At 42.3% G+C, this 60,948-nt stretch overlaps 1 protein-coding gene across 1 annotated transcript; it reads left to right on the forward strand.

Annotated features, from left to right (window-relative positions):
* Positions 1-5,685: 5,685 nt before the first annotated feature.
* TAF4B (TATA-box binding protein associated factor 4b) lies at positions 5,686-52,081 on the forward strand. The gene is made up of 15 exons (XM_033154786.1): positions 5,686-6,220; positions 16,763-16,911; positions 18,031-18,135; positions 18,782-18,949; positions 19,038-19,160; positions 20,264-20,353; positions 20,959-21,639; positions 24,015-24,147; positions 25,361-25,466; positions 30,052-30,221; positions 33,095-33,225; positions 34,376-34,501; positions 36,658-36,714; positions 42,951-43,058; positions 51,845-52,081. The coding sequence occupies exons 1-15, from the start codon at positions 5,824-5,826 to the stop codon at positions 51,986-51,988; spliced, it is 2,688 nt and encodes an 895-aa protein (XP_033010677.1). The 5' UTR covers positions 5,686-5,823; the 3' UTR covers positions 51,989-52,081.
* Positions 52,082-60,948: the final 8,867 nt, after the last annotated feature.

Below are 60,948 nucleotides of genomic sequence, written 5' to 3' on the forward strand. Positions count from 1 at the left end.
AGTTCCAGCACTTTTTTTTCTAGAAAAATAGCACTAGTTGTATTCAATGCTGCCGTTCTACTTGTTCAAGACTTCTTCTTGTGCAGTGGGACTTCTTCCTCACCTCTCCTCAAGGACCCACAAAACTGTTCTATGGTGTTTCCCAACCATGTGGAACACATTTTGAGAGAGAACGGATGGGGACTGCAGAAGAGAGGACGGGGAAGTTCCATCATGCAAGCAAAAGCCTATTATGCAAGGGGATAGACAGTGTTGAATACAACCACAAATCTGGATCCAACTCAGTGTGTTTTGGAATGGTCTGGCACAAAGCATCATGGGATATCATGGATGGGTTGGATGAAGAGGAATGGTGGGAGGAACCAGCTGGGGAACCCCCAAAAGGAAGAAGGCTCAGAATCCGGGGATTGGTGCTGGGATGACAATGAGTGGTCAGAGAGAGAAGAGGGAGAACCCTGGGAGGAGGAGGTGTCAGAAGCTGAAGGGGTAACAGGGCTTAGTGAGCTGGGGGAGCCTGTGGCAGAGAGGAGGCCAGAAGCAGAGGCAGAAACTGAAGCAGGAGGGTGGGATGAGGGAGGCCAAGAGGCGGAGATGAGTCCAACTGTTGAAGAGGCATGCGTGTCTTCCTCTACTGCTGCAACAAGTTCCTCCCACCCCCATGTCTCCCAGAACCAGGAGAGTCATGAAAAGGGTGGAGAAGTTAGCTACACACAGTTGCTGTGTCAGATTGCTTGGGGGGAAACCCTGGAGAGGAGGGGACTTAGGCAGCTGTGGGAAGGCAGGAACTTGCAGTCTCAGCAACTGCTTCATAGGGGCAAGTCCTGCCAGAAATGAGTTGCTGTGCTCATTAGGCCTGACACTCCTGTTAGATCCTGTTTTTGCTAATAAAGAATTAACTCCCAACTTTCTCGGTGTGATTTACAGCTAGCTCGCTCCTGTCTTGGGACCAATTAGGAATCAGCCAATAACCCCTACAAAATTTACTTGCTTTCTCCACCTCAAATCATAAAATCATGTATCAGTTGTATATTCGGTTGCACAGTGTGGCAAAACAACAACAACAACAGGAAACCCTAGCATTTGCTTTGGTGCAACGAAACCAGCTATTATGGTTATGAGTGATTGGCTAAATAGGAGCTAAACAAACTACACCTGTATAGAATTGATATAAATTATTCTAACTGGCAACTGTGCCTTTCAATTGAAAATTCATGAAGTGCACAAGGTGTCCCCTAGCATCTGGTGGTACAACGTTATGTGACTTCTGTTGTCTCTGTCTCTAGACTGACAATGCTGTGAGCTATAGTAATTGATGCTAATTTATAATATACTGTAAGAAGCCCCATATTGAGAACATTATGGGTATGAAAGGGTTCTGGGAAAGCATATGAAAACATAATTTTGTGTATTATTTAGGGGGAAATTACCATCCTAATTTCCACAGTGTGACAATCAGTTTTGTTAACATACAATTCTGAAGAATAGTTTTTACAATTAATATTTCAGGGAAAACATACTGCAGCTCTCATGATTGCTTCTGTGCATCTGCCACAGTGGGAAAGATATACTCAAGGCATAAGAAAATTAAATGGAAAAATATGGCACATACACAGAATTTTTAGGGGAGGGGAGCAGTTTCCTTACTTGAAGCATGTAAACTATTTTGTTAATACAAGCTGTGAGTAGCATCAGCTTCTGTGTGAATTCGCTTGTTTTTTTTCATGCAGTTAGTAATTTTGGTTCTTCTGAGACAAGTCTGGCCACAGATCTACGTAATGTGCAGTCTGATCCTAATCACATTTACTTGGAAGTAACTCCCACTGAGCTCAAGGTAAAGTGCACTACAATCCCACATGGATCTACTCAGAAGCCTCGCTGAGTTCAACAGGCCTTAATCCAAGGTAAATGTGTATAGGATTGCACCCTGAGAGCTCTTAGGATCACAATCCTAATCAAAATATACAATTGGCCACTTTATTATAGATATGTCATCAGAATGTATTACTATCCTCTGAACGAGCATACTAACTTAACAGCGGCAAGGTGAAGAAAGATGATGAGAAGTTTCATTTAATAATTTTTGCTTGGTGCACAACGTCCTTCATCAATCTGCTGCCCTCATGACGTTTAGGGTTACAGCTGCCATCAGCCTCAGCCAACATGGCTATAAAGGATGAGACTGATAAAAAAATTCAAAAACTACTGGAGGGCATGAGGTTGGCAAAGGCTGTTGCACACCAGCGTCCTTAGTCTTATAAACTTTGGACAATTGAGATGTGATCACATTCATTTTGTCTGGGCCTGGTGATTTAGAGGAAACAAACAGAAATTTACCACAGCAATCCATGCTGTGTCCAGTGGGGGGGACGGGACACTCTGTTGCAAGGCAGTTGTCTTGGAGAACCTTAATACAGAGCAATAATACAATGGGGTACCTTAACTTGTTGCCAGTAATCTGCTCCCGTGAGCAGTCTGGCTGCTTCATTCCGCACTAGTTAAAGCTTCTGGTTGAAATACATGGGTAGCCCCACATAAAGTACATTATGGTATTCAAGCCTTGAGGTTATCAGTGCAGGCACCATTTAGCCCAAGAATGCAGAACCTGTGGCACTTCGGATGTTGTTGGACTCCCAACTCTCATTGGCCCCAGACATCATTGCCAATGGACCTGGATGACAAGAGCTACAGTCCAGAAACATCTGGAGAGCCACAGGTTCCTCACCCCCAATTTGGCTCTTGCCAATACCTGGGCTGTTGCATTCTGTACCAGCGAAAGCTTCTGAACTGTCTTTAAAGGCAGCCCCATGAAGTGTGGGGTGGAGGAGCTGTAGATTTGGGGCGGGGAATGGCTCAAAGACCAGATGAAGCCCGTGTATCTTCAAAAAAATAGTTGCATGAATATTCCCTAGGAATCACCATTAAATGGATGTCATAATTTTTCAAACACTCTAAGGAGCATGGATAGGGGCTTATTAAAAATTCATACAGCAAAAGCAACTAAATTGGATTTTTCAATTCACTTACAAGTTGGCTTATTGCTTGTGTTTTAAAAGAGTCCCTATTTATTATCACCTTTATATTTCTGTTGGACAAAGCAACATGTAAAACCCAAGCTTCTTACACAAACCTAAAAAAAAGATAATGGTGTGGTTTTACTTACACTTCTCAATATTTGGTGCTTAATTCCAATTCCATTTTCAATAATTGAATAGTAACTGTGACATGTTCATGATGTCCCAAAGCTGCATAAAGCTTGTATGTCTTGTTTTTTTCTCATTAAAAAGAATTTAGGTGCACTGCACAAGCGAAGGGGGGGGGAATACCTACAATTATATTGTAATTGCTTTTCCTGAGTAGCTCAGACCAAGGGACTCATATTGTTGAAAGGGAATTCACCAGTCTTGAGCACTTCAGACAGATGGAAAACAATATACTGAATTTCAATTCAGCAGGAGAATATAAATTAAACAGCATATCATCTGAACACAATAAAAGCAATTCTTTTGAAGAATTACTAAAGTTGTTTGACGCAACAAACTTTTATTTACATGCAATTTCTACTTGTCGATTAGGAATTGGCAGCTGCAGATAAGCAGGAAAATGCTAGATTGTGTTAACCGATTGCAGTAATAGGAAATATTTAAGGATTAAATTACTAACACGCTGGGTCTGCATAAGTCGATGATGAACAGCATGAACCACAGACACAGAATTGGCAACGTTCTAAAATGCTGAATGGTAGTTTCTACTAGTAATGTTGAAACTGCTTATTTTTCTTTGTAAAACTTGTCCTTTAAATCATGCTTCTCCGTTGTTACCCTTATCTTTTAACTTGAGGAAGGCAAAAAGGTCCACTACTTTGGGGGTCATCACAACATCCTGAAACTTTGTTTATGATTTCCAGACCGGACAGACATATCTTTATTGATGGGGGAGTGTGGAAGGAAAGTTATTGGCTGCTTTATTGTGGGCGAGAGCATATGGCCCCTCTGGGTGAAAGCCAGGTGAGAGATGGGGTGGAGATTCTGAATGTTTAAAGATCCACACTATTGGATACAAGTGCACTGTCCGCAACATGTGATCTACTTTCTTATTTCTGAATAGGGATTATCCTCTCTCCTGTTTAATTTGAAGCTGCTAAACTAGGTTTACCATATTTGTATCGTTTATTCCGCTACAAGGGATCGCCAAAGAAGCAGCAGCATTGTATGGATTTATTTTTTGTATTTATTTGCTATATTAACGTTATTTCTAAATGTTTCTAAGATTTATTTTGAAATGTGAAATGCTGTAAGCTACTTTGGGCATAATTTGTGGGGAAGTAAGCCCCACTAAGATAAATAAGACTCCCTCCTAGGTAAGTGTAAAAAGTTGCAGTTGAAAATATATAGTCCAGCAGCAGTTTGTTGAGGAGCAACAAGAATGGCTATTGACCAAAATAAATAAGTAAAAATGCAGTAAAAATCACATGTCTCTGTGATTATTAACATAGGGATCACAAGGGAGTTCAGTATTGCAGTCTCTGCAAATGCAGAGTTCTCCACCACCTGCAGTGATATAATGTGCCACTTTAGTTGTTGCAGCAGCTAGTAAAGTGGCAGCATAAAATTGCACTGCCTGACAGTCCTTTCACTCTCTCAAAACCACATCCATGCTTATGTTTTTAAAAAAAGCATTTAAGGACCGTTTGATTAATCTATAAATGTCTGCAACAAAGCAGAACAGCCTGCCTGTCCTCAAAAGGATGCACCCTGCTTATTTTGTAAGCCTCATGGCAAAGATTGAAAACCACTAATTACTTTGTTAAGAGCCTAATACAATAGACTTGCATTTAACCACTAGCCTGGAAGCCGTAAGTAACAAAGAAATGTATGCAGTTCAGTGCAGGAATTTTTATGCAGAAAAGTGAGCAGGTTGGTGGTGGAAGGTTAGCGCTCCATTTCCTTCCTCTGTACGGAAAAATTCCTCCTTTACTTGTAAAAAGCTTCTTCTTTGCATGCTAGTAACTTTTGGGGTGCTTATTTACAAGGCTACAAGGGTGACTGTGGATATGCACTACGCTGACTGCACAAGTAATATCAATTAAAAAAAAACACCACCCCAAAGCAAACCTATGTTCTTCATTTTAAAAATACAAATCCCTAAATTATAGGCATTCTGTTGGCATTACCAACTCCACTTACTTCCTCGAATGCAACACGCGCCTTCGGTGAGTGTGTGTGTGCGCGTGTGTGTGAGAGAGAGAACCACCAAGTGCATTCGATTTCCCCAATAACTTCCCGCCTCCGGTGTTCTTCAGCGGCGCGGGGGGTCCGTTCTCTCTGCGTGACGCCGCGTGACGCCGCCCAGCCGAGGTTGCCCGGTGTAGCCAATGAGCCGCCAGGAGAGCCAGGGCGCGTGCGCCGGCGAGCCCCGCGTGGCTATATAAACATGGCTAACGGAGAGCGAAGCCGCTTGGGGGCTGTTCCTCGGGGCGGTTCTTGGAGGAGGCGCGGGGCTCAGTAGGGCGTTGCCGGCTCGCGTGTCCTGGCTGGAGCCTTCTGCTCAATGCGAGAAGTGCCTGGCGCTACACGTGCGCACCTCTGAGCAGGGAGGAGGAGGAGGAGGAGGAGAAGCAGCCGGCAGCGGCTGCGTGACCATGTGTTTTCTGCAGCCGTGTCACTAACTCTTGCTTGGACTCTGCTGCTGCTGCTTTTGCCGCATCGTCAGCTGCGGAACCTTCGCCCGGCTCCTGGGCCCCCTCGGAGGCTGCTATGCTGTGGGCTCTCTCGGACTCTCCGGAAGGCTCCGCTCCTGCACTTTTCGCCGCGCGCCCTCTCCTCCATGACTACCCCGGGAGCAGCCGCCCTGGGGAGGGTCATGCCCTCCGGGTCTCCTGAGCTCGCTGCCTTGGCGGCCGGCTCCTCCTCCTCCGCTGCCGCCTTCTTGAATGGGGCCGGGGGGCTCCTCGAGGCCCCGGCTGCGCTGCGCGCCCAGAGCACGGCGGGGAGCCCGGCGGTCGCCTTGAACACCGAAGTTCCCCTCAACAGAGTCCCTCTTTCCGTCGCCCAGCAGCCCCGGGCGGCGTCTGCTCCCGCGGCGGGCAAAGGGGCGCCTCCGGCTCAGCAGCTCCCAAAGATGCCCGGTGCGGGGACCAGGCTGCCGACCCCGCAGCCCGGAGCCCCCAAAGCCCCGCAGACGGTGACAATACAGCTACCTGCTAACGTCCAGATCCCGCCGGGTGAGTTGCCTTCTGGTCCCTTTCCTCACAGCGCTCCTTTCGCTCCCCGTTGGATGAGGCCAGGCGCCGCCAAGTTGGTTTTGTTTTAAGCTAACGGGTCAAATCATCAGTGAACTAGTGGCGAGTTGTGGGCATCATGGTGGGATATGCCTTCTAAACATGAGAGCAGGGCCGATTGCTTCGTGGCAAAGAACTGATTCTCATGCAGACGGTCCCAGGTTCAATTTCTGTCTGGGCACGGGGACGGATGGACGGGGACTCCTGTGTTCAAACTCTGCAGAGTGCTAAGCAGGTTAAATGGTGTTTATTGTGGGGGTAGACTCTGGAGTAGCCTTCATCATGCCTTCTGATCTTTCGCAGCACCCACCCACTGAATGTTGTTGGCACCAAAATGCCAGCCTGTATCTCTGCCTCCCCCCCCACCCCTATTCAATGCAAATTCCTTGGGAAAATCAGATAGGACTTTTAAAAAAATGTTGCCAGCAGCCCACCTGCAGTATCTGTACTGTATGGTTCACAGCATTAAGTCTTTATATGGAAACACTCTGACTCAATATAAGTGAACTTTTTTATGTTCTCTGTAAGGTTGCCCTGGAAGTGTGACATAGACTATCATAGAAGTAAAGGGAAAAGTAATTGAAGGTCAGTGACTTAAAAGTTCCCAGTGCACTGACACACAACTGCATATTTGCATGAAATGACTCCACTGAACTGTTGCTAAATTGCTCATCTAAGTTATGCTTGTGCCACATATAATAAACTGACGTGAACTTCTTTGCCTGCCTGAGGTAGGCTTAGTTTCATTCTCTTCTTCCTGCCCGCTTGCAAAGATGTAATATACTTGCAAAAGTTCTCCAAAACGTTTTGACACCCAAGCTTTTAATGTCGAGACGTTTTGATACCTTGTGCGATTAAAATGTGTTTTGAAGCTAGCTTCAGCTTTGAGTTGGTATCATGTTTTTCTAATTAAAGTTCTACCTTTTTGAGAAAATGATATTGCTCTCATTTACCCAGACTTCTTCATTACTTGACAGGTGCATGTGGCAGGTGTTAAAATGACAGAATATTAGGAATTGGAACAAACAGAAATATTAGCTGTTAGACTTTGGTATGGCAGAATTTCTGTGCAGCAAATGTGACAATACAAAAATAGTTATCTAATTAGCACCCCTGGCAGGAGGGCCACTGCAGGGGCCTGTCCAGACATTGCTCTTCTTGTCACCAACAACATATGTCATGAAACCAGGAGCCATATTTTCCACCATATGAGAAGGGCTTAAAATTTCAGTTACCTATGACTTCGCTGAAGAGGTAACATCAAAACAGTGCACCTTATCTGGAATCACTGTCCAGTCTCCGTCCACTTCAGCCTCGTTGGAACATTACATGACCTACTGTTCCATCCATGCTACAGAGACTTTTTCGAACTTTGCAATTCTGCTCGATTGTGTTTGATGCTATTGTATATCATTGGCATAATAGAGTTTTTCTAGAACTGATATGTTGCTTTCGCTCTGGGTTTCGTGTTGCCTTGTTTGTTGGTTCTCGGTTGAGCTGCAACACAGGGGTTCATTTTGCTTCATGAAACTTGGTAAGTTTCAGTCTTATTCTTTGCTCCCTTGGTATGCATGAAAGGGAATGATCAACCTAGGAGATCTTGCAGTTGAAACTGAGTGTGGGTAACCTTGGAATCGGTAGTTATCTATATCTCATGGTGCTGCTTGTCTTTTTGAGGAAACATGGCACTGCCCTGATTTTCCTGCCCTGATTTTGAATCTAAGTGCCAGTGTATCTGTTGAAGGAAGGGCACAAGTTGGTAGACTCCAGAGCAGCTGCAGCTTGCTTCCTCATTTGTTTCCATATACATTTTAACGCTTGTGGCAGAAAAAACTCCTGCATAGTGGTGGCAGGGCTATTGTTGGTCACACACAAACTTTGCCACAACAAACATTACTTGCCATGAGTGCCATTGACTGATAGAGTGGCTGCAGGCCCAGAGCAAGTAAGTAACAAGTTGAAAAATGTACCTTGCCATTATTAATTGTTGCTATTTGTCCATGCTGCTAGCTGTGTTAAGGGTGACTTGTTACATCAAGACAACCTGTAGCGTGTCTTCACTGACAACATCTGAGCATTGCTGAAGGCATCAGTGATAGGGAGAATGTGCAGGAAAAAATATCGCTACCATATTTTTCTACACAACGTTTTCAGTTTTAGAAATTCGTTGTTTCATGAGATTGGCTGCATGAATGACTAAAATACATGCTGAGCTAGGCAGCTAGAATGAATAATAATGCTAGGAAAATGTACAACCAAAGTCATAATTTCTTATGACTGTTCCCAAGAAAACAATTGCTTATGCATACAGGTATTCTAGCATGCTAAAATTAGTATTTAACAGTTTTCAACACCTTAATTTTTTCCTCAAGTCTAAAGTGTGTGAATTGTAACATCTTAAAATATTTTGGAGCTGTATCCAAAGCTGCATATCTGCTCACTCAGACTTCTGTATGTGCAGTCGAACTTCTTCTTTCTCTGCAGTCCATGTACACCGTAAAAATCAGCTCTAGTGGGTTTGGGTGACCCCCCAGAGTAGATTTTTATTTATTTATTTATTTTTGCGGGGGTGCATTAGGGAAGGAGAAGAAACAAAATTCCATGTATACATACATACATACATACATACATACATACAACTATTTATTTACAGTTGTATCCCACTTTTTGCCAAATGGAGTTGGAGTAATACACAGTAAAGCACAATAGAAATGCACAGCACCCCAATAAGAGCTGGTCCAACAGAAAAAATTAACTGCCCTTCTAAAAAATCAAGGAATGTACCATATGGCTTTCCTGTGGAAGGGAGTTCCAGGGATTGGAGGCTGCTATAGAATAGTGTTTACAAGCATTTAAATACAATCAAAGCTCTCTTTCATTATTTTTGTTGAAACATAACATGTTCTTAATCAAATATTTCTATTAATCTATTTTGAGCTGCTAGAAATGGTTGAAGTTTTTATACAGCATTATACAAATTATACAAATACAGCATTATACAACATTATACAAATTAACACGGAGCTCCTTTCTTCTTCTTTTTTAATAATGTAGTTAAGTGTGATACGTCAAACCATCAATTTAGGGTGATGAGACATCTTCTGATTCAAAATTTTCCAGAAAGCCCCACATCACTGTTGGACATAGCCATAATATTTTTTTGTTTTTTCTTACTAAGATTGCACTGCTTTGAAAAACAGTAACTGATATTGCAAGCCACATGAGCGAGACATCCTTGAATGCTCAGCCTCAATGGGTTGCCATATGTAGGCAAAGATTGTCCTTGTTGCTACCTTTGCCTCTCTGCCACGGTGATTTCCTTTATTCTTGACAAAATGCAATTATGTAACCCAACTGTGCTGATGGTTTCCAGATTTTGTCATGCTTTCTACAACAGTTTAAATTGGCAGCATGAATTTATGCACCTGCAGTCTCCCTCTGTGTCATAAAAAAATCCAAAGAGTGGCAGACAAGTAAGAACCTGTACAGTGGATGCTCAGGTTGCGAACGCGATCCATGCAGGAGGCGCATTCGCAACCCATGCCACTGCGTCTGCGCACGTGTGTGACACAATTCGGCACTTCTGCGCATAGACAAAGCACGACTTAGTGTTTTTGTGCATGCGCGAGCGCCGAAACCCAGAAATAACCCATTCCGGTACTTCCAGGTTCGGCGCGTTCGCATCCCCTAGCAAGTGCAACCTGCAGCGAGCGCAAACCAAGGTATGACTGTACATGAATCTCTAGGGATAGCATAGGATGAAATCTACTTACTGTTCTTTGGCATTAGAAGTGACTTATGTGAGAACTAGAACAATTACCTAATTAACACACACACTCTATTTTTTGAAGCAATATTTTTAAGATGCAAGCATGAGCTGCAGTAGACATCATCATGGACGAATCATTCCTTTCTACTAGGGAATCATGCCTCTTCCATAATGCTGGATAGTATTAGTGCATTTAAGACAAATCATTCTGATTAATTGGGGGCATCTTTTTAGTCTTGCATTTTAAAACCAACTAAACTTGTCAATTAATAAAAATGGGATTCTGCAATAGTGCCAAAATAGAGGGTGAAATACAATATTGGGTAGATGCTCCACTGCACTGTAAAGTCCATGTGACCCACAGTAAAGTCTGTAATGAGCAGCATATGGTCCACCAGCAGGCTAGTGCTTAACTATAAGGCTGACTGTATGCAAGTTGCTGAGACCAACTTAGAAATTGTATCAGCAAGGTTATCTAGAAATTACTGGTTTTGTTTTTCCTTTCTGTTTGCTACTGTTTTCTGTCTGGTTGCTACTTTTTCTTGCTTTCTGTTTGCTACTGTTTCTGCAACTTGATTCTTTTGACTCCTTTTGTAAACAGTTCACTGAATATCAGCACATGTGCTTGGCTGCTCTGGGGAGTCGGATGCAGTTTGCCCCTTCTCGTTAAAAGATACTGCAGATCAGGATTTCCCTGGGTCTAGACTGGGGATGTCTAAAATGCTGGTGGCAACTGTACAGGTTAGAGCTGCAATTCTCTTAACTATCTTGCAGGGAGTGTCAAGTCAAGAGTGTTACGTGAGAGCCAGTGTGGTGTAGTGGTTAAGAGCGGTAGACTCGTAATCTGATGAAGCGGGTTTGCGTCTCTGCTCCTCCACATGCAGCTGCTGGGTGACCTTGGGTTGGTCACACTTCTTTGAAGTGTCTCTGCCCCACTCACCTCACAGAGTGTTTGTTGTGGGGGAGGAAGGGAAAGGAGAATGTGAGCCGCTTTGAGACTCCTTCGGGTAGTGATAAAGCGGGATATCAAATCCAAACTCTTCTTCTTCATCACAGAAAGAAATGAATGGGTGAAGAAGGGAGAGAGGACAGCAACATACAAGACAGAAAGTTGCTGCAAGTGTGCCCGGTGTCTCAAAAGGCTCATAGCAACCTTCAAGAAGAGCCTCTGACCAAACACATAGACGTTTAGTCACACACATGAATAATAATTTCACAAAGCCAGTAGGATGTTTATTTAAAATACTTGTAGCCCACTCTTCATTGTTTATACAGTTGCACAAACAAACACAATAAACCAGTATTTCTTTAAAATACAACTTAATACAGTCATACCTCGTGTTACATTTGCTTCAGGTTGCGTTTTTTTCCAGGTGGCAACCTGGAAGTACCGGAAAGGGTTACGTCCGGGTTTCTCTGCTCACGCATGCACAGTAGTGCCAAATTGCGCTTTGCGCATGCGTCAAATTGCGATGCGTAAGTGCGCAGATATGGCACTTCAGGTTGAGGGCTTTTCACATTGCGGATGGGCCTCTGGAACAGATCCCGTTTGCAACTAGAGGTACCACTGTACAGTTTATCATTGAATACACCAGCACCACTTTAGCCAAATGCTTGGGTGAATAGCCACTTGTTACATTCTGTCAAAAGTCTGTTATTGGTACTGATTGCACCTCAAAGGCCAGGGTATTCCAGGGGCCTGCTATTGAGAAAGTTGTATTCATTATACAGGATTAATAATGTACTGAAAGAACTTATTTGCATTCTGCACTGGGAATGGTTGCTCTTGCACACTGTTATTGCCATTACTCGCTAAGGTAACTACCGGTATGCTTGAACTTGGCTGAAGAATTGGGAAGTAACACTTTCTGCTTTGTAGTCAGCAAAGGCTACTGCTCTGAAACAGCAAAATTGTGGAAGCTTATGAGCCAGGCCCCAGAGAGCAACATTCCCCAACCTTGTGCCCTCCAGATACTTGAACTGGAACTCTCCTCACATCAGCTGCAGCCAGTGAAGCTGTGGGGGGTGATGGGCACCATAGTCTACACCTGGAGGGCACCAGGTTGGGCAAAGGTTGCCCTTGAGCAGGGGCAGGGTAGCAAAGTTTGCTGATGGCACTAAATTGTTCAGGGTGAGTAAAACAAATGGGATGTGAAGAGCTCTAAATGATCTGTCCAAATGTAGTGAATGGGTGGTAGAATGGCAAATGCAATTCTGTGTAAGCAAGTGTAAAGTGATGTAAGTTGTGGCAGAAAAACCTTAATTTCACATTTTAAGAATGTGGGGTCTGAACTTTCTGCTATGAGGAAAGGCTAAAACACTGGGGGCTTTCTCAAGGGTTTCAGAAAGTTTTCTGATTCATAGGAAACTTATCCAATTCAGAATTTCCCAATTTCTAATTAAAAAACCCCCCACCCCTCCTAATTTCCCAAATCTTACGATGGGAACCGAACCATGGAACTTTGGGCCTTTAGCATTCAAAGGGAAACTGTCATAAGTGCCTTTGTAGAGGTCTCAGCTGATTAAGCCACTCAGTAGCATTTTACTGGGTTGTGTTTTGAGGACCTGAGTGCTCCACAACTTACTTTCGTAGTTATTCTTCCCCATGCCTGTCTAAAATGCCGGAACAGGTAAGTGGAGGCAACAGAGGGAAATATTAAAATTGATCTTAAGTCCTCTGGCACAATAATAGCTTCTTGCTTTGAAAACCAAAGCAGAAGTACAGTATATACCAGGGATGTCCAGCAGGTCAATCGTGATCTACTGTTAGATCCCCGGGAGGTTTTGGTAGATCGCGGTCGATCGCTGTGTCCCTTTCCATTGTTAAATTAGAATCCTGCCCTGCCCCCTTGGCCCACCCTCCACGATGTAAGATGGAGTATACTGATCTGATGGTGAGTGGCTGTTCCCCTTCCTCCCTAAAAAAATAGCTCAACAACTTTGCCTTTAACTCACAAAAAACAGGGCTTTCCTCCTTCCTAAAACAAGCTCAACAACTTTGACCTGAACCCCCAAAAGGCAGTAGATCACTGTCAGTTTTTAATTCTGTGAGTAGATCGCAGTCTCTTGGGAGTTGGCCACCCCTGGTATATACAAACTACTGCACATATAGTTCTGTTGAATATAATTCCTGGGTTGGGAGGGGGGTGGGCAGGCTTAGCAGTTATTAGAAAGATTTTCAAAGCTGATGAGCAAGATAGCAATAGCCAGGGTACCTGCGCAGTGACACTTTTGTTGCCATTACCAAACACTGCCTCCTGTGGAGAGAAGTAGCAGATAGGTTTTCTTCTGGTAATGTGTTGCTTACCTGTTCTTGGGATTTTTCCAGATGTGCACTGTCCCCTTCCTTTCTATGCTCAGGGGCACCCAGCCTCCTATACAGCTGTTCTAAGGCAACAGACATCAGGCCACCCCACAGAGCACTTGTTTCGGTTCAACCCTAGAACTGTTTTTCCAGGCAGGTGTTCAAATGTGGGCGAGTGTTGTAGAATAGCGCTAGATAACCCATATTCTCAGGCACTTGTGATACATGCTTAGAATTTCATGAAGAGAAAACACACACTTAACTAGCTGCACCATTAGATGGCAGTGTTGTACAACTATGTTGCAGTTAGTGGACAGGATTATAACTATTGCAGGGCCATGTGCTTCATTCTTAAGGACATTTGGACACATGATGCGAAAAGTGCTTCTAGGCCTTTTATGCAGCCCATGTATACAAGTGAAAATAAATGTAGGGTAGAAAGTAGAACAAAGGCACCAAAGTTTTGTGGCACCCAGGCTACCCTATGTAGATTTTGCATTTTGTACTGAGATGCCAAAGCATCCCTAGTGGGGGGTTTTTGGTGTTGGTTTTTTCCCTTACAGCTAGGTCCTATGCATGCATACTTATGAATAAGTGTCAGCTTGCACCGTAGGCTTATTTAGACATGTGTGCTTAGGACTGCAGTTTCAGGCTTGCAAATTGCAGATGAGCATGAGACCCCTAATTTGCAATTTTGCTTTCATTGATACTCCTGTACCCAGCACTTCTTTACCCACACCTTTGGGAGTTGCTGATGGTTGGAAACACGTGGGTGTTTCTTACTACCTCTTTGTATATACAGTGGGTGGCGCTGTGGTCTAAACCACAGAGCCTAGCGTTTGTAGATAAATAGGTACTGCTCCGGCGGGAAGGTAAACGGCGTTTCCGTGCGCTGCTCTGGTTCGCCAGAAGCGGCTTTGTCATGCTGGCCACATGACCCGGAAAAAGTGTCTGCGGACAAACGCCGGCTCCCTCGGCCTATAGAGTGAGATGAGTGCTGCAACCCCAGAGTCGTACGCGACTGGACCTAACGGTCAGGGGTACCTTTACCGTTACCTTACTCTTTTTTTATTAATGAAGTTTATAATGTTTACTATTTATCATACAATTTCTGTGAACTATAAAGTCAACAATAAATTCGGTTTAAAGCATTTCCTCCTCTGAAGCCACAGTTGCTGTAGTTTTCCCGTATGCTTACCAGTCCCCCTCCTCATTTCTTATTTCTTCTGCCTTCTCTTCTGTTACTTGTGCCCTAGTTTATCCTTCCAGGCTGTCCCGGATCCTTCTTCCTCCCCCAACTTGGAACTACACATACCAATTAAACCTTTTCTCTAGCAGTGGTCTGTAGCTGAGAGAAGATATCAAAGGCAGGCCTTTGTTAGGCTCTCGACTTGCTACCTACAGAGTAGCTGAGGGAAGTGTTGGTGGGGGTGTCAAGAGCTTTGAGACAGTTGTTTCTCCCTAGAGTTAATGGGGGTTTTGAAAGAAGGATCGCTTGATGGTGTTGTAATAGACAGCCACACCACTCTCTTTAGAAACAAACAAGCTTCACAAGGTTTTATGTTGGTTTTGAAGCTGCCTTGGTTAGAGGTGACAATACAGCAGCACTTTCAGCTCTCCAAGTTCTTGGTCTCTAATGGCACCTACCATTTAGAGGATTTAACAAGTACCCAGTGATTACTCCTGAAATTATTGTAACTTTAAACACTCAACACAACTGTGTGGAAAGGAGGAACATACCTTTCTGCATGGTTTCTTGGCCCTTTTAAGGATGAGTTGGAAGCTTTATTAAAAAGTATACAGTGGTACCTCTGGTTACGAACGGGATCCGTTCCGGAGCCCCGTTCGCAACCTGAAAGGTCCGTATCCTGAAGCACCGAATCTGCACATGCGTGTGACGTCATTTGATGCGTCTGTGCATGTGCAAACTGCCAAACCCGGAAGTAACCCATTCTGTTACTTCCGGGTTCAGCTCATTCATATCCCGTGATGAATGCAACACGCAGCGTTTGCAACACAAGGTATGACTGTACAGGTATTTAGCAGGGATGGGGAACCTTTGGCCCATAGGACAATCTTGGCCTGTGAGGCCATTTCCCCCAAATGTGTGGTTTGTGATGCCAGCTAATGGGCACTAGGGCTGGGTTAAATCCTGTGTTGGTAACATGCCTCTGTTCCAGCGGTAAATAGTTTGTGGAAGTAGGATTAACTGGGAAGGGCTGTGTGCCTATGAGGCAGGCTTCCCCTTACTACTTTAATATCATAAACGTGTATAAGTGCCTTAAAATCAGTATTAAAATGTTAGATTCTAGAGTTGTATATGTAATTAAAAAATGCCTGATTTGAGCAAAAGAAGGCCTTCACCTTTTTTTATTTTTAAAGAATGGACCTTGTCTGGTGAAGAATATCAAGCATGAGATTTCTTGCCCAAAAAGAAACACGTAGGTGGTCTCAGAAGTATGCAGTCACACAGCATTGTCTATCAAGACTATGACAATTACTTTTTATGTATGGTATGACCTCCCCTTGGGTGCATCATGCTCCAACATTTTGGTCTTTTCAAAGGCAGGTGAAAACACACCTTGGTCCAGGCCTTTGGGGCTGGGTGTGAGGTGCATTTTGACTGCATTTTCATTTTGTTGTTGTTGCTGTTTGATTTCGTTCATGATTGTTTTGTGTTGATTTTATATATTTGTGATTTTTAAGCGTTTGTACCTTGCCCTCAGACCCCTGAGTGAAAGGGGGAGGGTTATAAATATGTGTAATTAAAAAATATTTAATACATAAGCCGTTGCCAAAAGCAGGACTAACATTGTGTTGTGGCGTGTCTTAACAACTCTATATTGCAAGCTGTGAGAGCAGAGATGCATGACTAAACTAAACCAATTCAGAATTTATTCTTAAATATGTTCGATGGATTTTTTAAAAGGCCAAACAATAAGCTACGTCTGTCATAACACTGATTGGAGCACAGCAGGGAATGTAGTAGTCTGCTGTTCAAACAGAGGAACCTAGAAGGGAAGTTTGGAATACTATAGAAGCACTGTAATAATATTGCATAATTCATGTACTGTTTATGCTGCCGACTACTTGCTTAAAAGTTTGGATTATACAAACTCAGATTTATGTACAGTGGTACCTCTGGTTAAGTACTTAATTCGTTCCAGAGGTCCGTTCTTAACCTGAAACTGTTCTTAACCTGAAGCACCACTTTAGCTAATGGGGCCTCCCGCTGCCGCTGCGCCGCCAGAGCACGATTTCTGTTCTTATCATGAAGCAAAGTTCATAACCTGAAGCGTTGTTTCTGCGTTAGCGGAGTATGTAACCTGAAGCGTACGTAACCTGAGGTACCAGTGTACTTGCTCTTAAGAATGTGCAGTGGAAGGATCTGATAGTATCTTCTTCCCTGCAGGAACGGTTCTTGTCAGAAGCAGCACTGGACAACTGATGCTGGTGTCCCAACAAGCACTTGCTCAAGTGCAAAGCCAGTCCCTAAAGAACCCAATTGTACGGCAGTCATTGCCTGTAAATGCACCCACAGTCAAAGTACAGACTGTACAGGTAAATAAACTCTGTAATAGCAGTTTTGTTGTGTATTTCTTCTGCTTTTCACAGGACTTGGGCCAGTGTATGTCACTCTCAGGGGTGTGGGTGCAGCAGTGAAGTGAATCTAGTCTAGATGCAGGAATCATTTCCATTTTCTGCCGGCACCACTTGCCCGCATGTAGGAGCTTAAACAACTTTAAAATGTTAGGCAGGGGTGGAGCTAGGGGGCAGGGGGGCGGGCCGCCCCGGGTACCGCCCTGGGGAGGGTGACACTCTGGGGGCAGGCCCCACCCCCGCGGCAACTTTTAAAAGGCCGCAACGCGCGAACAGCAGCACAGCGTCTGTGCTGCTGTTCCCGCGCTGCAGCCTTAAAGGTTGCCGCACCACACGGAAGGGGTGCCGGCCGATCGTGCCCGCCATCTTGGGTATACATGCGCAGTCCACCCAAGATGGCGGGCGCGATCAGCCGGCACCCCTTTCGACTGGCGATCGCGCCGCGCTGCGTTCTAAGGTTGCAGCGGGTGAACAGCAGCGCTGCTGTTCGCCCGCTGCAGCCTTAAAACGCAGCGCGGCGTGGCCCGGTGCTGGTCAGAAGCGGTGCCGGCGATCGCGCCCACCATCTTCGGTAGACTGCGCATGTCCACACATGCGCAGTCCACCCAGGAGGCTGCGCACGCGTTGTGACGTCACGATGCGCGCGCGGGGAGGGGTGCCTTTCAAGTTTGCCGCCCCGGGCGGCAGATTGGCTCACTCCGCCCCTGATGTTAGGCAAGCTTTAGTTGCCTATATAGTACAGTGGTTTTCTGTTCTTTCCTCTGCATTCAGCTTGCTCATACCAGCTATCACTGTTACTATATGGATAGAAAAATAATTATCTCAATATGCAGAAATAAAAATACTTGAACAGTCATAGCCTGAAATGCCGCTTAAGTCATAGCATTTCTGCCTATCCATAGAAAGAAGCCTTCTCTACTTAGCATGCTCCTGGATCCTCCTCTGCATCATTTGCATCTTGAAGTTGGGACAAATAACACTGATGTGTCCAGTTAGAAGGAAATGGTGCTTGGCAGCTTACCTGAGATTTCATTTTGAGGCTTTTACCTAACAATATATTTCCTATTATCTTTCTGAAAGAATTCTGGAACTCAAGTACTGAAAGTATCAGCTGATCCTCATACAACAGTGACTTGGACAACTCCTCCTGTTAATTCTAATGTTAAGAAGCCTGCTGTAATCCAGGTATGACATCCTTGTTATTTTTTGGCACTTAAACTTTTTAGCCCACTGAGTCACAAATGTAATAAAATGGCAAGGTGGCTTTATAAATCATGCTGCGTGTATCTTTTATATACATGTACCCAATAGTGCACTTGCCAATGTAACTCAAAACATACTGAGAAACAGGAAAACTACCCCCCTCCCCGGTCATCTGCCTCATTCAAGTTGCCATATGGGTTGGGTTAGTCATCCTTATTCCCCAGCCAATGGTAGTGTCTAATGCCTGAACCTGACTGCAATAAAGGAGTCTACCTCTAAACATAATGCTTTATGAGCTCTCTTCAGTGATGGTCATTCTCAGCTTCTGGTGGTTGATGGAAATGTGCACGGTTGTTAGGATTACTATCTGTCAGACAAAACCGTTATTGCTAAATCTAAATGTAGGTTCACATGAGCTAATCTGTATGCATAATGTTATGTGTACCTGCTTGCTTTCTCCTAAAAGCGAATGGGAGACTTTGTTGGAAAGTTGTGTTGGAGGGTAGTAGGCACCAACACCAGTAGAACAAAGGTGCCTTCCTGATATTAATATTAATGTAGCAGCTTTAGATCTGCTTTTTTCCTGCCAGAATTGAATCTAGCTACTTAAATGTTTCATTTCTTCCAGTCAATAGCATCAACAAACAATAGCAGCACCACAGTTGCGGCTGCAAAGTCTTTGATGACCGGATCATTGGCAAAGCCTCCTATTTCTGATTCTTCTGCGCTCTCTCTTGCTCCAAAGCCAGTCCCTGACACAGAAAGAAGGACAGTAGCACAAGCCAGCACCTCTAAAGTAAGTGCAAAGCAGTCTAAGATTGCTTACCTTTCCCAGTATTTCAGAACTGAACAGAAGTTAATTTACTCTTTTGGCTTATTATCAGGAAATGCTGGAAAATGTGAAAAAGTGCAAAAACTTCCTAGCAACACTAATAAAACTGGCATCCAGTGGGCCTCAAGCACCTGAAATGGGGCAGAATGTGAAGAACCTGGTACAAAGTCTGTTGGTAAAAGTTCATCTGCAAGTATTTGTGCCCTGATCCTAAATGTATTTACTCAGAAGTGATTTGTGTGCACACAGGCAATAAGGGTGTGAAGTACAGGATGGATTAATTCCATGGGGGCATACTAGAGGCCACAATGTCATTGGCTACAGTGCACAGTTGGGCATGGCATAAGGCAAGGATCCTGGTCATCAGGCAGCCTGGCTGCAGGCCAATGTTCCATTCCTAGCCTGGGTGCTGGGACAACATTCAGACGGATGCAGGATTCTCAGGCACACCACAATGTGAGCCGCTCTTGCAGACCTCTCAAACAATGAAAGGCTCCTTTTTTCCAACAAGTTTTTCTGTAACATGTCTAGATATGCATGTGCCATGAACAGGGAAGTTTAGGTTGCAAAATGGAGTTTGCAATATGCTAGGGTTGCGCTATTTCAAAAGATGAAAATCCGACATGGGTTGCCATACATCTGTTTAGTGGTTTTTGGAAATTCTGCACGGACACTATTTCCAATGGACGAATCCCAGATATGTCCGGGAAATGGCAGATCTAGCATTTGCAAAGTTTTTAGTCTTCTGCAGCACGCTCATTAAGGTTGGAGTGTCATAATTGCCAGAAGCTGATCCCATTCTTTTTCACAGGGTGGCTGGTATAGCGTGTATGACATAGCAATACTTCTGTAGCTCTGTTTTTGTTTACCTGAGCATGTTCAGAATAGGCAAGTTAAATACTGCCTGTTAAACAAATAGGAAGGGTTTTGTTTTATTTTAGCTGCTTCTGGATACAAACTAGTAGAAATGTGACTCTCTGCAATCTGCCTCTAGTCATGTGGCAGAAATATTGCACAGAAGGCAAGTAATTTTTTTCTAGGAACAACTTAGAAATCTAACTTATTGCCCTCAGTTGCTGGTTCTTAACCAGTGAAGAATTTGTCTTAGATTACTTTTGAGAGCCTGCTGATAACCTTTCTTCAATTTAACTGTAGAATAGAATATGCAGCCTATGAAATGGTTAGTACTAGAAAGTTAGTGAATTGGTGTGTTCAGTTTAGGCACATCTGGAGAAACGACACGTTACATTTTTGCTACCATTTTCCTTTCCTATCTAGGAAGCCAAAATGGAACCTGAAGAATTTACTAGAAAACTGTACATTGAGCTAAAGTCTTCCCCTCAGCCCTATCTTCTCCCTTTTCTTAAGGTATGTTTAAATGAATTTGCTCCATATTTTAAGTATCAAAGTGGTGATGGTCCTTGATGGTTGGGCGATAGGTTGTTCTGAAATGTCAGGAGAATTAATTTGTAAAGCAAAACACACAGGGACTCAGCATGAAATGGTTGGTGTGGGAAAGTGGGCCCCTCCAGTGAAATTCTGTCCGTGCCTCCATGATGTTTTGATGAGAAGTGGGACCCCCCATGTCTGTTATATTGGACCATGTAGTGTGAGGCTAGCTGGCATAAACCTGCATATACTATTTGGGTAAATTCTACCCATTCAGGGGAAACTTCCTGCCCATTCAGGTTCTTGTGGCTCTCACTTCAGGACCAGCTTCATAAATGTGTCTGGGATGTTGTCCAGTGTGCTTAGTGCAGATTTGTTAATGATTGCAAAGGCAAACAGCCTGAACTTTAGGAAGTTTCCTTGAAGATCAGATGTGATAATTTTTATTGTTTAGTTGGTGTGCTAGTTATCTTTAATGTTTTAGCAGTGACAATGATACTGTTCAGTGAGGCACAGTGCAGTGTGAATGGTGGAAGGAAAATGCAGGATCTTAATTCTTTTCTATTGCTTTCTTCCTTGCCTAGAAAAGTATGCTTGCCTTACGGCAATTAATGCCTAACCCACAGGCTTTTATACAGCAGTGTCTTCAACAATCGGGACCACAAACAGCTCCTCCTATTTGTAGCACAGCATCATCCACTTCTTTGGTACTTGCTGCCAACACTCCTGTGACTGCGACCTCTCTTAAAATTCCGGCGGGGATACCCTCCCAACAGACTTCAGGCCCAGTCCTCTGTACATCAGGGGTGACAAGAGGATCTGGTTCTCTTCAGCTTGTTCGGACCACTCCTGCTTTGTCAGGGACACTCTCCCTTCAAGGTGCCAGCCCCGTTCCCTCCACTAAACCAACTACAGGAATAAATACTGTGAGAGCTGTACACCCAGTCTCCTCCACTGCAATGGTGGCAACTGGTACCACTTCTCTCCAGGTTGTGAAACCAGTCCGTACCCCTGTAATGTCGTCTTCACCTGCATTTGCTGCTCTTAGTTCTGCAAAGTCAGTCTCTTCTGCTGCAGCAACATCTCTACAAGCTCTAAAGCCAACCTTGACTACTGCTGCAGCAACTGCTACAACAGCAGTAACTGCGTCTCTCCAGTCCTTAATGCCAGTTGCTGGGAAACCGATCACTATCAGAGTTGCCCATCCCAATTCTGTCCTTTGCCATTCAGCTCAGACATCACAGGCTGTAAAGGTAAAGCAGCTGGTAAGAGAAGTTTATCTTGATCTTGATCTGTAAAGCTTTGATGCGAGTTACGTTGTCTGTTGCCCCATTGAAGTTTGCTAACCTTAGCAGTTTAGCCGAGCCAGCAATTCAAAGGCATTTTATCAGCATATAATTAAAACGGCACTTGTGCATTTGCCCCTTACGTACCTTGCATAACTTGACACCTGAGATGTCCATTTTAAAAGGTTAATAATACATGAGGAAAGGGGCAGTATGGAGATATGTGAGTACTAAGCAACAATGAGGAGAATATCTGTCTGATAATAGCCCACTCAAAGAATCAGGAATGTTTAGCACCCATCTCCATGAATGAAACTCTGGCAGATACTAAACAGAACAGCTTTTTAGATATTTGACAATGTAAACTAAGCATTCCAATACCAGCAGAATTTTACTGAGCATGAATGCTTGAACTGGGTGTGTGTTTGCACAGTTCACCCATTCTGTGTACTTGACCATAGACAGACCATTATACCTTGGCCTCATTCCCATAATACAGATTGGGGGGATATGGTCTACTTTACTGGGTTATTGTACCGATTAAAGACTATGTTTTGTACTTTGAATGCTCAAGGGCTGTACAAAAATGTTAAATGGTGATGGTTGACTCAGCTCCCCACTGCTACGTCTGTCTCATTTGAAGTCACCATAGATACTGTTGTTTGACATCCCTTTTCTCCCTGATCTACCAACTGAAAGAGATGTTAAAGTTACTGTGCAGTTATTTTTTGTTTGATAAGGAGAGCAGGAAACCTTTCACAGACAGATAAAAGAAAGCACTACTTCATGCAGCACATAGTTAAGCTATGGAACTTGCTCCCGCAGGGGGCATTGATGGCTGCCATCTTGGATGTCTTTAGAAAGAGGCTCAGACAAGTTCAGTGGCTACTAACTGTGATGGCTGTGTTGTGCCTCCACAGTTGGAAGCAGTTTGCTTCTGAATACCGGTTGCTAGAAACTGCAGGAGAGGAGAGTGCTCAGGTCCTCCTCGTGCATTTCCTGCAGGCATCTGCTTGGCTACTGCGAGAACAGGATGTTAGACGAGATGGGCCATTGGCCTGATCCATCAGACTTTTCTTAGGTTATTAAATTTGCAGTGCTGCAAATTGTACATACACACTGTGTGGAGAGCTCCATTATTAGGTATCGGATACGGCCTCTTAAGGATAGGGGTGTTTTTTCTGTCTGACATATAACATTTTCTGTCTCTAGAATTGGTGCTCTTCATCCTTTGGATACTGTGGGACTGCAACTTTAATAATTCCTGAGAGTTAGGGCTAAGAGACAGCGGATGATGGAATTTGTAGTTCAACATCAGCTGGGGATCCATAGTTGAAGAAAACACCAATGTTTCGCTGGAAATACCATCGCATTTTTCTCTTGGCAGTTTTTAAATGTCCACCTAGTTTTTATTTGTACAGGTTCATGTCACTGGGAAGATTCTCAATTCCTCCCATGGAAATGGAAGAGTTTGATCCTGGTTTTTTATTTTTTTACGTTTGGGGTGTGTGTGTGGGGGGGGGGGTTAAGCATCTCCTGCTTTGGGCATAAAGAAGTTCGCACCATTCAAACTTCACCACAGAACCCCTACATCAAACTTGTTAGTATTCTGGAAAGCTGTTGAATTTATGGGAACAGGAGAGGTTAGAAGGCACTTTTAGTCTTGTAAAACATTGGGGATACATAATGTCTTTAACTGTGAGCCATGGCAAAATGGCTTCTGATATTTGCCCTTTTGAGTCGTAGCAGTAGGTAGCTTTGATCTCATTTTATGATCAAACAGATTTATTTAAGATAATTTCATCCTGCTTTTTGACATTATCCCCAAAGCAGTTTCATGTGTTTAAACCAACATCAAACAGCCAATAAAACAGTAAAAAAAAATCGAAGAGGAGCACCAGCAGTTTGACACAAGTTCATAAATTCACTAGATCCACAAATCCCTTCTGAAGCAAATTCCAGCTGTCCTAAACAGGAAAGACTAGGGGGAGAAAGTTTCATAATCTCATTGGTGCCACTGGGAAAGGCCTGTTCCATATTGCAAACTTTTGCACCTCTGATAGAAGGGAGAACACTGAGCAGTGGTTCTATCGGTGTCTTTTAAGTGTGCAAATAAGTTTATATCGGAATGCTCACAAAGCATGTGTCCTACTAATATGATTGTACCCATTATTGCTGAAAGAGTGGAGTCAGACTTCTAAAACCATTTGGCATGCTAATGTTGTTTACAATATTGATCTTGGGTGACTTGGTCAGCCCTATTGCACTTTCATATGTATGACTAACTTGGTCTAATATTGTCACTGTTTAGATTTGCAATATGTGCTGAGTACTTTTATGTGTAACTTTTCCAGATAGTCCAGCAGCCTTCAGGAAGTATCTTGAAAAAAGTGGTCACACTCGAACAGGCTTCACTCCATGCTGTGAACAAATCAGGTGAAAAAGTGCCATTAAACACTTTGATCCAGTCTAGCCAGTTTCCTGCAGGTACAGTTAAGTTATCTGGCTGATTTCAGACCTCATACCCAAACCATAGCTTGCATAGGTTTCTGTTAACTGCCTTGAGACCTCTGGGTATAGGGCGGTATATAAATTAAATAAATAAATAAAGTAAAAATTGATTTGAACCACAAAGTGCACACCATGCTGTTTCCACTTTACAAAATGTATCTCTGTGCTTGGAAGGGGTGTCCTGCATTTCAGTGGTACAGCTCAATGTTTGTCTGATGCCAATAAGCAGGGAATTCCAAAGTGTCCAAAGATTGTTTTCTTACAGCTGTGGAACTAGTATTACGTGGCACCTGTAATGGCACCAGTTCCACTTATCAAAGTGGTTGAGTGGGCACATTTGGGTTAAGGTGATCATGCAAGTGAACTGCTCCCTAGCCATTAAGGGCTTTATATACCAATAGTAACGCCCTGAACTTGGCCAGGTAAGAAAATGACAACCACTGCAGATCTCTGAGCAGGGGTGTTGCATGCTGACAGATTCTCATTCCTGTCAGCAAGTGAACTGCAGCTGTATGCACTAACAGCAGTTTCTGGGTTAAGCACAAAGGAAGCCCCACATAGAGTTGCTTGGTTGAAGTAGTTGAACTCTGAAGTCACCAGGTTCACAAAAATGTTTAAAACGGGGATAAGGTAGGCTTGGGGATCTGTTAGCGTTGCACACTGTAGTTAATTGCAACATGTTACTCAGCTGCTAAGAAACCAGCACTTGTTGCCAATTTACCAGGCTCAAAGTTGTAAACAACTTGGTCCAAAGATGCATTAAGGGTTTGTCTGATTCTGTATGTTCCATCTGGATCACTGAGATCCTCTAATGAGGAACTTCTAGTGGTTCCACTTACCTCTGATGTTAGGGAGGTTGTCTTGAAATTCACTTGGAGAGCTCTCTTAATTACAAGAGGGAGCAGCCTTTGTTAAAGTCAACAGTTACAGATACCTTTGATGTTGGAATATTCTTGGCTATAGCACAGTAGTCCAGGTGTCCATGTCCTGATAAAATAACTTGAGCAGATAATGTATATGGGAACTGCATTTGTGACCTTGAAGCAAATACGCAGCTTTCATTAAAAAAAAAACAGAAAAGAAAAATCCTGGACACAGTCTCTCCAGATATCTGTTCTTGGATGCGCTGTGCGCTGAATGTCATTGAGGATTTTGCTTTCTGCTATGGATTGTTCATCTTTTTTTTTAGGTTCCATTGTGAAACAAATTACCCTGCCAGGAAACAAAATTCTGTCGCTTCAAGCATCTCCTGTTCAGAGAAATAAAATAAGGGAGAACGGAACAAAATCCTTCAGGTAAAAAATAAACAAAGTCGGAAGTTTGTGTACTATGGGAAAGCCTGGCTTGGAGGGGGGAGGGGGTGGGAAGCAAACAGCCACAGAGAATCAAGTGATTCCTAAATAAATATTTAAGATTTCTGATGGGAGTTTTTGCTTCCTTTGTTCTGATGTTTTAGTGCTAATGAAAGGAAAAGCCTAAAATTTGCCCTGCCAGCTGTTTCAGATATTTACATTCCAGAGCTTGATTGGGTTATATGCTCCTGAAGTCCAGGCTTTTATTTATCTAGCTGCTAATCCTAGTACTTTTATTTTGAACTCCTTATCCTGTCTTCTAACTGTCGAACTGATTAAATGAATTTGCACATTGCAAAATATCAGTATTGCTACCCCATTGAAGGAAAATACAATTTAAGTCTGTGGGAACTAAATCTTCACACATTTTAAAGAGTTTTCTTTGGATTTGAGATTGCTTTATCCTAAGTAATAGGAATAAAATGCTTGAACAAATCATACATTTTAAAGTATATGTGAGCGGATTTTAATTGCACACTTAATATTCAAAAAAGAATATTAATGAAATTAGATAATTCAATCAATTCTTGTTGGAACACTTAAAGAAAAAGTCATTGTAATATAACATTATTCCATAAATTATGAACAAAGATTGTATTTCACTGATCCTGTTAAGCTGCTTTCTAAAGTAACTTGATGAAAATAAGTCAGCTTCATTAATAACTCTACATACCATATTTTTCTTAGTTATTCTATTGGGATTTGAGGTAGTCAAATATACTACATTTGCCCATTGCTGATAGATTTAAGCTATTTCTAAGTTGGCATACTCTATTCCTTTTAAATAGCCCAGCAACCTTTTTGTAGGGTTCAGAGGGGTATCATACCTGTTAGCTGAATCTTACCTAGGGTTTAATACAGACTTGAGATTTATTAACAGATTTCAATTGAAATCAGATGTGTTTAGTTGTCTGTAATTGTTGGAAAAGCTATATTTGCTTTCATTGCCCTGAAAAATCATTTGAGTATGGCCAGTAACTGGAAGGAAAATCCCTTTCAGATTTCTGTTGCATAAAAGGCTCAGAAGTTGACACATTTAGTGTAGTCCACTCTTGGGGCAAAAAGTCACTCCAGAACATCTTGGCCCCTTCCTTTATTGGGCTCTAGCCTTTCCCCTTAAACTAGTGCTGTGCTACCTTTTGGTGTAATAGCACGAGGATTTAGTAGAAGTCTGTGCCATGCATAAAAGGTTTTGGGTTTGGAGAGGGAGGCAAGGATGACAGTGGCACCTTGTGCAGAAGGGGAACCTTTGGCTGTTCAGAAGTTGTTGGGACTACAGCTCCTACCACCCCTGAAGATTAGCCATGCCGGCTGGGGCCATAGGGCATATGTGTGGCATTCAGCTAAGTTCTAGACACTTCAATGCACATGATAAGGTAGGCCCAGATAAGATATCTGGTGGAGGGCCATAGGTATAAGACAGGCTTCCTCAAACTTGGCCCTCCAGATGTTTTTGGCCTACAACTCCCTTGATCCCTAACTAGCAGGACCACTGGTCAGGGATGATGGGAATTGTAGTCTCAAAACATTTGGAGGGCCGAGTTTGAGGAAGCCTGGTATACGATGTGAGAGCAACTCTACTAATTTAGTGCTAGTATATTATGGCAAAAGACTGTAGCAAGGGAGCTTTCCCCCTCCAAATGTGGAAGGTTAGGGTAGCTGCTTTAGCTGTAGTGCAGGAAGTTTCTGTTCTCACTACTACTTCTAAGTTGTAGCATAAGGTCTGACATCCCAGCAGTTGGCAGCATCAAATGCTCTGAACTTCTATCATATAATTAAAACTGAAAGATAACTGTGCTAATTCATGGCTGTTAAGGAAGATTATTTCACTATCTCTGTCTGCAGATTCTAGCTGGAAAAGTTACACTACCTACAAGAGACTATGTACTTGGGGGTTGGGGAACTAAATGCTTTCCCCAAACTCTGGTCTGTGGACCACATAGAGCTTCATTCATGTGGTCCATGGGGTGTCTGGATCTGTGGTTGAATGTGGAAGGTGGTGCATACATCATGTTAAATATTCGTATTCATTTTAATCGTATTGCTATTGCTTGGGTTCATTTCTTACATTGCAATACAATTTGAATTCCACGGAATTCAAATTGTAACTCAATAACATACAATATATGGGAAATAAAAATATGATCAAAATCATGCAGCACCTAGTGTAGCACATTAAAATTCCTACAACATGCGGGGGGGGGGGACATTAAGTTGGTCCACCAAGACCTGTTGCAATTTTCAAGTGGTCCATGGTGAAAAGAGTTTGGGAGCCATTGTTTTTGAAGCATCACACTTCGGTAAAAAGAATGGCAATCTGAAATCCTTCATCCTAAAGCTAGAACAATCTTACTTTTGTCCAGATGTCTTAATTTTGCTTTTTACCTGTGTGAGAGCTTTCTTAAATGTAAAGAAAGACAATGAACACAGATGAGTATGTAGCTGCTACCAACCTAATCCTAGGTTAAATTTTAAATTGCTCCATGCAGATTTCGATTAGCAGCCTCTGGCTGGCATCTTACAGGCTTTAGCTCAAGCCTGTCCTTATTTTTAGAACAATTGTGTAATTAAAATAGTGAAAAGTGCAGGGCCAATATTTGAACAGCAGAGGGTGCTAAAGACTTATTAAGTTTTTTTGTGTGTTTCTTCATTGAAAAGTTTACTAAATGAGATATACTAAATGAGAAAACCAGAAGGGACTTGCTTCAGTTGGAAAGTTTGATTAGATCAGTGTACTCCACACTTAAGGACATAGTTATGAGCCAAACTAATAAAATGCTTAAGTAGAGAGAAGCAACTTCTGTAATTGACAAAATAAAAGTTCCAGTATTAATGGTTCCTGTGGATAATCCATAACCACCGCAGGAGGAAATATTGCTGTTGGCAATCAGTCTGATCCTGGGGATTCAGTCCCAAGTATACCTTGGTGAAAAGGTCAGTTCATGTCACCCCCTAATCTTGAGCATGTTGCTCAGCTGACCCTTAAGTGCATTTTTATTACCATGTTCACTAAAATATGAACAAATGGGTTCAAGACCAATCCCAACAAAATCCCACTTCTTTTCTTTCAATACATGTAATACATGTAACTCTTTTTTTGCTTGCCAAAAGTAGTATTTTTCCTTGTGGTACCATATCAAATGCTCTACTGGAATGAACTAGAATGGCCCCAGCTTGCTTATCAAGTTCTCTTTAATATTAGGTTAACCCATGTTGCAATATACCCTTGTTACTCATTTTGTTGTTGTAGTAAAGTTCCTTTAACCATTACATAGACAAGTTCAAGTCCTTGTTTCTCCTTCATTTCTATGATAACCTTATTTTTTTTTTTAACTAAAAGATCTAATACTTTTCTGACTTGACTGTGCTTATTTTTCTATGTGATCTTGCTCTTGGCAACCTTAAAGTATTGAGCCTACCTTGAAGGAGCTGGAGCTGTGTCCACTGCTTTTTTTTTTTTTAAAGAAGCTCACCCTAGATTCCCTAGTCTGTGGTAGTGACTGGCTGGTTGTGGCAGAGCAGCTGCAGGCATTATTGGATGCAACTGATAGTCTGGACCCATTTTAGTCTGGTTGCAGACCTGATGTTGGGACTAAATCAACCTTGATCTCCCTGAAGGGAGAGCAACAAGCAGAGTGCAACCTTTGTGCTTTTGCTTATTTCTCTGTGGCTTTTGATACCATCAACCATGGACCTGGACTGGCTGTGTGACATAGGTGTCAGGAACATGCTTTTATGCTGGTTCATGCTACCTGCAGCATCAGTTCCAAGGAGTGGCATGGGGGGGGATGTTCATCAGGCCCGACATTTGTTATAAGGTGTGCTGCAGGGAACTCTCTTGTTCCCCCATGCTATTTAGCATCTATATGAACCCATTGGAAGCAGTCATTGGGGGATATGGAGCCATGTGTTATCAGTATGCTTGCTGATGGCACATAGCTCTGTTACTCCACAGTATCTGATCTGTATGGGCTGTATGGCGGGGGACACAACAAAGTGAGTTTAAGCCCTAGCAAGAGAAAGCGGTTCTGTGGGCAAGTGGTTCTCATGTCCAGCCAATAAGTCAGTTACCTGTTCTAAATGGGGTTGAACTTCAGTGCTTCAAATTGCCACTTGCCCAACAGTTTCCCCTCTGCAGCATTTTGAATTCTTTACAAGGACGTTCCCACTTGCTTCTCTGATCCTAATCTCCCTACCCACAAAGTGTCTTTTCAGTTGTTGTTGTTGTTGTTGTTGTTTGTTGTTGCTGCTGCTTTTAATATCTGACTCAGCCCTCAAACTTCTAATCATGGTCAGTGATGACTTTCTCAGGCATTTCAGGAGTCTTCACTTTCCCGCTTATGCCATTTGTAGAAAACTATGCCAAAGTTGCCAAGTTTACCTAAACATTGAACTTGCAGTGCTAAATTCTAGCTAGTGCAGATCAAAGAAATAAAGCAGCCTATTTAGTGACAAGACCTAGAGTCATGTTGGCAAGCACAGTATTTAATAGAACAGATACAAAATATAATAGAAATTTTGCTTGTAGAGATGAAGATGACATCAACGATGTGACTTCTATGGCTGGGGTCAACTTGAGTGAAGAGAGTGCATGCGTATTCGGATCAAAATCTCACGCAATCGGCGCAATTATCCGGTCTTGTCCAGAAGAACTCTTCCTTCCTTCAGATGCACTGCAGAACAAAATCTTAGAAATAGGTGAGAGAATTGGGGGTGGGGGATACTTCAGAATGCAAAACAGGCTGCACAAGTCTTTGACACCACTTCTTTCCTGAATGTACTGGCATTGCTCTGTACTGAGTTACAGAACTTGTATTTAAGCAGCCAAATTTTTAAATAGCTAATTAGCTTGGATCATAGCCCACTGAAAATGAGAATATTGAGCAATATTAATCTTAAAAATGGGAAACTATATATTTTGGCCAATGCTTTGCAGTCTTTACTACTCAGTGCTAATGTATAGTTAACACACATCTGTTTGGTTAACACATGCCGTCAAAGACTTCTTGAAGCAAAAAACATGGGAATTGGGTGGATGACCTATTCTTGCAAGAGCTTCATTCACCTTGCAGGAACAGGTTTGCAGCCTGGGAGTACTTGGATTCCAGCCTGCCATTGCAGCCCCAAGTGCAGTTTGTGTGGCTAGGAGTGTTTATACTCATATTTGGTTCGTTCACCAGCTGTGGCTGTTTATGGACTGGGATAGCCTGGCTTCAATTGTCCATGCTCTGTTGACCTCCCGTCTTGACTACAGCAATGTGCTTTGTGTGGGACTGCCCTTGAAGACTGCCTGGAAGTTGCCACTGGTGCAGAATGCAGCTGCTAGTTCAATGAGGCAACACAATGTGACTGTCGTCAGTCCTGAAAGCACTGTGCAGCTTGCCAATGATCTACTGGACTCTGTTCAGTGTGTTAATACCAGCATAGACAGCCCCATGTGGCTCGGGATGCAAGCCATCTTGGACCTATCAGGGGAGACCTGATTTGTTGGTGGCACCCAGTTGATATTTATTGCTAACAGGGCCTTCTAGGTGGTGGTTTCCCATTTGTGAAATCCCTTTACTGATGAGATGTTTGAGGGTTTTGTTCTATTTCTGAGCAGGCCAGCAATACATCTTTGAAGCAGTAGATCAGAGAGATGTTCCAGGAGCCATTGCACTGGTGCATAGACCTCTGGGGCCATTTGACCAAGCAGCTATGAGAAGGATAGTGCCCAACTCATTGGCCAGACAGCAAAGAGGCCCAACAGCAGTGCTTAAGGCAAATCCCACTATTGGTACAATTAAATAGGAGGGGATGTTCTAGTGTCGTCTTCCCCTTAAACATCTTTTTGGGTGTGTGTACCTTTCACCTATGGTTGGGGTGGGGGTAGAAGGTGCAGGTGTGTCTTGGCCACAGATTGCTCCTGGAAAGGGGTTATGTCATGTGAAAGTCTGTTCCAAAACCACCTTGACTTGGATGGCCAGCTTTTCTCCCCTGCCCCAAAACAGCCTCTACCAGAGGAAGGAGAATGGCAGAAGCATATGGCCACAAATTGAAGTTAGGTGGCTAGGTCCTACAAAGTCTAAATCATCTAGCTGCAAGAGTTTCAGATATAGAGCACAGATGTTGTTTAGTAACAGGGACTCTGCATGCAAAACCCAAAGAGTTAAACGTTAGAAGTGTGAACTTAATACCGTACAACTAGGCATTTTTCATTGTCCTTCATGGATGAAACTGTGGGCACATACTTTGGTTTAAAATTTAGAATGGCCACCAGGGGCCAAACAGAATTGCTTTGGAGGCTGCATTTAGCCCAAGGGCTGCAAATCTGCCATCTCTGCTCTAAACAAATCCTAGTTTTCTCTTTGTTTTTACCAAATCTCAACATCTTAATTTCAGCAAATGTTTGCAAGCTACCAACAGTGAAGCTGCTTTGCATAAGTGTCAAGTGCAGCCTAAACCAAATGTTGGAATATGCTTTCTGCCCATAAACAACTTAATGTAAAAGGTGACCATTTTAATATTAAAACAGTAGCTTGTCTTACTCTCTGCTGAGGTTCGTGATAGCAGCCTGCAACCCCTTGCACGCCTGTTTTGAGGGTACATTTTATTCTTGGCATGAAATAATATGCCTTTTCTACATTAGTATACTTGTTGTTTTAAGTTCTCAAATCTCTGAAGGGGAGAGAGTGCAGGTTCAGGAAAATGCCTTTGGGTCTGCATTTAATAGCAATTTTGCTTCCATGGCACTGAATTGCCTGGGCAGCTACTCCACCTTACGAAGCCTGTGCTGAGAGCAGGGTCTGTTGTCAACCAGAGGAAGCCTTCATGAGTAACATGTGCTACTGCAGAGCACTGCAGAGAAGATGCTTAGCCCTTAGTGTAGGGTTCAAGAGGCTTTCCTTAGGGCAGTCTGCCTCTGTGCCATTGCTCTGAAAATATTAGGGGGAGTGAAGGGATGCAGAACGAGAGAGAAGCAGAGCTCACCCAGGCAAGCTGCAGTTATGGGTGAATAGGAAAGGGGGCTGCTTTAAGACCCTATTGGACTTAGCTGTTTTCCAAGCTGTTGCCTTGAGACTGTGGGTCAAGCTGCCATATGCTGTTGGCTGGACTGGAGTATGAAAAAGGCCCAGTATGTTGCAAAAAACTTCTCAGTTCATTAACATGTCAAGATTTAACAAGCACTGTGTCAAAACAGGGCAAAACGTAACTCTGCATGTTTTTTTTTTTTAATTACTGAAATTAACCGAATATGGCACTAATTTCTACAGCTACTACTACTTCCCTTCTCCAAACCACAAGGCTTGATTTCTGTATTCTTATTAACTTTGTCCTATAAATGACCTTGCAAGGAAAGTGATTCTAGGGGCTAAGTGAAACAATGTCTATTTTCTGAAGCTGTAGGCTAGGTTTTATTAATGTAATGTCTAAGATCTTTGAAGTTGTGGCTTTACCAGGAAAATCACAATCTCCCAAACCTTTATTCATAATGGGTATGACTTCCAGGGGGAACAGAATGCCTGCTGTGCTAATTATTTCAATTATCAGCTAGTACTAAAACACGTAATGGATTTTCTCTGCCTCCACAGGTAAAAGCCATGACATTACGGAAGTTAATTCAGATGTTCTGAACTTGATCTCCCATGCTACACAAGAGAGATTAAGAGGGCTTCTGGAGAAACTAACTGTAATTGCTCAGCATCGTACGATGACCTATAAGGTAAAGGAAATAATCATTAAGCTTCTTGGTCTCCTAACAGTCTTGTTCCAGTGAGTGGGTTTTTTAAAAAAATACATAAAAAAGTAATTGTATTGGCATCCTATATCTAAAATCTGCCTCAAAGTATGCTTCCTCATGGACACAAGAGGTTCTTGGCTATTAGGTTGTAAGAATACAATGCAGTCATGGAAATGGCAATAACCAGAAGGAAACTACCACATACCAATTCCACCTACTGGTTCATTTAGTCCAGTGTATGTCTGCTTTATGGATGCGGGTGGACTGTGGGTTAAACCACTGAGCCTCAGGGCTTGCTGATCAGAAGGTCGGTGGTTCGAATCCCTGCGATGGGGTGAGCTCCTGTTGCTCGGTCCCTGCTCCTGCCAACCTAGCAGTTTGAAAGCACAAAGTGCAAGTAGATAAATAGGTACCGCTCCGGTGGAAAGGTAAACGGCATTTCCGTGTGCTGCTCTGGTTCGCCAAAAGCGGCTTAGTCATGCTGGCCACATGACCTGGAAGCTGTATGCCGGCTTCCTTGGGCAATAAAGCGATATGAGTGCTGCAACCCCAGAGTCGTCCATGACTGGACCTAATGGTCAGGGGTCCCTCTACCTTTACCTTTATGTCTGCTTTAACTGGCAGCAATTCCAGGCTCTCTCTTAACTAGTTTCCAGAGATTCCACCTGGGACTGTCTACAATCCGAAGCATGCACGCCTGTCAGTGAGGTACCGCATGCTTCCAATTATATGCCCCCATCCTTCCCTGCCTTTAAGTTTCTTCAGGCATCAGTTTAGCTGCTGTTTACTGCTGGGCCGGCTAGAAGCTTGAAACTGGACATAGGCAAAAATTGTTGTTGTTTTTTGTGGAGGGAGGGAGGGTTGGAGGGAATGGCTGGTTTTAATAACTAGCGTAGATAAGCTAACTGAAAATCTGGAAACGCTTTGGAGAAAAGTAGCTATTAATGGAATTTAAATTTAATAAATAATAAAATAAGCGGATGCAATCTTGGTAAGCAAATGTGCATTGAATTTCTTTTAAACTTGTCTATTATGTTAATACATGCTGATTTGCTTTTAACAACTAGGGTGGGGGGCAGTGGTACATTTTGTATTTTAAAACAACCATAAATTCTCTCCCCCCCCTTTTTAGGGGAATGACAAGTACACAATGACTAGTGATACAAGGGCCCAGCTTAGGTTTCTTGAGCAGTTGGACCAGATCGAGAAGCAGAGGAAGGATGAAGAAGAAAGAGAGATGCTGCTCCGGGCAGCCAAGGTGAGAGAATTGTTATTTGCATAAGACGTACGGCAGCTAAATATTCCTAGACCTAGCTGCTGCCTGTATGCTGCAGCTGAAAGAACTATACAAGCACATCCATGTAGGAGATGGATAATTTACAGTAATTGGGTACCTTGAGAAGTTGGACCTCAGAGAAGGGATTCAGGGGGGCTCTCGTGGACTCTGTGGATCCCAAGGTTTACCGAAAAGGTTCGAACTCTGGCAAAGTTTTTCCGCAACCGCGGACTACAACTCTCCATCTTTCAAATATTTTCTATAATTTGTATTGTATTGTATTGTATTTATGCCCCGCCTATCTGGCTGGGTTTCCCCAGCCACTCTGGGCAGCTCCCAACAGAATATTAAAAACACAATCAAACTTCAAACATTAAAAACTTCCCTAAACAGGGCTGCTGAGTCCAAACATGTTGTAATCTATGGACACTTCTTGCATTTGTGTGTTTTTGTGTGGTGCTAGTGGGCCCCCTTGGCACTTGAAATGGGTAGGAAAGATATCCCATAGAAAAAATAAGATTGAGATTGAAAGCAAATAGGGAAATGTCATACACTTTGGTTATACTACTATTTATCACTATTTCAAAGTTGTTGGTAATAAGCCTATGTCTGGGCTGTATGACTCTAGACCATTTACTGAATGCTGCTCTTGCTAAAAACAGAAATAAGACAAAGTCAAACACTCAAAAATTAGAACTAGATGGTGGGGAGTTTGTAGCCTATCCTTCTATTATTATTTTTTTGTTGCTTCATGTTGAAGACAAAAATAGATGGACACTTCTGATTCCAATTCTTAAACCACTTCAGTCATCTCCCACCAGATTTCTCATTTTTTTTGGCAACTGGTACCTCTCTCCAGAGACCTACATATTGCATGTTCATGGGTCTAATTGGATGCAATTCTTGTGACTTAAGTGCAGAACGCAATAGTCAAGCATAGAACTGCAGGAAGTTATCTCTTCATATAGCATTCAGTGTGTCTAACTTGGGTCCGATGAAGATGTAACTCTAGCCCCCTGCAAACTACAGGGAAGAGGAATGTATCTTGGGACAGGTGGATTCTGGCTATGATTTGCAAGGACCCAGCATTAACCTTTGCAAAGGTTGCTGGCAACCTTCCTGGAACCACAGGTCAATGGTGCAACAAGTATGAATTTTACTTTTGTTCAGTAGGGCAGTTTACACACACACACACACACACACACACACACACACACACACACACACACACCAACTATTCCCTTTCCTCCAACCAGGCAAGCAGAGTTCAAGGACAGATTCCAGCCAAGCAAAAACTCTCAAGGAGAAGGTATGAAGTAGGGCTGGTGAGCAGCATGGCCCGGGGAAATGGGTGTTTCCTGGAAAGAGTTTTGAGGGCCAGAAAGAGGACTGGAGAAGGCCACCTTTGCCCCCCCCCCCAGGCCTGAGTTTCCCCATACATGCCTTAGAATTAACTTAAGGGTACATTCCTATTATCCCACATTACAGATCGCAGGGGCTGACTGAGCTTTGTGTGGCCTTCAGCAAGTTGCTTATGCACTGAGCTAGGAGCTTCAAGGTTACACCAATTAGCTAATGGACCTAGAAGTCTTTCCTTCCCCTACCGGATGATCCACTGGTAGCTGCCTGGGACCTATTAAATGTAACCTATTATAACTCTTGAAATGACCTATTTTAAAATGGCCCAATATAGGAACTGAAAAAAATAGGCTCCTTAAGGAGGTCTTCTGCACTCCCATCAAATATGGTGCAGGGTCTTTTTATCTCCCTTTTTGCTGCTTTTCTCGTTTTCCCAAGTGTCTGTTGCTGACATGAACATCATCACGCCTAGGCTGGACCTGACTGACAATGTTAGCATCATTTTTAGTTCAAGCTTCCTCTGGGCTAGAATGGAGGCAGCAGTCCCTGATGAAGAGAGGGTTTTGTGTGTGTGTGTGAGAGAGAGAGAGAACGCCAATCTGGCTTGAGGCATTCATTCCCTGCAGCTAAGTTTTCCAATCAGAAGATAAAATTGTAACTTATTAAATATTTAAAGATAATGTTGTTTTTGGGTGATAGTAATTTCTATTAAATGTCTTTCTTTTTCTTCCTCTCCCCCCTCCCCCTTCCTTTCCTTTCCTTTCCTTTCCTTTTGATAGAGCCGTACCAATAAAGAAGATCCCGAGCAGCTGCGATTAAAGCAGAAAGCAAAAGAGGTATGACTTTTTTTCAAGTCCCCACGCTTTGCCTTTGTATTCTGAGGGAAGGTTGGCAGCCCTCCTCTCCTGGCAATTAGGTCAGGGTTTATTTTGCTGTTGCATACCATTTGCGGAGGCCTTGGGGAAGGACAGGAACTGCTACAGGCAAGGGCAGCACTTCAAATGAGGTCAATGAATTATGAGCTCTTAACATTTTATTTTCATAGTTTACAAAGAACTATTTCTAGACAGGCCTAAACTATACAGCAGTGTGCTTGGTAGGAATATAATGTGGAATTAGGGGAGGGGGGGAGACACTTTGAGATTTAGCATCTGGGACCGTACAATAGGCTACATTTTTCCAGGGTAATTGTTCGTTTTGTAAATCTGATACTGCTTATAATTCTTTGGCTGGGAGGCGGTACTGGGATTTAGTTTTAAATGGAAAACGCCTCTGGCTTTTAATTTTCTGGGCCCAGCAGTTTTCTGTTCTGGAATGGAGCCCTTGTTTCACGCAGTTCATGTTTAGCTGCAGGGGTTTTAGTTTATAGCTTAGACTGGTTAAGCTTTTACTCCCAGAGGCCTCTGCATAGCAACTGCAGAAATCAACAAATAAGTTCATTTATGTCTGCTGCAGCCTCCTCTCAGTAGCTGACTTTTTACATTTCCCAATATCCATTTCCTGACTTTTCTAGCCGGAGAGAAAAAAGCTCCACTAATTGGAGCTTATTTTAATTGAGCCTTAATATTGGATCTCACTGGAGTTGCCCCCAGAGCTACTGGGAACAGAATTAAATGAAAATACCTAAGGTTGAAGACTGTGTGAGTGAGATTTTTTTTTTTTTTTACTTGACCTACAGATTCTTTTCCCTGCTGAATAAATCAAGCCTGTTCACATTTCTGATTAAGGATCTGACAGCAGACAATAATAAAGACAATTGAGGTGTGAGATGTGTGATACAGAGCTGAAGAAATTGGTTTCTATAGTTACTTGACTGATTCTGTGCCATTTTTAAGGATCTCTGTGGTAAATGAGTGATTTTGGTTTTTTTTCTGAGCAATCTTTTTCTTAACTGTGCCTCTTGAACTATCAAATTTGTTGTTGCTTAACATTGCTGCGGTTGGCTTCTAAGTGCCAATAGCAGCAGCAGCAGCAGCAGGTTATGAATGCTTTAAAGGGCCCTCATTGTTTGGATTAATGTAGGAGGAGAGGCAATACAAATGGCAATCTCGTGAAATGGTCTTTGTATCTATGCACCAGACTCCAACCAAAGTAAAGGAATGCCCACAGAATGCAAGGAGAGCGTAAGTGAGGGAATATGGACCCTCTGCATCAGGTGGTTTCCTTAGGCACGTGGAGAGGGATTGACATTATACATCAAAATATGCATATTACTTACAACTTACCTCTGTTACTTGCCTAATGCTGCTTCGTCTCTGCCCCTCTAAGTTTTGCTATCAAGACAGCAGTTCCCTATAGGACACTCTTAATGGATATTTATCTTTAGTCGTGCATTTTGCTACCCTAAACCTTGTGGGGAGGAGTGACTTGAGAATGGTGCAGTGCCCAGTTATGGAAACATTTTGACTTCCTTATATATAACTCCATTAGTGTGCAGTAGTGCTTTAGAGTGCAAAAGGTGAGCTGCCTGCCCCAAAGAGCTTACAACGCAAAATTCAGCACCAGGGGAGGGAATTGGAATAATAATTAAAGTAATATGCCATTTCAGTTACGTATACTCATGCCCACACCAGAAGCACATTCAACCTGAGGAGTCACTCTGGTTCATTTCAGGGTTGTATCTATGAATATTGCATATGCACAACTCCATGGATAACAGTGCTTTGGTACTGTCATGCTGCCTTGCCATCATTTCCACAGGTAGAAACGGAACTTGATAGGTAACTTTCAAAGTTGATTTTGGGATGGGAATAACTAAAGGATTGCTTACCAAGTTAAAACCATTCCTGATGATTACAAGTTTGACGTGTTGGTCAAAACAGCTCATCTTCGACCTTCTGGTATTTGTTCTCCCTTCCCATTATCACCCTCCGTCTGGCTTTATGGTAAGCTTAGATATTGCTTTCACTCACAACTCTTACCTGCAGCCAGAGAAGATGATGTGGTGGTGGTTTCAACGATCCTCACATTCAGTAGTTAAAATGTGGTTTAAGATTATGCCAGACAAAATTTCAAGATGCTGCAAATTGTTCTAAGTCATAATCATTCCTCATGGAGGCCACCAAGCAAGAGGCAAGGTGTTAACCTAATACCAAGCAGTACCCAGGATGTAGTGTTTAACTGTTGCTAGACCACTTGGGGAAAGTGGCCACAATATGTAAGGGGAAAGTTGCTTGGAAATTTCAGCACTTGCATCTCCCTTCAAAAGAATAAACTTCTCAAATGAGGGGATTAGTTAAAAGGAAGTTGAAGGGGTGGGTCAAACCTCTTCAGGCAGCTTTGAAGTTTGTTTTAAATCACTGCAGTAGTACTACAGACTAGAATGGTGATGAACAAGTGCCAAGAGGATTCAAGCAGGCAGGCATAAATGCCAAGGTCAAGGAAGCTATAAATGGGAAGAAGGGTTCCTTAAAAAATAGATGTCTTATCCAAATGAGGGGTGAAATTCTCATAAATGAGCATAAACTGAAGCATGCAAACAAGGAATTTGAGAAGCTGATGACTGAATACATTATTTTAAAAACAAATAAATCAGGAACAGGAAAAGCTACTAAGCCAGTGTTTCCCAAACTTGGGTCTCCAGCTGTTTTTGGATTACAACTCCCATCACCCCTAGCTAGTAGGAGCAGTGGTCAGGGATGATAGGAATTGTAGTCCAAAAACAGCTGGAGATCCAAGTTTGGGAAACACTGTGCTAGGCAATAAGTAGAACCTTTTGACAACAAAGGTCTAAAGAGAGCAGGAAGATTGCAGAGTCCGTACGTGAATATTGTAGGCTGTAAAATGGTGTTTGGTTTTATTGCATTTCTCATCTTGTGTATTTGGTTGGTTTTTTTTTTAAATAGAATGGTAGCGCTAGAAGGGACTATGGAGATCTAGTCTAGCCCCCTGTCTAAAAGCAGGACATACAGAATCCCTGACGGATGTCCACCCACTTTTGCTTAAGCACCTCCAACAAATGAGAAGCCCATCAACTCCCAATACAGTTTGTTCCACTGTTAGTGGGGCAGCCGTTGCTATTAGGAAGTTTCTCCTAATGCTTAGCCAAAATCACCTTCCCTGCAATTTCCACCTATTATTTCTAGCACTGCTCTTCTGGACCACCAGAGAACAAGTCTGCTCAATATTCTGTGTGCCAGGTCTTCATATATTTCAGCCATGTGCAACTTGCCAATCGCAAGACCTCGGTGGGCTGCAAGGTTGTTTCTGGTCGATCGCAGGGCCTTTCTCTGAGTAGCATGCGCGGGGAGATGGAGGGAGGCATGAGGGAGCTGGGGGGAGGTCTGCTTGATGCTGCTGGAAGAGGGGAGATGGGTTTAGCCTGGCTTAAGAGAAGCAGGGAAGGAGAATCACAGAGCAAGGAAGGAAGCAACTCAGAAGGGAAAGAGTTAACAAAGAGAAAGAGAAGCTGGCTCCTCAGATCTGTGCAAACTAATATAAAAATATAGTTTGACTTTTTAGTTACTTGTCCATCTAGTAACTATTCAGATCTGTCATGATATCCAAACATAGCTACTGTATCTGTGAAATAAAGATCAATTTATTTATTTAACTTAAATGACTTTGGAGGGTGGTAGATCACTGCCAGTTTTTGATACTTGTTGGTAGAATGCAACCAGCTTTAGGTTGGACATGCCTGATATATTTGAAGGCCACTGTCCTGTTTCTCCATAATGCTCTCTTCAAGCTAAACATACTCAGCTCTTAGAACAGTTACCGGTAATTATGGACATGTTTTCCAAACCTTTTGTCCTGGCTGCCTATTGGACACACCACAGGTTTTTTTTCCCCCAAAGGCCTCCTTAAAATATGACACCCAGGCTTAACACAGTTCTCAGTTTGGAGAATAAAGTAGGTATACATTTTCCAATAAAGCCTTCCATCAGTCCATGAAAGCCACATAGTAGCCTTTGTTCCTCTAAACTCCCAACTGCAGTCGTTCTTTTGTGGGCTCTTTGCTGTCCCACATAAGAATGCACCAAGTCAGATTTGCACACCATGTAAAACTGCACAGTTCAAAATCAGGATTGAAAGTAGATGAGACAAGAGGGAAGTGCATACAATCCTGAAACTTTCCATGTCTCATTCATGCCGTGAGAGATTAGTTTCCCATTGCATCTGTCCTGAACTAATGTCACTCGTTTTGCATATCAAATGACATGGCAGGTGGTAATAGGTGAAACAGTCATTGGATAGTTTAGTTGCATTTGCATCTCCTGTTGGAAGGGCAACATGGAGAGGAATTCTGCTGGCTAAATTTTGAGCCTATGAGGGCAAAAGGTTTCAAGCAAGCTTCTCTTGAATGTAAAATGGCACTTGAAGGCTGTTTGGGGCCTTCACTGCCCTCTGGAATATATTATTTCTGTACCTGTGAGGTGGATAATGCTTGCTCTGTACCATAGTGAAGTAGATAATGCTTTCTGTTTATTAAAGCACATTAAGTATTCAAATGCCCTGGTGCATGGGCAAAATAAAACAATAGTTCAAGTGACCATCAACTGTCTAGCATCTGGAGAGTTTAAGCATGCACCGTCAAAAGCAACAAGTCAATGTACTTCTTCCTAAACTAAAATACTTGGCCTTCTTACTTGTACTGAAATGTGGTGGTGTGTGTGTGTCTGCAAGTTTTATGAAAGTGGAAAAATCCAATTTCTGTGAGATGGTAAGGAAATCTTTTCTTAAAACTGAACGGGAGAACAGAACAGTTTCCCCTTCTTAAAAATTGCTTCATGTGATTACAGCTATGCTGCAAATGCCATTTCACTATTGGGAAGGGCTTAAAAAATGTGCCTCCACTTTATTTGTGCTTCAGGTCAGATTAACTAAAATGGTTATTGTGTCACCTAGAAACTCCTGACTGCTTCAAGACCAGACTTTTAAAAAACCTATATATTATTATTAAAAAGGCCAGCAGCAACAAAGACCATTTTACAATTTCTGCAACGTTTTCATAGCAATTTGATCTTTACACAGGTTTTAAAAAAATCTTTGTACTTGTAGCAGATGGAAAAATCGAAGAAGGGAAAATGGGCTTGAAATGCTTTCTGGCTGGCTTCTGATCTCAAGACTTGTCCCTTCTGAGCAAATATATAGTAGTGTTGAGAAGTCTATAGAGTACTAGTCTTGAGACTTGGTGGGACATTGCTTCATCTGGTTTAGGGATAAGTAACATATCTATCCTGTGGTTCTCCAGATGTTTGGGATTCCCAACTCCCATCCTCCCTGGCAATTGGCCATGCTGGCCAGGGCTGATGGCAGTTGCAGCATCGGGAGTGCATGTAGCTATCCCTGCTGTAAGCTGTTGTAGCTGAATTCACCCCTTGGGGCAGTTGTTTGGGGTGTAAAGGCATACAGGGGCTGGTTCACATAGCACAACTGTCTGTCTGCAACATGCAGTAAACTTATTTCTGTGAATTGGCCATGGCAGATCTAACAGGTTGGAACTTGATAGCTCCAGTGCAATACTTCTCAGTAGAAGTGATTCATTTATTTGGATCTTGTCACAGTGCAGATTTCTCAAGTATCTTGCATGTATGTGTTTGTGATCTGGTGTTAAGAGATGTATACGGTGGCTACAGAGTACTAACCTGCATTGCTCTAGCTATCTTAGCCTATTACAAATGGCAGCCAGAATGAGCTTTAGGTAAATATTCATAAATCAAAACTGCTTCCTGCAAGATGGAGGGAACTTAAGCTAAAATAGTATTATAGATTCTTTCAGAATAAATTGTATTTTTAATAAAGGAAATGGAGAATGGGATGCTTAATTTTAAAAGAGATCATTACATACTTTCTTAAATGGTAAATGTTCCACTGAAGTATGGATTTTTTCAAAACAAAACAAAACAAATGTATACTCACCTATAGAACGATGTCCCTAAATATGCTTCTTGTTGAATCTTTTTATTGCTATACAAATGGGATAACAAGCAAACAAGAACACGCTCGGTTCATGAATTTCTAACTGTAGAAGATTGGCCAAGGCTAAGACTAACTGACTCAAGTTGAGCCATGACTTTCAGGGTACTGCAGACCAACCTACTTATAACTTCCTCTTTTCTTCCTAAATTAGTTGCAGCAATTAGAACTTGCACAAATGCAGCAAATGGAGGCTAACCATACAGCTCTGGCAGCCATTGGGCCAAGAAAAAAGAGGCCACTGGATTCATCTGGACTGGAGGTACGTGCAGTAACCCTTCTTGGTTTAATACCTTCCAGGTGAAGCGTGTTTCTGTTTTGTATATTGTTGGAATATCATGCGGCTTGATATTTTTATCAGTTTTATCGGCAATGAAGCAGTCTCTTGGCATCCAGAGACGTTCTGCATGATTATGTGTTGTGTTCTGTAAAGGAATGGTGTTTTACCACTCCCGTAGTAAAACGTAGCATGAGGACAAGGTTGGCTAGTGTCCTTTCCTGTGGTTGTGCAAATGTCATGGGCATCATTTGGGTGGTATCTAAGGCAAGCCTCAAGTCTTTTCCCACCTATCTTGGATGTCTCACAGCATTTCAGAACTCTCATCCTGAATTAGTTCTTCTTTATATATTAAAAATAAAATTATATATTATTTTGGTTGCTGTTAAGTCTTGATATAAAACAAATATTTTTAAAAAGCAATAATGATCATCTGAATACATTTCGCCTCCCACACATTACAAAACTAGCCAGCTATTTCCAAGAAATTTAAAAGTTCACTTGAAATGCCTATTTACCTTCGCTAACATGGCGTACTTCCGATGAGGTTGGACTGGAGCACCCATCACCTGCAAATGGAGGGCACCCACACGGGATGTTTAAAACCAACAACAATGTTGCTTAGAAATTTAAGGATGTTCAGGGGACAAGTGAGCTCTGGTATGATACTTTGCTTCTCAGGACAAGAATGGTGGAATAAAATTTTGACTAGCCAACAAAAGTGAATCAGTCCACCAACAGGGATATTATCTTGCCTTTGAGCTTGGGTGTGTGCCTTGAAATTTTAATAAATTAGTGGCTATCTTCTTGCAGCCTGTAGAATGAGCTTTTATCTACCTTAATTACTGCTAAAAGATTTTAAATCATGAGCTTGGTATAACAACTTTCCCAGGTCCCTCCCTTAACCATTCAGCTTTCATTAGGTAAATCATGGTGTTTACTATTAAGTAGGTGAAGGCTACAGCAGAGCAAGGTAGTAATTATTCTTAGCTTTTACTTTTATATAATTCTAGAGGATAATATAATGGCTGCCCCTTAGACATATTCTTGCTGTCACTGATGCTATTCCTACCTTATTAAACACTTGTGCTGTAACCCTACATAACACTAGATGAAAATGCCAGTGGCAATAGTTACACATCAGAACAATAGCATCCAACATTTTGTGCAACATAAATGGAAGCACTCATTAAGGCATGCTATGCCTACACTTTGCATCTTTATAAGGGTGTCTATAAAATATGCAGCAAGTCAGTTACTTCATTTGGTTTCTAAGCACCTACGAATGATGCTCCAAACATAGCAGAGGTGGGGGACCTGTAGATGTTGATGGACTCCAACTCCCACCATCCTGGCCTTTGGTGACATTGGAAAGGACTTATGGGAGCTGGAGCCTGACAACATCTGGAGGCATGCAGGATCCCTATCCCTGCACTACAGAAATTAATCCAAGTGGACTTTCAACAGGGAGAGATGACCAACTGCAACTCACCCGCAAATGTAGCTGTGAAGTGGGAACACAATGTTGTGTTAAGACTTAACAGTTTTAGGTGTATGAAGAATATATTTTGGTATTCACCTAGAAAAAAAGTAACATGACCCAAGTTGAATATTTGGGTGTGATGGGGCCTGCTTTCTTGAATATAATTTTGCCAAGTAATTTGAGAGAGGCCATAACTTTAATATCACTAGATTCGGGAGTGGGAGAAGATTGCCACCAATATTTGCCAACCCATGCTGCAGAGGCTTAGATTTCTCACCATGTGAGGAAGAATGGCCTGTGTTGTAACATTCTTTTACAGTACACAAATCTCTGGGAGCTTTAATCTTTTACATAGATGCTGGGACTTCCTGTGCAAATTCCTTTTTAGTTCGTCGGATATTAGAGTGCTAAAGGGTCCAGCCACTAAGCAGTTTGTTCCAACCTGCCTCTTACATTCATAAACCTCACTTGGGAATGGGGAAGACATGTTTCACACAAAATGGTCTCTCTGAGTCAACCACCCAAACTGGCCAGCAGAACATGGGAGTTCCCTTATACTGACCATTGGCCCATCTTGCTTAGTATTGTCTTACAGTCACTGGAAATAATTCCAGCACATGGAACTGCTGAAGATTGAACCTAGGAACTCTTGCATACAAGGCAGATGCTCTACCATTGAGATTCAGCCCTTTACATAATTTTGTTTCAGCTCTCTTAACAGTCTCCATGAAAATGTGACTCCCAGTGTTGAAGTGTCCTGGTTCTTTGCTGGGGTTTAGAAATAGTGGGGTGTCTTGAAAATGGATCTGAAGAGTTATGACTATAAAGTAGTTTTTAAATCAAATAATCTGTGAGAAATCTTTTTTTTTTTTATAGAAGCAGAATGCTTGCAGTATACGCATAACAAGGAAAGCAAAACATCCTGATGAGTAAACAGTGTTCTGTTCAGAGATGAAAGGATGGCCTTGAAATGGAAGAATATAGCTTGGGGGCCTGTACACACTAGGAATCACCAAAAGCATATTTTGAGAAAACATGTCTAATTTAAATATGTAGAACTATATCCATCGAGTGCAAAGATACTTATTTTCTAAAGCTGTTAAATGTCAAAGAGCTTAAGCAGTTTGACACACATCTGACCGTTTCCACTTATTTATCTTTCTATAAGTGTTAAGTAAAACTTGTGGTAATGCACCAGAAGCATGCATTTAATTCATATATATGCAGTTATATGGATATCTAAAGCATCTTTTTTTGGGGGGGGGAGTGAACTAGTTTATGTTGCTCATGCCCCTCCCAACATGCCAGGTGTTTTGGGTAGACATCTCCTGGGAAGGCTGCCATTATTACCTGAAGGCAAGGTAACTTTTTCCAGACTTCTCTTTGGCACTTTTCTGTGAAATCAGTTAAACTCTGTCCAAGGAAGTCCTCCCATTCATTGCCACATACAGAACATTAGTTGGTGGTGACGTTCCAATTCCGGGGTTCCTATGAGTACTCTCTTCTGTGTTGATGCTGCCATTTTGACTGCATAAGCCTGGACACTCTTCTCCTGAAGATTAGAGGTTTAATGCAAGATTTACCTTTTGATTTGATTCTTCAAAAATCACATTTGCAGCACTGTGCCTATTTGTTCATATCTATGTGAAATAGGGTTGATAGCTATCTCTTTGGTATCAGTGTGTGCACCATACTTGACACTATTGGTGCCTTGGCAAAAACTATGGGGACAACCAGGTTGTTGCCATGATTGTGGAGCTATTGTTCTGTACTCCTTAACACAAGCAGCTAGAAAGAAACTTGTGTCTTAGTAACAGTTCAAGCCCCCTTAAGTGCTGGATCTCATGGTTGTGGAATAATGCACAAATTGACTAACTTTCAGTTAATTGTGCAGACAAATGTATATTCTAGGGCAGGGCTGTGGAACCTACTGCTGCCCCATCATCCTTGGCCATAGGGCATGCCGGCTGGGCTGATAGGAATTGTAGTCCAATAATCTCTGGAGGATTGCAGATTCCTTACTCCTGACTCAGAAGCTTGACTTGCATGCTGACTGAGCCCCCTCAATCGTAAGTGCTTGGTGCATCTTGGGACTCTGTAACTGAGACATGGTCCCATTGGAAGAGACTAGGAAGCAACAAATGTGTCGTATGTCACATCTGTCAGTGGATGGTGGAGTTTCAGTTTTATCTCTGAATTTCTTAGCAGTTGTCAGTTTGGGCCACACTCATGACGTCAGATGTTTGCCTGTAAATTGGCTAAAATATTCTAGGCTGCCATTCATAGGTTTAAGCAGTGCAGCTCACGGGCCCATAGAATGCCATTCCTGTACAGAGATGAACTTAATTATTTTCTTGTGTGAAAGATATCTGCAATTTAAATGACTAATTGTATTGTAGCTTTGGGCTAAACATATTGATAACACAAACGTTGATGACATGTGAAGGGTCAAGAGTTTTATAATTTAGTTGATGATATATTGCCTAAAATGATGTGGCAAAGAGCCAGAATATTTCAGTTTAATAATCGTCTATTAAGTTAACATGACACATTTTGTACAGTATTTGTTACCTCCAGGTACAGATTAAGGATCTGATGCAGCCACAAATAGTGACATGTAAGCATGAATCTTGGGCATAATCATGAGTAAACTGACACTACATTTCGAGTAATTTGTCTCAATATGTAAAACACTCTGTTGGTTACATTTGAAAGGACTTGTAGAAATGTCACAATGCAAGTTGGGGGAGGAAAGCTACACAACAGAATATTAATACCTAGTCTCTTGCAGATCTTTGACAGTTTAGTGAAGTTCCAGCATGAGTGAAGATAATTGGATCATAAACATACACATTTATTCCTAAGTTGTTCAAGTGAAAACATGTCTGTCATGCCATGAGGTGTCCCAAGAGTTCTCATTCTCCTTTTTAAAAATAAAAAGTGCTGTATAGTATTCTCATTTACTTACTTTACTGTCAGAGAGCTGTCTTGGAGACTTTTTCATCCCAGTAAGAAATAGAAGGTCAACTGAAGTTCTTTCTTTCTAAGTGTTGCTTTTCGATACGGCACATTGATGGAGCACCTCACAGTGGTGCTGTGGGCACTTGACCTGAAAGGGGGGGGGGGAAGCGGAATTCTCTGGTTTGAAGCATGTTTTCCACTTTACAATCTCTTGGCAACTGAATATTGTTTCGTTTTCAGAATTCTGGTTTCACTGTGAAATCCTAACCATGCATCTGTTATGGCTAATAAAAACCTTACATGAGATTTCTACTGGTTTTATTTTATATTTTTAAAAAGCCAGTGTAGGTTTAAAACTTTTTCCAAAAAAAACAAAACAAAACAAAATGCAGCACAGCACGAGGGTGCCATATTTCAAAAAGTTGAAAATCCAGACACAAAAGCTGTTGAACTTTTTTCATATTGTTTCGTTTTGGCCAACGTTTGCTGTGTAGATTTCTCATGAGAAAATTCTGCAATTGACTTGATGGGGGAGAGTGAAAGAAATTCCCACTATTTGGCTAACTGAAGCTTATCTGCCAATGGTAAATGAGAAACAAGGGTGGATCTCTTACTTGGCATGACTTTTTGCCCCTTGAGTATTGCTTGGACCAGTGATGATTAGCTTAGTCCATCAACCATGTAACATTATTGCTAACGTTTGTTGACTTTGTAGTTGTCATGCTAACTATTAAAAGAATGCAGCAAATTGTAGGCTGGATTCAAGGGAGCCTGTGATACGACTAATCAGCTTTCATATACAGCAGCAGGAAAAACAAAAACCTTGGTACAACTTCACATTCTCACAATGTGGAAAAGTACACTTTTATTTATTAAATTTGTATCCTGCCCTGCCGCCCAAAGGAAGCCAGAGCAACAAACATCAAAATCTTAAACAATACAATTTAAAGTGAAATGAAAACGTACTTTAAACAATCTAAAAAAACATTTTAAAGCAATTAAAGAATCTAAAAAACATAACATGCATACCAGCTTAAACCCAGAGACCAATCTGGTTTTGTATATTATTGCCGGGGGGGCAGTCCTAGATAGGATTTTGTATGACAGTTCTTTTGTTTTGGCACATAATGAAAGTCTTGGATAAGTCTCCCAGATTTTATGCCAATCTTCCATTTAGAGTTCAGTTTGCACATCTGTTTCCAAATTCTATATGTAAGCTAAAAGCTATACGGGCTATTGTGTGCATTTGATTAAGTTATCATATTTATCTATTTCATAAAAATATTTCTAGATTGCCCCTCACATAAAATATTGGGGGTGTATGCAACAACATTTAGAAGTACAATAAAAACAATACACAATAAAAAAACAATACAAAATAATGATAAAAATGACAGGCTTATCCTGACAAAGTTTTAACAACTCTACACCCAGTGTGGGAGAAGCTCAAATCTGTTGCCTTGGGAAAGTTCCCTGAGACAGACTCAAGTGTTGCTTGGTTAAATAGATGTTGGAGTAAAACTTCACTTAACCAACACTCATGGTCAGTAAAAAAAAAGAAAAAGATGATGGTACTCTGTTCCATCACAAAAAAGGCGCTGCTTATATTTGTGCTTTGTGAGACAACACGTGAATGCTGCAAATTCAGTACTTTGAACAGAAGAGAATACATGGGGAAGATACATAAAATGGGCAACCTTGTCTCCAGTGGTATGCAGGGCTGTCTTAAGCTTATCAGGCGCCGTGCTGCAAGGATCCCTCCGGCGCCCCCCACCACTACGTTTCCCTCCGGGCTGGCAGCAGTTGGAGGGTGGCTCCTCCGGCGGTACAGAGGCTCTGGGCGTGGTGCGGCATGGCGGAGGACGGCGCTGCCGGTGGGGCTGGACGGCGGCTTCTCCAGGCACAGCGCAGCATGGTGGAGGCTGACAAGGGCAACGAGCTGATGCCGGGAGGCACTGCGTCCAGCCTCTGCCTCTTCCCTTCGCCCTCCAGAATGTGGCGCCATGATTCCCCGCACCACTAGCCTCTATGGCTAAGATGCCCCTGGTGGTATGAGTAGTCCACTAATCGGGCCTGTGAAAGAGAGGCTAAAATGAAGGCAACACAAAAAACAGAACAAATATAATAACCAAGGGTTATATGGTCAGTAAAAACTTGAGATGACACGGAGAGTCAAGTTAAATTATGCTGGGACTGGTTTATGGCATGTATGTACATGTTCAGACACTCTCCTCAGGTTTACAACAGAGTGACTTATTTTAATTCCTAAGTAATTGCAGCCAGCACCTTCAAACATGGAAGCAGTGGAAGAGGTTTCTGAGCAAAGGGTGTAACATATGCTTCAGAAATTATGCAGCGTATTGAGTAACTGCAAAGAACTAGGGCAGGCAGTCTTTCTCCATTATCTTAATCTACAGAGAAAATCAAGAGAGTGTTATTTGAATGGTTTAGGATTGGCACCGAGGGAGAGCAGGGCTCTTGTGCTTTGAAGAGCTGTGTGGCAGGCAGAAATTGAACAGGTGAAGTCCTTTCTAGTATGGAAATACAATTATGGGGAAAAATTCACCTATTAATGTTCTTTCAGAAACATTGTTTGTTTGCTTGCTTGCTTGCTTGCACTTGGCTCCTGATTTATGTTTGTCACCTTCACCCCACGCAAGGGAGGATGTAAATTAGCATATGATTAAAAGCATACGCAAATATGTGTGCTCTTTTGTGAATATGGCAAAACCCACAATCCGCATACGTTGTGCTGGTTCAAGAGAATCAAGAACAACCCCCCACTCCAAGTAATGCTGCCCTCAGGTTGAAAAGATTCCCCATCCTTGCAGTACACACTATCCCACAAGGAAGCCCCACTGAATTCAAACTTCTGTGTAAACCTTACGTGGGCTCAAGCTATGGCTGTTCTCAAGGGTAGAGAGATAGATCCAGATATGAAGATTGCTGATTGGGAATTTGAGGTTTTTTCTCCTTTACACTTTGTTTTTCAAAGGGCTACATGAGAATGAACAGGTTTGTGTGTGAATGCTCAGTTTTAAGCCCTCTAAGCTGGTCTCTGTTTAGAAAGTAAATACTTTCCCCTCCCTAAAGTTATTTGACTTCTGAAGGACATGGCTATTGGATTGCTGAGGAATCCCCTGAGGCCTGTTTCATTTGTAATAATGCCTTGAGCTTTCTGCTGCATCCTGTTGAAGTGACCTCCTCTTCAACCCTGTAGTGGCAGCTGTGCTACAAAGCTAGCCCCCCCCTTGCTTCCCCTCCCCGTAAGGGGTTGTCTTACTTTGAACTGTGACCCTTTTGTGTCTTACCAAGACAAGAGGGACCTCTCTCTCTCCCTGTACATGGCCATGATATTTCTCCCATGCCTATTTTGTTCCAAGCCATTGAACAAATGAAAAGCTTCAAAACGATGGCCTTCTTATTTCAGTTTTCAGCTGCTGATTGTCTTGTTTCATGTTAGTGGGAGAAATAGTCTTTATTTTGGGAGATAAAGCAGGCATCAACTTAAGTCTGTTTGCTGATGTCAAAGTACCCTGTAGTAGCAGTAACTCTTCCTATGGATATACTTCATGCCAATTGCCAAGCGTTTAAATGTGTTGGCTTATATTGTTTCCCTGCTTTTTAAGCGAGGTTAAAATTATTTTGTTCTATATCCTTAAGGTGGTTTGGATTAAATAAAAAATATTTCTTTCCCACTTAAAGCAGCTAATGTTAATAATAATATTTTATATGCTGCCCATCTGACAGGGTTTCCCCAGCCACTCTGGGTGGCTTCCAGAAATAATGAAACCATATACTAAGGTTATACAGTCAGTTTTAAAAGCAGTGTGAGATAGTTTGATGTGAAGCCTAAGAAGGTGTTTGCTGTTCTCCTAAAAATGAAAGAGGCTCTGGCTACCCCATGACCCCTAGGAAAGTTCCACATGCTACCATGGAGAAGCAGCATGTGGGCCATCACACCTTAAACATCTGGGTATTGATAATGGGACCTCTCCAATAGTTTTTAAGGCTGGGGTGGAATTTTTTGAGGTCTCCTTTCAGATATTCAGGACCAGGCCATTTAAGAGCTTTTGAGAATTCTTTGGCAAATGGGTGTGTGTTATTCAGCAACCTTTCTGCAGCATACTGAACTGCATGTGTTTCCTGCAGACAGCTGTGCCCTGTCGAGCAATTGCTTGCATGGGAGACCTCTAAAGTTAGGGCAGATAATGAGGGGTGAAGCTTGTGCAGTATAAGATCCTATTGGAGTTGCACTTACGTTGAACAGTGAGTTTTATTTATTTTTAATGACTACTCACCTTTTCTCTCCTTTCTCCTGTTCTAGGGCTTAAACAGATCACCCAGCCTTGCAAAACCAAATCTTCATCCACGAATAACACGCATCTGCCTCAGGGACTTGATATTCTGTATGGAACAAGAAAAAGAGCTGAAGCGCTCTCTAGCCTTGTACCAAGCTCTTCTGGAGTAACGGCTAGGCGGTTTGCGTTTTGGCTTGCCAGCATTTGTTGCCAAAGAACACCTGTTTGCACTATCTTGAAGCCTTGGTTTACAGTGATCACCTGTTACCCCCCCTTTTTTTTAACAAAGAGAACCACCTAGAACAGTCTACTGGGTGGTCACTAGAAACTTGTGTTGCCTGAATGCACTGGAGACAGAAGGCTTTAGGAGCCTGCAAAATTCAGTATAAGCAACACTTGTGTCAGTATTTCAATCTGCAATATTGTCCCATGAATATTGTGCCTTGTAATGCTGCAGTTGGGGAAGGGTGGTATGACGAATGTAGTTAATCACAAACCAGCAGGCAAGCAGCTTGCTAGTGTGTTGCCTACAGGATTCAACCTTGCTAGCTGTCCTAGTTTTTAGAGTTCGCTATAGCTAGCTGGAAGAGAAACCACTTGGGAGCAAGCCAAAGAAGTGCCAAAGTGAGATCTGCAATCTACTGCCTCCAAAGAAAGGAGGACTCCCCAGTGGCATGGCTTGTGCTGCCAGTACTACTGGACAGATGAAGCAAGCTTAAGAGTTTGGGCGAGCAGCTTTTGGAAATGTAGTTGCCGAAACCTAAAAGGCAAATCTGGTGGAACATTTAACACAGGCCGATTGCCCTTTCCATTTCATTTCCAGCATAACAATGACTTTGGATGCGTTCGGTTTTGCATCTGTGCAGACTTTAAAGCAGGGAACTATCTTGGAGGTTCTTGCAGTGTGGAAGGTATTCCTTACTTTATGTAAAGTATAGAATATAATTATTTGATCTCCTGCTTCCTACATTATGGGAATCAAAGAGCAGACATATAATTATCAGGGATTTGATCTTAAACTGGAAGTTTGGATGCGATTCCGAAATCCGCTTAATAGGGAGAAAAATTCTGCTGTGTCATTTCGTGGGAGAGCACAAAACTCTGCAAGGAGCTGAAGTGATAGTTCTGGTGGACTTCAAAGAGAGCCTGCCGGTTTGCCTGCCGTGAATCACTCCAGAAGAAGTTGGTGGTGGAGAGCCATATGAAGAAATCTTTTGCACTTTTCTACAAATTCTGCACTACCCTGTGCACATAATGTATAACATTGGGTGTATACTGGGATGGGTAAGGGATAGCAACTGAATGTCTTTACCATTAAAGTCTTTATTTTTAAAGGCTTTCAAAGCTTTTGGGTATGCCACCTTACAAATTGGGGAAACCGTCTAACTTAAGACTACTGCAGAATGTTGAGAGGCTCTAAACTAGTTAGTTTCTGTTAGGAAAACTGAACTAAGTTAGTTAAACCTATGCAGTGAATTATTTGTGTGTGTGAAATGTCAGCAAGATACTGATGGGATAAGGCAGACAGAAGAAGAAGAAAGATAATTGTATAGTAAAATGCATAGCTTTACTATTTATGTAAAGTACAGCATTTCCCCGGTTGTGTGTTCAGTCTTACTGACAGATGTTTAAAATTGTTTTAAATGCTGCATTAAAATAACTATTTTATTAAAACTGTTAAAGAGTATTTACTCCATCAAACATCAGAGATGGCATTATTGCATTCAGCACTGTTGTCATGAAGAGCTAGCTATCAGCACATCAAAGCAGAATGTCCTCAATAGCAGAGAATACTTCAAGAATATAGCTCATTATTTGCATATACAGTGGTACCTTGGTTTAAGAACTTAATTCGTTCTGGAGGTCCATTCTTAACCTGAAACTGTTCTTAACCTGAAGCACCACTTTAGCTAATGGGGCCTCCCGCTGCCGCAGCACCGCCAGAGCACAATTTCTGTTCTTATCCTGAAGCAAAGTTCATAACCTGAATTGTTATTTCCGGGTTAGTGGAGTTTGTAACCTGAAGTGTATGTAACCTGAAGCATATGTAACCCGAGGTACCGCTGTAGTTTGTGTTAAGCATTTTTGTCTGCACTGTTCCCAGGTAAGGTGGGAGTTGGGGTCTTTTTCCTCAAAAGTGCATGTGTGATAAGTGAAACCAGTCATTTTTCCCTCACCCCCATCCCATTTAATTACATTTATATCCTGCCTCTCATCAAGGAAGTCTCTCATCCAGGCCCTGACCAGACTCAGACCTGCTTAGCTTCTGCAAGGTAACTACACCATGTACCCTCAAACTAGATCTGTAAGGGATTAATGCAATTATCTCATTACCTAGCTCACCTTTAGTATTGGAACTGAGCTGCAGAAAAATGGCTTGAAAGCAGCAGAACACCGTAAGATAAGGGTAGATGAGTGTTGCCATTTGTGAACATATATGGCTGCCCCACACATCTAGTTTGATTTGTTATTATTAATAAATGAGAACCAGTGTATATCATAGCCCTCCTCCCATGGAAGGCCAGGAGAAAGGAGGAATTAAACATGTTTTCTGTCACCTCATCACATCTTAAGCCAAGCCAGTAATCACCAAACATTGCAATAGAGGTGGGCAAGTGTGCTGTGTGAAATTGTGCCCTGTGAACCCTGAAGGTACCCATTGACAAAGGCTGCTTGCTGCAGCTCTGCACAATTGGCTCTTCTAACCTTCCAGTTGTTCTTTGTGAGTAGGTAATCCCTTATGCCAGGGACGGGGAATCAGCAATCCTCCAATATTTTCTTGACTCCCAACTCTGTACTCTAGGGATGTCATTCCCCTGAACGTGAACATTCTGATCTAGTTGTTTAAATTCTTCTTGTGGGTGTTCTTAATGTTTTGATGGGACCATATTTCAATTACATGTGGATACAGTTCCATCAAGGCATTAAAAGCACCAACAATTAAAATTTACAGTGAAACAAACCTGCTAAAAGCATAGGGGTTAAAACAACAAGATCAGAATGTTCAAGCTCAGGGGAAAGTTTATCGAAACAGGTATATCTTCAAGATTCAGAAAAATGCCCATACCAATAAGGCCTCTATTTCTGCAAGGAGGACATTCCACAACACTGGTGCCACCAGTGCAAAAAGCTGGTGTGCCTCTGATTTTAGTGTAGCTTAACTACCAGATATTGGGGGAAACCAAGCATATTAGGTCAGAGGTGTATGTCAAACACCAGATGTTTCCACTGATTCCACTGGCCCAAGTCCTTTCCTGGTGGTAACTTTGTTAATTATCAAACCTTTTAAATTATGGACTGACAGGTTGTTCAGATGGGGATAACTAGTTTACTCATTGATGCTGCAATTTAAGCAGATAAACCTGCCTCCAATAACAAACAGTAACTTACATTTGGAGGTCCTGGGACTTGATTTGCTCGGGCCTGAATGGGATGACTACAAAGATTCCCCAAATCTCTTTCTTAGCTGACATTGTTATGGGTTCCTTGCTATAGCCAGAGGGTTGGCCCTGCGGTCAGCTAGCATTTCTTAATGTCAGGAGCTCCTACAAATCCATTAGGTGTAGATATAAAACAAGTTTTGAAAAGGGAACTGTTAGATGAGAAAATGAGCTTGCTTCTAGGATTGGATAATCCAGCAGCTGAGATTTATTTCTTTAATGGGAGAGCAGCAGGATGAACTTGGAAGATCCTGCACTTGGCCCTTCAAATCAATCATTTTGTGGGGTCAGCTTAATTTGTTCATGCCCAAGTTTAACAGTTGCAGCAGAATCCTATGCCTGTTTACTCAGAAAATCCCAGTGCTCAATAGGCTGTGATCCCTAGTATGTTTCTATTTCTCTCACCTGCTTTTGTATTTTTTTTTATAGGTTGCTCATTAAATTTGTCTGTGCTTTCTGTGAACCACTTTGAGGCAAGGTATGAATGAATGAGCAAATTATATGTGTAGGCTTGCAACCTTTGTCCTAAATATGGTACTAGGTTTCTGCAGGAATAGCTCTGAATGCATAAAATTATATTTAAAGGGACTTGTTCTGATTCCTGTGACCTTTCTTCTTCTGCAAAACATCTTGGTGTTTTCATTGCCTGAGGATACCCAATGATGGATATCCGAAAACAACTATTGCTGCAGATTTTTTTATATTTTTTATGTGAAGCCCTTGGGGAGTCTATAAACCTATCCCTTAGGAAGAAGTGGCATATTGCTACCACACGTGGAAGTGGCTGCTTCACATTCCAAGTCAAATATTATTATTTTTCTCTTATCCTCAGACTTGTGGAAAGTTCTTTGAGTGGAACTGAGTGGAACATTTAAATACTTCTGATGCTACTGAAACTACAGTAAGAACCTGGTGTTCCTAGTTGAGGACTGGTCCCCAACCCCGGTTAACTCAAGAAAGAGGTTTGAAAATCCCCTTACAAGCAAGGCAAGCCTACCCACTAGTAGGAGATGAAGACAGCTGAGGTAGTATCTTAGCTGGAAAAATGTACAAAGGGGGTTAATCTGGGGAATTCATGTGGGAAAACAGTTAAAGCTACTGAGATCTGTTGTAGACATTGAGGTTACCATTGACGAAGTTTGGGATTGAGGATTGCAGAATAAGCTCAAAAATACAGATTGCAATGTGGGGTGCGCCATGCCTCTCCAAAATGGAGTGTCTTCCAATACACAAGCTTTACTATGCCCTAGTCTTTATGCAAAATATTCCTTACTTGCCATTGCCTTGGAAATCGCCAGCAGCTGGGCTTTGACAGTGGCAAGGCTAATAGTGTAGTAGCTAATTCCCAGCCAGGTTTCTTGTAGCAGCCTATGACACAAGACTTCAGCATCTACTTCTGGGTGCTGTAAAGGAAGGGGACCACCAGAAGCTTCACTAGTGTGCCGATCACTCTTCTCCTCTGTCACAGGTAAGGTACAGCTGAGGTGTTGATGTCTTGGCCTGGAAGGGGACAAGCATTTGTATAAAGACTGCTTATTACCCAAATGAGAAGTGCAAAGGCAAAGAACACCCAGAGGCAGCTTGCAGAATGTAAGCATGCCAAGCTAGTCCTTGTTCTCGGAGCTTTCTTTTTCTTAACTTGTAATTCTGCCCGTCCTTCAGGAGCTCTGAGCTGCCTCTTAGTTTCTCAGCCACTCTCTTTCTTGTAAAGTAGCTTAGGTTCTATGTGGTCTGAACGAAACCTGGGTTTCCCACATCCAAACTGATCATCCTCGCTGCTGTCCCACATGCAGTTGCATTTATTTATATTTTTACCATTTTGTGTATGATATGTCACGAGGAAATGCTACATGTTTTGAGTCTTATTACATTTCTGCACAACTTGTGGTCAAACTGTACTGTTTTATGGGGGATTTTCCTAAAGGAACGTGGTTGCTTCCTCAGTAATGACATTCGAGATAAGGGGTGCATTTGTAGTTCAACAGGCCGGAAGCTGCCTTAGGATTTCTGTTTCTTTTTAAGGGCAAAGGTATTCAAACAATAAAACAAAAATCAAGTTTGGCCCTCAAAAGTCGCACATAGAATAAAGCTAGTAATACACACTATTGGCATATTAAAATGTATATAACCAATTTGTTTTAACCAAATTCTTAGCCCTAAATTGAGGCCACAGTAATATCAAAGTTAATGAAGCACAGAAGCATATTCCCAAAACCAATGGCTACCAGCCACAATGGCTGTGTTCTGCATTCACAGTTGGAGGCAGTAAGGCATGGCCCTTTAAAACTGGATTCTGTAGCTGCCGGTGGTTCTGTTTTGCTGGAACCTTCCAGCATTAATCCTGCAGGGTGTTTCTGCCTTCCATCTTCTTGTTTCTTCCTTCCCCACTGATGGTTCTTTAATGTAGCAGCCTATTGACTCTAGAACAGAGATCACTGCATCTCTGCCATTAAAAGGGCCATTGGGAAAGAAATGCCTGACTTGCTAGTCTGCAAGGCAGTAGCAACGTGTGACTATTTGAAGGACAAATCAGGTGTGTTGCTCTCCTCCCCTTTGGCAAAGAAGTGCTTTGGGGGAAGAGGAGCTTCAGCATTCCTGTACTATCTGACCCTCTGCTCCAGCACACCTGATACAGCCACTTATCACTCGCTTCCTCTTCCTTTCACTTCCTTGGCAAAATGCTTTTGTTCCATTTTTTTTTGTCCTGTTAGTACTGCTTGCCTCTCAACTACAGCGAAATGTCCTTTGCATATAATACAAAGATGTGATCAAAATTTTAAACCTGGTGTGAATCACCTTGGCTGTGTGCAGCTTGTGTGTGAGTGTGCCTAGGCCTGAGGCCTCCTAGATAAATCTAATACTTGGAGATCCTCTGATAAAAGGTACTATATATGCAAAGTACTTTATAAACATTCATTAGCTAACGCTGGAAACTTTGCCACCAGCAAAAATCTTTTCCTTTCTCCCTCAGGTCCCTAACGACACAAAGTTAATGATTCTTCTGTGGGAGCGCATTTTAATTTGCACACTCTGGGTTGTGTGAGAGCACTGCTCTGCTAGAGCTTTGAGGGGCTGAGCCTCACCAAGCAAATTCAGCTGTGAGAACACAGTGCAGCTATTTTAGTTAATGTGCACATGGCTCTGCCATGGTCTCCGGCAAATCGCGGTCCCACTCCCTCTTCTAGTCTGTAAAATGGGGCTGATCATGACCTATTATGGCAAGCCAATTATTGTTGACTACAAGTCCTATCATCCCCGGGCCATTGGCCAAGCTTGCTGGGGATGATGGGAGTTGGAGTTGGAGTTCAGCAACAAAGATTCTGTATGTAGCCAGCTACCTAGATAAGCAATGAGAAAAAACTAGATTCCCCCACCCCCATCCTAATGACATAAACATATTTCCGCAATCTTGATATCTTGATTAGACTCATATTTATAGGCGTCCTTATATGCTAGAGGAATGTTGGTACACAATGTGAATGTTCGCTATCATGGATGTAATAGTGGCAAGCAAGGCATCCATGGCCGTGAGCTCTTACAAAGCAACATAGAGGGATGTGGGGTGGCATCCTTCCTAGGTGTTAGCAACCTTTCCCACTTATATCCGTTTCACTCTGCCTCCTGCTGTGTTGGGAAAATACACATGGAACACACTGAGAATAGAAAGCATCCAGAAAAGTAGTGAACAGAGATAGAAGGATCTGTCCAATTTTGGTTCTCTCCATTTCTTATTTTTCCCATCCTAAACCCAGTTTTCCACATTCCTGCAGCAATTAGCAATTTGTTTATTTTTATTTATTTAAAAAAACCTGATGGATTTTAGTGCAATTTTCTCCTCAAACAAATCTTTCCATGTGGTTTTGATGACACATTTTTGCAAGCCACTCTCCAATATAATGCATTTTAATATGTTATTTTGTGAATATAGTCATATTTATGCACACTTTGCCCCTAATATATGCATTTTTAAACATGATTCAGCTGGAGAACTGAATTGCAAAATTCAGAGAAGTGTGAGTTTCGAGGGATAGCTGTGTTGCTGTCCACATATTGTTTTGGGAAGTGCGAATTGGATAAACTCACCTTCAAATGTGAAGTGAATCTAATTTCCCCCCTGTCCTTAGTTAGTGATACACATGGAAAGATGTACAGAAGCAGCAGGATGTTTGCCAACATTCCCTTGTTGACAATCTCCACCCAAATTTACCATGTTCCTGTGTCCTGATGCATGTTTACAGCTGGTGACTTTACATAGACTTTGAAGGTGGTGCTTTGAATCTTATGGAAGTAGGTGCAAGGCTGCTTTTGTAAGAGCTGATCGGAGACTGATCTCCCTTTATTTATGCTTAAGGTTTGTAAATAAAGCATATTTGTATGTAGGCCTTCCCTTGGCTTTGTGCCAGCAAGAGCTGTCACTTTCTGTGTGGAAAATGTTGCCAAGAGATTAATGGCTGCCCTTTGCTGCATATGCACTCAGGTTGGAAAACAAGTTGTGAACTGTGGCTGTAGTTGAACAGCTGGGAATGGGGACTGATGGCTTTTCCAGCCGTTTTAATTGCAGAGATGTTGTCTTACTGTATTTGTGTACTTCTGGCTGTTGTTGTTATGGTCCCCTCTATAAACATGCAGTGTTCACGATCGCTCTTACTGAAGTCAAGGGTAGAGTGGTATAGAAACTAGAATGTTCCTGCCGCTTGGCTGATCAACAGAAGGGTATTTTGTGGGCCAGAAGCATTCTGGGGAGTGCAAATGCACATTTCTGAACAATAGGTGGCGGGGGGGGGCGGAGTTATTGGAGACTGCATACTGACTGGAGAATGTGCAGATTGCGTGGGAAATATACAAAATGCAGTCAATATACGCACATTCCCAACAACCTGTTAGGGATTATGTGTAATGACTAGCAAATTATATATTGATTAAATTCATATACCACCCTTCATCTGAAGATCTCAGGGAAGTTCACAAGATAAAAATTCAGAATATAAGCAGAGGTAGAATTAAAATAAAACAATAATGCATACTCCTCCAAACACATTTAAAAGGGTGTAGAGTATTAATCAGCCAAAGGCCTGGTTGAAGAGAAATGTTTTTGCCTGGTGCCTGGGATGAGCATTCCATATATGGGGAGCCACTGCAGTAAAGGCCTGTTCTTGCATTGCCACCCTCTGGAACTCTTGTGGAGGAGGCACACAAAGAAGGGCCTCAGATGATGATCGCAAATGTGCATGTCCATGAGGTCTGGTGAATGTGCACAATGGCTGGTTGTTATGTACATTAACTGCTCAGCTTGCATTCCCTTTAACATATACATTAACAATGTTATCATCCAACATTCCAAACTGCATGTCTAATATTTTTGTATGGTTCAGTTCAATTCCCCCCCCCCAAAAAAAACAGCTGCCAACATTTATGGGAAACTATGCCACGTTGAATGCTGTTTTAGGTTTACTTTTAATAAGTCGATTAGACATACTCTCCCTTGATTTTTGGCATGAGATGTGCCACCATTAAAGGAAAGTGTGGAAAAATGAGAGAAGATGATGCCAAGTGCTCCAATAGCACTTTTAGCTAGAGTCTGCGAAGTCTAGGGCTGAATCCAACCACCACCCGCACTTACATATTATGAGATGGGTGGGGAAGCTGTGGTCCTCCAGATGTTGTTGAACTCCATATCCAATCAGAGGCAG

Source organism: Lacerta agilis, chromosome 7 (genome assembly GCF_009819535.1).
Source record: "Lacerta agilis isolate rLacAgi1 chromosome 7, rLacAgi1.pri, whole genome shotgun sequence".
Classification (NCBI taxonomy): Eukaryota; Metazoa; Chordata; class Lepidosauria; order Squamata; family Lacertidae; genus Lacerta; species Lacerta agilis.

What these genes read in the sequence shown, in the direction of transcription:
- TAF4B (XM_033154786.1), top strand. Translation starts at nt 5,824, where the DNA reads ATGACTACCCCGGGAGCAGCCGCCCTGGGGAGGGTCATGCCCTCCGGG. An exon ending in GAACAAAATCTTAGAAATAG is followed by an intron (nt 30,222 to 33,094) that starts GTGAGAGAATTG and finishes CTGCCTCCACAG; the next exon opens with GTAAAAGCCATGACATTACG. An exon ending in TGGATTCATCTGGACTGGAG is followed by an intron (nt 43,059 to 51,844) that starts GTACGTGCAGTA and finishes CTCCTGTTCTAG; the next exon opens with GGCTTAAACAGATCACCCAG.